The 72,089-nt window shown below is 37.1% G+C and overlaps 2 protein-coding genes across 3 annotated transcripts; both read right to left on the bottom strand.

Annotated features, from left to right (window-relative positions):
- Positions 1-21,039: 21,039 nt before the first annotated feature.
- On the bottom strand, positions 21,040-25,828 carry LOC121413864 (SLIT and NTRK-like protein 3). The gene is made up of 3 exons (XM_041606840.1): positions 25,742-25,828; positions 23,018-24,767; positions 21,040-22,353 (listed from the first exon to the last, which is right to left on the bottom strand). Exons 2-3 carry the CDS (start codon positions 24,746-24,748, stop codon positions 22,105-22,107), a joined length of 1,980 nt encoding a protein of 659 aa, XP_041462774.1. The 5' UTR covers positions 24,749-24,767; positions 25,742-25,828; the 3' UTR covers positions 21,040-22,104.
- A 6,012-nt stretch (positions 25,829-31,840) lies between these two features.
- Positions 31,841-56,793, bottom strand: LOC121413862. Of its 2 annotated transcripts, none has more exons than XM_041606839.1 (8): positions 56,550-56,793; positions 40,920-41,172; positions 39,169-39,302; positions 38,724-38,917; positions 37,419-37,593; positions 36,170-36,974; positions 35,617-35,820; positions 31,841-33,997 (listed from the first exon to the last, which is right to left on the bottom strand). In XM_041606839.1, the coding sequence occupies exons 1-8, from the start codon at positions 56,577-56,579 to the stop codon at positions 32,241-32,243; spliced, it is 3,552 nt and encodes a 1,183-aa protein (XP_041462773.1). In that variant the 5' UTR covers positions 56,580-56,793; the 3' UTR covers positions 31,841-32,240. The 2 variants fall into 2 exon arrangements, with proteins under 2 accessions (XP_041462773.1, XP_041462772.1); XM_041606838.1 differs by lacking the exon at positions 56,550-56,793 and adding an exon at positions 43,174-43,402.
- Between the last annotated feature and the right edge of the window lie 15,296 nt (positions 56,794-72,089).

Below are 72,089 nucleotides of genomic sequence, written 5' to 3'. Positions count from 1 at the left end.
GTTGAGTGTACCGAAATGTCGATTATTGCTCCTTGCTGAACGAAATAACACCCTGGATCTGTTTCGACCCACGACATTCCATTATTGAAAGGCTACAGTCAGAACCAGTCAACCATGACGCTCACCCTGTCAACTTCAAAATTAAAATCTTCACTAAATAGCCTTTTATCAGATCTGCGTATTTGTCCTGTGATAACATCCTGTAAAAAGATCAATATAATATGCTGTAAATCGCTTTGAACCGTTACGGGAAAAGCGTTATATAAAAACTAGCTATTATTATTATCATTAGCAAGAAGTTATTGGATTGCCAATCTCAGAAATCGTTGTGTATTTACACACCTAAACGGATCCATTAACTTGTCAAGAATATGAATTGTAGTGTGAGTATTGGCCTGCTTTGGTGTCCAGATATTAATATGGAATAATGGGGGCTTTGTGAAGTTGGAACTTAGGAACTCTGTCACTTTATTAAAAAAACGAATATCGCCTCATCTTTTCGTATGAAATCGAAAAATGGCTTTGCAAGATATGACACTGACTTCCTCTATTTTCGACAGCTAGCCAGCTTTATCCAGGAGAACAGTTTTTTTTTAAAGAGGATAACGAACCAGAACAGAAAAAGAACTGATTCTTGGAATTTACCTCAACTTCGAACAACCTAGTTCATTTTTAGTTCGATTAAAGTTTCTAATTCTATCGTCCTATGGAATCGAAACACTCTTTTTGAAAAAACGGCTTTAGCAGGCAGCCGTCTGTTTCGAGGATTTTTTACAATTTTTTTCATTTCTCCTCGTACACAGACGGCTCGCTATCGTGCAGCCACCATTAGGGGATTAACAATGCAAAATCCCCCCCAGTGGGCTCATCGATTTTCGTCTTTATTTCATAAAAATATAGAAAAATAATTGTACCAAAACAAAGAGTATTATTCCGTTTTGGCTTGAAATGCACCAAAACGGGGAAAAAATAAACTTAAAAGGGGAAAAAACAGTGACTTACTTCGGCTGTCGCGCAACTTCACTTCCCTGTTTTATCCGAACTTAATACATAAACATATGGCCAATGAGTCCCTGTACAGATCGAGCTACAACTTCGGTCTCTATCCTTGGTGAGTGAAGCCATTGGAGTTCAGCAAAAGAACCAACATAACAGAGACCGAAGCTTTTGGTCTAAGTCCGACATTACTGAGAATGTTGGTTGTGTTCGAAGGAGAAGAATCTGGATTTTTCGGAAACTGCTAACAACCAAAACACGGTTAAAAACGTAAGCTCCGAAAAATCACTTGGTTATCATTAATGTATCATACATAAATATCTAAATTCCTTTCGTTAGAATCTGTAAAGATAAATAACAATAATACACAGCATTTATTATGCGCCATTTATCTAGTAAACTATTCCGAGGCGCAGTTAAGTTCTGCATGATTTCAACTGTTTCTTGGGGTCAACAGGGTTTTACACCCCAATTCCGCCTGTAGTCGTTTGCAGGGCCCTGTGAACGATTTTTTGAGTGGGAATGCTGATGTAAATTTGTCAAGCAAAAACAAAGTTTCACTAAAAAGTGAAGGTCATTTTCGTCCCGATCGATTTGACAAGCAAAAAAACTTTCTGTAAAATATGTTGGTCGATTTGGTTACTTTTGTCCATTTAGTCGCACCTTTTAGAAATCCCGCACCCCAGCACCCCCGCTTCCCACGGCCATGGTCGTTTGCTTGTATAATTTGTCTTATCAAATATCAAACAAGAATACATGTATAACCAGTAAAGATGCCAAAGCATTATATCAACACTTCCATCACATACCTTCTGATAATAACGAAATTTGCTGGATAAAGATAATGCTTTGGATTTGTACTTGAAATCACACTGGTGAGCAAGGTTGGTTCTGACGTGCACTTTCAACATTTTGCGTAACTTGGGAAGCGCTTACACGAGCGTCATCAAACATCGTGGCACAATTTTTTTCACGTCACAAATCTACCGTGAAAGAGGTCGAGCGGTGGAGAGGGGGATTGTTTTATATATAGCCTTGATGGTTTCATAAAATCTGCAGGTTTGTTCTTGTGACATGGTGAAAAAGATCAGTATGTCATTACATGTTTGATTTTAATACTGTCAATCTAAACAAAAATTGGTGATTGCTTACATATCTAAACGGATCCATTAACGTGTTAAAAACGAAGTGGAACTCGGGATTTACCTGCCCAGGTGTTAGGCAGACAATTATGAACATGTCGCATGGTTACGAAACCATTGTCGTATCATCTTTTACATGATTTCGAAAATAGCTTCGAAAGCTACAAAGATGACTTTTCCAACAAAATCGAGCTTTTTTTAAATAAAGGGTAACGATGCAACCAAGTAGAACACACCGGGAACTAATTCGTTTGGTTTGCACCGGCTTTGAAATAAACTCCATTTCGTTCGAAGTCCATAGATCTTTTGTGTGACAAGTGTCATCATTTAAAAAGAGCAAACCATAGGCCTATTTCTTAAAATCACGCTGCTTAAGTGGATACTGATATGAATATCACTACCTATCACAGCTTTACTATTGCCTCTGGCATTGATCCTGAGTCTAGCATATATTTCATCAATCTAGTCCTCTGCATTCTTTTAAACGTTTAAGTTCTGATCGTCATCAATCGACAAAAAGAAATTGAGGATATGATGCGATTGTTGCACCGAGTATTCGCTGCCGCCACTCTTGTAAATGGATTCGTTTGGAATCTTTGGTCTCTTCTATGGTTCCAACTTAAGAACGCATATTCATGTTCAATCCTTACTCTCATTTTTGTGTTCCCTACTCGTTTTACCACACTTCTGATGATGGCCTGTCTCTGCACCATGAACTTAAACCTCTGCCTTCTGATCTCTCGACCGATGCGCTATAACATCATTGTTACCACTAAACGGATACGAGTCATACTTGCTATAATTCTTTTGATAGTTGTGCTTGTCGCCTTTTATTCAGAATAGACTAGACCAGTGTATCATGAAGAAAATCGTTCTCAAACATAATCTTCTAGAAATTATTGACTCTGTAATTATAATTTTTTCGATCTCCATAACATTTGCAATTTCAGCAGTGGTCTACATTAATCTTCTAAGAATCGCTAGAAGGCAACTGAGAATGGTTCAAAATTTAGAAATGTATGGCCACACGAGTGACGCAGGAAATAGCTCTGAAGGTGCAGATGTGCGTAAAGAGAAACCTAGACAGATTGGGCGATTCAAAGGAGTGTTCACTCTAGCTCTTCTGTCAGGGTCGTTTCTCTTGGTGTGGATGCCCTTTTGTGTGACTCGTCTATTCAAGGAAGTTTCCTCAGGACTTCTGTTTACAATCCTCGATAAAATGGCTTCACCAAGCTCCTGGGTACACCCATTAATACATTTTATGACCAACAGGGAGACAAGGCGACTTGCTATCGATTTCTTTCGAATTCGATTTCGACGTCAATGAGCGACCGCAATTTAGTAACGTGTGTTAAAGAGATGGAGTAGAAGGCCTCCCTGATACGAGAAATTATTTTCAAGAGATATAAAGAACACAAGGAAAAGGTTTTCTCAGTTCATCGGCATTCACGTTGTAAATAACCTATATGCGACTTACAGATACAGACCAGTGGAAAGATACGACATTTACAATATAAACAATCAAGACAGCCATTTAGCAAATTAGTCAAGGAAAATCAAGGAAAGTTACCAAATCTGACAAATTTATAGACGACATGTTGATAATAAAAGAATATCCAAATGACCAAGCACATCACATGCACACTATCAGCGCCATGCTTATTTTTTCATAAAAATCATATTTTCGTTGGCATGGTTGGAGAGGATTTGGTCTATATTATACACCGACTGTGTTCAGGGAACAATTTAAAATGCTCAGATCCACTGGCAAGATTACCACTCATGCTCCTCTAGGAAGAACAGAGCCATTATATCAATGGCTCTGAATAGAGTGATCCATCCGTATATTTTTATGTGCATGTTTATACATTTATATGTAATATCATATCTTATGCAATGTATTTTATTGTGATTTTTAAACGGTAAATAAAACCAAACCAAACCAATCTCCAAATCTTTAAGTCTTCGAAGAGGAAATTAATCTAAGGCATTCAGATAGCCTGCAGAAATATACTCCGACATTACTTGAAATTATTGGTATATTCGGACGAGAAAAATCGGGATTATTCAGAAACTGCAAACAACCAAAACGCTGACTGGAACAGGAACATCGAGATTTTTTTTTTCACGTTACACATCAATCGTGAAGAAAAGTGTTCGAGAGGGAAGGTTGGTTTAAAACTCCAGGGCTGTATAATCACGATTGATGGTTTCATAAAATCTGCATATTTGTTCCTGTGACTTGCTGAAAATGATAACTATATCAATGGATATGTCATTCACAGACAATCTCATAATTCAGTAATTGTTTACATACGTATTCGAATGGAATCCATTGACTTATCAAGAGTAATTACGGAGTGGAACTCGGGATTTGTCTGCTCAGGAGTATTGGGGAGATAATCAAGAAGATGTCACATGACTTGGAGACCATCCTCATTTGATCTTTTACATGACTTCGAAAATAGCTTCGATAGATACAAAGACGACTTTCCTTATTTTCGCCAGCTTTATCAATGCGAACGATTGTTTTTTTAACATGTTAAATGAAGGGACCACGTACCCAATTAGAACACATCAGGAACTAATTATCATGGTTTGTATCAGCTTCCAAATAACCTCCATTTTGTTCTCTGTCCATTGATGAAATTTTGGGACTTTCATCATCCCTTGAAATCGGCAAACTATATTTGACACCAAGTTTTAGCGAACATCGAAATGAATATCACTAACAATGACAGATACACGGTTGGGTTTGAAATTGATCCTGAGTCTGGCATATATTTTGTCAATATAGTTCTTTGTATATTTTTGAACGTCTTGGTTCTGACTGTCATTACTCGTCAAAGAGAACTTCAGGATATGATGCAAGTGTTGCACCGAGTGTTCGCGGCCGCCACTCTTGTAAATGGCATCGTGTGGAATATTTGGTCTCTTCTATGGTTCAAACTTAATGACTCATATTCATGTTCCATCGTTACTCTCATTTTTCTGTTCCCGACTCGTTTTACCATACTACTGATGATGGCCTGTCTCTGCACCATGAACTTAAACCTCTACCTTCTCATCTCTCGACCGATGCGCTACAACATCATTGTTACCACTAAACGGATGCGAGTCGTATTTGCTGTAATTCTTTTGATAGTTCTAATTGGAAGTGGAAGTAGCTTCCCAGTTACGAGATCGCCCTTTATCCACTATAAAGTCGACCAGTGTGTCTTGAAGAGAATCCTTCCCGGACAGACAACTGTAGAAGTTACAGATTCTGTAATTATAATTCTTCCGATCAGTATTACCTTTGTCATTTCGACAGTGGTCTACATTAATCTTCTGAGAATAGCTAGACGACAACAGAAAATGGTTCAAGATTTGGAAATGGGCCTACATGGCCGCATTGGAGCTTCTGGGAATATCTCCGAACAAAGAGATATCCCTAAAAAGATATTTGAACCAAATGGACGATACAAAGGTGTGATCACGGTAGCTCTTCTTTCAGGGTCATTCCTCGTAGTTTGGGTACCCTTGTGTGTGTCTCGTCTAATCCCGGAAACTTCATATGGGTCGCTACTTGATATTTGCGATAAGTTATCCACAACGAGCTCTTGGGTACATCCGCTAGTAACTCTAGTATCTAACAAGGAGACACGACGACTCTCTATCGATTTCTTTCGAAGTCGCTGTCGACGCCATTGAGTAATTGCATATCCTGTACCGCAGAAGACAATCTCCTGCGAACTATCGCGATAATTGCGTCTCCATTACAAATAATCTGGTCACTATTACGCATCAGAAATAACGCGCTAATTTGAAAACTCGGGCTGGTGCAGGCGGCCCTCATGTACCTGCAACACTGAATGTTCTCCTCTGGGCCCCCTGGGCCACATCACATTTCTAGATAACTATGATCAATGGCGGCGCAAGGATCCTGTCAAGTAATGAGCATTCAACAGGTACGTTGATCGTTGTTGATATAACCTTTGGTAGAAAGTTGCTCTACAAAGTATACAAATGACTGGATCTGCATCCTTGTTGCGTAATAGTGACGGTTCGTGCAATAGTGAGATAATAGAGTGGAAGAAAACAAATTTATCATGCAATTTACTCTACTCTTGCGATGTCATGATTCGTGAGGTTGCAATAAAATTCTTTAACTAATGATAAGCGAAGACACCCAGTGTGTTGCATTCATAATGATTGATTACAATGCCAGCTTAGATTTTCAAATTTGCAGTATCCCCCTCAGAGCGCCTTTATTATTTTTTTTACCTCACACAGTTGAATGCTACTTATGATAGCAGGGGAATCGAAGAAGTTTCGCTATTCAACAACACACGATCGATGTAAGCGTGAAATCCTTGCCTATGGTTATCTTGCAGATCTTGTCTGTTGTCGGAACCGCTTTTACAAGGAAAGTAAAATTATTTTCCGTGTAGACAACTATCTTTCTGAAATATTGTAAGTGGCTACTTCAATGCTGTTATTTGCCAAGGAATCAGATCCTTTTGTCGATCGTTGAATGACATTAACTAGAGCAATAGTAATCTATGTTTCTGTGGGAACTTAACTTTAAAGAAAGGTAATGGATGAACTGAATAATGATACTATTGAGGCTACCTGGAGCTTCAAGCATGGAGCCAGCGTGCATGTTGTCAACTTACTCCTTGGAATGACCTTCAACATTATATTTCTAATCGTCATCCACAGACAAAGAAACATTCAGGACGTTATGAAACTGTTATATCGAATGCTAGCAATCGCGTGTCTCATCATTGGAATATCATGGAATTGTTGGTCTTTGCTTTGGTTTGCAGTGAAAGGTCGGCAGCTATGCTCTCTTATTACACTTATATTTGTGTTCCCATCTCGTCTGACATTAGTTTTAACAATGGCGTGTCTTTGCGGCATCAACGTCAACAAGTACCTTCTGATCACTCGACCATTGCGTTATCACACCATTGTTACCCCCAGACGAGTCAAAGTTACTTTTGTTACTTCTCTCATTGTTGTGTTGGTTTTCAGTGGGTGCAACTTTCCAGTTCCGACTTCCCCTGTTAGTCAACAGGATATTGAGGAATGTGTGATGAAAAGGATCGTACTGAATCACAAATTAGGCGAACTTCTTAGTTACTTCGTACCTCTAAACTTCACATTTTTACTATTGTTGGGCATCTACATAAATCTTTTGACAATTCTGCGAAAACAAAAAAAGGCTGTTGAAAACTTTGAAATGCATGTTGCTGCCTGGAATCTGCAAGGCCTGGGGAAACAGCAGGGACCACGGGGTCGATTCAAAGGCATCTTCACCGTAGCTCTTTTGTCCGGTTCTTTCCTTGCTGTATGGACACCATTGTGTCTGTTACATTTGATTCCAGGAGTTTCGTCGGGTAACTGGCTAAACGTCTTGGATAAGTTGGCTTCTACAGCTTGCTGGGTCCAACCCCTCGTATACCTAACGACTACCAAGGAGGCTAAGATGACTTGTATTAACTTCATTCAACGGTGTGTTCATTTTGACCGGGCTTTATTCGTTTGATATAGCGGACATGAATAGAAGGAAATGCAATACACAGCCCAATAACCAAATTACCTAGGAGGTAAAATTATCATTGACCATGTGGGAAATCATTTAATTATTAACGCAAATGTGTAGGTATCATATGCGTTCAATTGCAACTCAACTTCCGTGTTCTTGCAACGCCCTCTACCAGTACAAGCCGGGATCGATCAATCGAGTTGCAAGAGACTTTATTGAAATATAAGTTGTACCCAGTACAAGTGCACTGGTAATGAGATATGCTCCCAGAAGAAAATAAAGTAAAAAGGTTATAGGTGTTTGATGAGTAACAATATTACTAAATTTTCTTGTGATGTCTTTCATGTAGTATATGTCCCGCACTCGTGAATAACTTACAATGAACAAAAATCGTGTAACCTACACTATTTGATTTTTGGAGAGAAAATAAAAACTCACTTTAAGAGTACATCTGATTGATTTATTAGGAAACTATATTAGTCTAAAGTGCTGTTTGATTTTTCCTAATTCTTTAGTAAAAGTGTTCCAAGTTCCTACACTCTTAAAATATTTGGGCGAAAAGTGCCCCCAAAAGGCTTTACCAACCCTGGGCAACATACTGTCCACACCACTATATCTGCCCAAATTGGGCAATAAAAGAGGATATTATCATGATTATTAAGCAGAATATAGTGTACCATGTGTTTTGAAGTCTCCAGCACTTGAGGAGACTTAACATTCAGTTTTTCTTTTGGATATCATTTATAAGCGTTCAAGCGGATCAAAATATTAAATATCCAACTATATCGCACTTATTCTGATAGAATAAGATTAATCGATCTTTGACGTAGCAGTACATCCATTTCCTATTCCATACTAGTGCCTATTTTATTTCAATCATTAGCTTCTACAGTGCGTATCAAAAAAAAGTTTACACTTTAAAAAGCCCTGGGAACTCAAAAATATACAACATGTGGATAATTTTTTCACATATAATCTTGTGTTTGGGTCTCATCTATCCAATGAAGAAGTTTTGACAGAATGTTACACTTGAGTGAGCACTGTCCATTTTCGTAAAGCTCGCAGATATCTGTTTGCGCAGAAATGCTCGTTTTCACGCTGTGTGAAGGGGAAAGGGCGAAATCAAACTTACCCTGTGAAACATTTCTCATACACATTCCCTTGCACTTTCAGTCAATTGAAATAAAACGGATACATTCAAGCATTTTGTAACAATTTTTCCGCCCAAATTGAAATTTGAACACTTAGTAAGCACAACTTTTACCCTTTTTGTGCCAGCTGGATCTGAGGACATAACTGAATTTGAACAAAAGTTTATATCAGACATCTCCAGCATTTTTCACTGAGTTTTTATCATTCAAAGTGGGTTTACATCTAATTTTTCATTTAATACTGGTTTTCCACACTTTTCCCAAGCTTGACAATGATTAACAAAATTAAGTTCAAGCCTTAGCCATTTCATGTAAATCACAGCTCAGTGTAAAGCAAATATCGTCTCGATGGCCTCGGTGTGTGGGGGAGTGGGGTAGGACGAAATGCTCTCTTCGATGTGTTTTGGGCAATGAAACAAGTTTAAAAAGGTAAAAGATATCTTCAAATCAATTTTACTAGCTGAATTCCACGTGATTAAGGTCTACTTTTATTTGCATAACTATTTCAAAGTTCTGCGCAAATCGTTTTTTTACTAAATTTTCAAAATTAAGTGGTGCTCACTCAAGCGTTAATATTTTTCGACAATTGTACCGTCATTTGCTTAAATGGATCTGTACCAATGTTAAAATGTGGAAAAATCTTCGGGATATTACAAATGTATAATTTTACAGGATTTTTTAAAAGTGTAAACTTTTTTTTGGATACGCACTGTATAGCACTACATGTATATATATATATATATATATATATATATATAAAATATATATATATATATATAAAATATATATATGTGTGTGTGTACAATACCTATCTCTACGCGCTCTCGCAGAGCACCTGTTATGCACTTTGCGTTTCAAGGAACAATGTCCCGCCATGATCCCATTTACCTCGCCTGGGTTGAGTGTACCGAAATGTCGATTATTGCTCCTTGCTGAACGAAATAACACCCTAGATCTGATTCGACCCACGACATTCCATTATTGAAAGGCTACAGTCAGAACCAGTCAACCATGACGCTCACCCTGTCAACTGTCAACTGTCAACTTCAAAATTAAAATCTTCACTAAATAGCCTTTTATCAGATCTGCGTATTTGTCCTGTGATAACAACCTGTAAAAAATTCAATATAATATGCTGTAAATCGCTTTGAACCGTTACGGGAAAAGCGTTATATAAAAACTAGCTATTATTATCATTATTAGCAAGAAGTTATTGGATTGTCAGAAATCGTTGTGCATTTACACACCTACACCATGTAAACGGATCCATTTTCTTGTCAAGAATATGAATTGCAACGTGAGTATTGACCTGCTTAGGTGTCCAGATATTGATATGAAATAATGGGGGCTTTATGAAGTTGGAACTTAGGAACCCTGTCACTTTATTGAAAAGAACGAATATCGCCTCATCTTTTCGTATGAAATCGGAAAAGAGCTTTGCAAGATATGACACTGATTTCAACTATTTTCGACAGCTAGCCAGCTTTATCCAGGAGAACAGTTTTTTTTTAAAGAGGATAACGAACCAGAACAGAAAAAGAACTGATTCTTGGAATTTACCTCAACTTCGAACAACCTAATTTTTCGTTTATAGTTCGATTGAATTTTCTAATTTCTATCGTCCTATGGAATCGAAACACTCTTTTTGAAAAAAAAAACGGCTTTAGTGGAAATTGAGATCCTGGGTACACACATTAATACATTTGGCGACCAATAGGAGACAAGGCGACTTGCTATCGATTTCTTTCGAAGTCGATTTCCACTTCATTGAGGGATCGCATTTCCGCAACACGTGTCGAGACGGAGCAGAAGGCCTCCTCGATATGATATTTAAAGTTATTTTAATGAGATATAAAGAACATAAGGAAAGAAGTTGTTCTAATTGCATTAGCGTCTCAGTTAATTAGCAAAAACATCATTGATTGCGGTGAACCTTTATGGTACTTACATTGTCGGACCATATCCAGGGGAAAATTTCATAAAATGATTCATCTGATATTTATCATATCATCAATTAGACAGCCACTTAACCAACGAAAAGCAAGGAAATCATCAGATCTGACAACTTTCTAAACGACATTAATATTCATTAAATGCTCTCCAAAAATCAAACACATCACATGCAAATATTTTTTTATGTGTCATGCTTAATATTTTAATTTTCCTTTTTATTGAAATAAATATTTCCATTGAGGATCGATGGATGTGGCTATTACTACTCTGATAGTGTTCTGGGAGCAAACTAAAATGTTCAGATTCAATGACAAGATCACAGTCATGTCATGCATGCTTTGCTCATGCCCAAAATCATATTGTTCGAACAGTAAATTATTCTTCGGATAGGCTTCTAAAGTGTACTCCGACATTACAGAGAATGTTTTTTGTGTTCTAGGAAGAAAAATCTGGATTTTTCGGAAACTGCTAACAACCAAGGCACGTTTAGAACGGTAGGTTCCGAGAAATCGCTTGTTATCATTTATTGTGTCCTTGCATATAGGCCTATATTAAAATTCCTTTCCTCAGAGTCTTTAAAGATCGTTAAGTTCTGCACGATTACCCCCCTGGGCTCAACAGGGTTTTACGCCCAATTCCGCAGGGCCCTGGGAACGATTTTTTTGGAGTGGGCGTGCTGATGTAAGTTTGCTAAGCAAAAAAAAAAAAGTTTCATTTCATTTTTGACCCGAGAAACTTGACAAGCAAAAAAAGGTTCACTACAAAGTGAAGGTCATTTTCGTCCTGAGCAATTTGACAAGCAAAAAAAGCTTTATGTATAATATGTTGGTCAATTTTGTTACTTTTGTCCCTTTAGTCGCACCTTCCAGAATTCCAGGAGGTGCTGCCTATGTAAAAAAATACAAGTAGCACGCCAGAAAAAATCTTGGGGGTACTGAGGATATTTTTTCTCCGCGACGTTAATTTCACCAATATTTCTAGGTGAATTAACCCCAAATGTTGACATGAAAATGAAAAAAATATATATATATTTATTGAGAATAACACCTTTACGTTATTACTGTACAATAAGAAAGTATTTCAAAAGACTTCCCTTGACTAATATTGTCTTTGAAATGATTCTTGAAAAGATGCGATATTGACTTCGAAAACAGATGAGAGCATTGTCCTTTTGTTAAAAAGAAATCTATGCACGCGCAAGCGTATATTGCAAGCGTATTTGAAGTCAATAAATTGACGCAATCTCACCCCTTTTGCCACTGTCACCTCCTGGCGGAATGGAATTCAATTGGTTGAGAGACACGAGAGATCTATAAAAGCGCGTTTATATTGATTAAAAAGTAGGTTTGTCTTACAGAGATAAAATGAAGATAAAATTGTTATCAGAATACCAATTCGGAGAGATTTTAAGGGTATTTTATCTCACTTATTTTAACGGGGATAAAATATGTTATTTTATCTGAGATAAAATGGATCTAAGAACACCACCCCGGGGGAGCGTTTCATCAATATTTTCATCCGACAAGTTGTCAGATCTTACATCTTTCCATGATTTTGATTGGCTGAGAGGTACTGTTCCTATGGTAACTGTCGGATTAAATGGGACTTGTCGGATAAAACGTCCGATAAGTCCTTTCATTATCTTGATTATACGCCGACTGTGTTCAGGGAACAATTTAAAATGCTCAGATCCACTGACAAGATTAGCACTCATGCTCCAAATCTTTAAGTCTTCGAAGATGAAATTAATCTATGGCATTTGAATAGCCTGCAGATTTATAATCCGATATTAGATGAAAAATTATTGGTATATTCGAACGAGATCGGGAAACGAACGGAAATCGGGATTATTCGGAAACTGCAAACAACCAAAACGCGGCTGACTAGAACAGGAATATCGATGTCTTTTTTTTTCACGTTAAACATCAATCGTGAAAAGTGTCAAGAGGGAAGGCTGGTTTAATATTCACGGTCTGTATAATCATGATTGATGGTTTCATAAAATCTGCATTTGTCCCTGTGACTTGCTGAAAATAATAACTATATTAATGGATATGTCATTCACAGACAATCTCATAATTCAGTAATTGTTTACATCATATGTATTCAAATGGAATCCATTGATTTATCAAAAGTAATTACGGAGTGGAACTCGGGATTTGTCTGCAAAGGTGTATTGGGGAGATTATCAAGAAGATGTCACATGACTCGGAGATCATCTTCATTTGATCTTTAACATGACTTCGAAAATAGCTTCGATAGATACAAAAATGACTTTCTTTATTTTCGCCAGCTCTATCAATGAGAACGGGTCTTGTGGTCCAGGTACGGGTCGTGTGGTCCAGTGGTTAAAGCATTGGACTCATAATCGCAAGGTTGTGAGTTCGAATCCCAACTCTGCCATTTTCTCCACTTTGATAAGAAGGCCCGAGAGTGATATCTGTCGTCTATAACGTCAGCCACTATGACTGATTAACCTAGACGTAAAATGTTTCATAAGTAATTGGTTATATACCAGCTTGGCGTTTACCAGCAAAATGCTGTCCTGCCGAGCTCCTGCGGGAGTTACCACAAACAGAAACAGAACGATCTTGTTTAAATTAAGGGTAACCACGTAGAACACATCAGGAACTATTTCTCATGGTTTGCACCAGCTTCCAATTAACATCCATTTTGTTCTCTGTCCATTGATGAGATTTTGGGACTTTCATCATCCCTTAAAATCGGCAAACTATATTTGACACCAAGTTTTAGCGAATATCGATATGAATATCACTAACAATGACAGATACACGGTTGGGTTTGAAATTGATCCTACGTCTACCATATATTGTGTCAATCTAGTTCTTTGCATATTTTTTAACGTTTTGGTTCTGACCGTCATTACTCGTCAAAGAGAACTTCAGGATATGATGCGATTGTTGCACCGAGTTTTTGCGGCCGCCACTCTTGTAAATGGCATCGTGTGGAATATTTGGTCTCTTCTATGGTTCCAACTTAAGGACGCATATTCATGTTCCATCATTACTCTCATTTTTGTGTTTCCGACTCGTTTTACCACACTTCTGATGATGGCCTGTCTCTGCACCATGAACTTAAACCTCTACCTTCTGATCTCTCGACCGATGCGCTACAACATAATTGTTACCACTAAAGGAATACGAGTCATACTTTCTGTAATTATTTTGATAGTTCTTATTGGAAGTGGAAGTAGCTCCCAGTTACGAGATCGCCCTTTATCCACTATAAAGTCGACCAGTGTGTCCTTAAGAGTATCCTTCCTGGACAGACAACTGTAGAAGTTATAGATTCTGTAATTGTAATTCTTCCCATCATTATTACCTTTGTCATTTCGACAGTGGTCTACATTAATCTTCTGAGAATAGCTAGACGGCAACAGAAAATGATTCAAGATTTTGAAATGGGCCTACATGGCCGCATTGGAGCTTCTGGGAATATCCCCAAACAAAGAGATATCCCTAAAAAGATGTTTAAACCGAATGGACGATACAAAGGTGTGATCACGGTAGCTCTTCTTTCAGGGTCATTCCTCATAGTTTGGGTACCATTGTGTGTGTCTCGTCTAATCCCGGAAACATCCTATGGACCACTACCTGATATTTGCGATAAGTTGTCCTCAACAAGCTCTTGGGTACATCCACTAGTAACTCTGGTAACTAACGAGGAGACACGCCGACTCTCTATCGATTTCTTTCGAAGTCGTTTTCGACGCCACTGAGCAATTACATATCCTGTAGCGCAGAAGACAATCTCTGTGTAACTGAGAAACACCACAACACAATGTACTCCTCTGGGCCACATCACATTTCTAGATAACAATGATCAATGGCAGCGCAAGGATCCTGTTGAGTACTGAACATTCAACAGGTACATTGATCGGTGTTGATATGACCTTTGGTGGTAAGTCGCTCCATAGGAATGACCCATCTGAAGTGCAAGGTACTGTTTCATGTCTATGCAGATTGGTGTGAGTTCTATTGAGATGATATCTCTGAAATGTTTGAAAATGGAAATGAACTATATGCGAAAATCAGCGGCACCTCCACTTTTTTCTCTGGGTGATATTCAAAACCTGAATCCATGAAAGCGATGAAACATCTCGTTATCTTTATCTAGGATGATCTCAAGTAAGAACCTTACGCGAATGACTTGTAGAAGTGAGTAGGAAACTGCTTCGAGTTCTGAAGGATCTTTGTTTACTATTCCGCGACATGTTAACCCTTTTCTGATGTTTTATTTTCTCTGTACTGGAATACAACAGGTGTGACACAGGGCTAAAATCTTTACGCGAGTAGTGTCATAGCATTCAAAGCATTCAAGAAGCATTCCGTTTCATCTTTGGCAGTTGGCGCTGTTTCCAGAACGTTGTAAATGTATTGAGAAAATAACGATTAAAATGACCCCCCAAAAAACACCCAGCTGGGAGGTCTTTGTCAAAATTGGTGAACCGGAAAAACGGTTTCTTCCTAAACTTCAGAGCGTCCCATATATATTTTGTGTCGACGGTTTTGGACTTTAAAGGAAAAGAAGTCATCAAATATCGTGGTACAATTTTTTTTCACGTCACATATTTATCGTGTAAGAGTTCGAGGGATTGAGAGGGGGCTGGTTTAATAGCCTTGATGGTTTCACAAATCTGCAAGTTTGTTCTTGCGACATGCTGAAAAGACCAGTATGTCATTACATGTTTGATTTTAATACTGTCAATCTAAAAAAGAAACAGTGATTGCTTTCATATCTAAACGGATCCATTAACGTGTTAAAAAATGAAGTGGAACTCGGGATTTACCTGCTCAGATGTTAGGCAGACAATTATGAACATGTCACATGATTACGAAACCATTATCGTCTCATCTTTTACATGATTTCGAAAATAGCTTCGAAAGATAAAAAGATGACTTTTTTCATTTTCGCCTGCTCTATCAACAAAATCGAGCTTTTTTAAAAAATAAAGGGTGACGATGCAACCAAGTAGAACACATCAGGAACTAATTCGTTTGGTTTGCACCGGCTTTGAAATATTTTTTTTGTGTGACTAGTATCATCATTTAAAAAGAGCAAACCATAGGCCTATTTGTTAAAAACACGCTGCTTATTAAAATTGATACTGATATGAATATCACTGGCAATCCCAGCTTTACTATTGCTTCCGGCATCGATCCTGAGTCTAGCATATATTTCATCAATCTAGTCCTCTGCATTCTTTTGAACGTTTTAGTTCTGGTCGTCATCAATCGACAAAAAGAAATTGAGGATATGATGCGATTGTTGCACCGAGTATTCGCTGCCGCCACTCTTGTAAATGGATTCGTTTGGAATCTTTGGTCTCTTTTATGGTTCCAACTGAAGGACGCATATTCATGTTCAATCCTTACTCTCATTTTTGTGTTCCCTACTCGTTTTACAACACTTCTGATGATGGGCTGTCTCTGCACCATGAACTTAAACCTCTACCTTCTGATCTCTCGACCGATGCGCTATAACATCATTGTAACCACTAAACGGATACGAGTTATACTTGCTATAATTCTTTTGATAGTTGTGCTTGCAAGTGGAAATAACTTCCCCGTACCTAAGTCGCCTTTTATTCAGAATAAACTAGACCAGTGTATCATGAAGAAAATCGTTCTCAAACAGAATCGGCTAGAAATTATTGACTCTGTAATTATAATTTTTTCGATCTCCATTACCTTTGCAATTTCGGTTGTGGTCTACATTAATCTTCTGAGAATCGCTAGAAGGCAACTTAGAATCGTTGAAAATTTAGAAATCTATGGCCGGAATAGTGACGCAGGAAATACCTCTGAACGTAGAGATGCGCGTAAAGAGAAACCCGGACAGATTGGGCGATTTAAAGGAGTGTTCACTCTAGCTCTTCTGTCAGGGTCGTTTCTCTTGGTGTGGATGCCCTTTTGCGTGACTCGTCTATTCAAGAAAGTTTCCTCAGGACTGCTGTTTACAATCCTCGATAAAATTGCTTCAGCAAGCTCCTGGGTCCACCCATTAATACATTTGGTGACCAACAGGGAGGCAAGGCGACTTGCTATCGATTTCTTTCGAACTCGATTTCGACGTCAATGAGCGACCGCATTTCTGTAAGGTGTTTTTTAGAGATGGAGTAGGAGGCCTCGCTGATACGAAAAATTATTTTCATGAGATGTAAAGAACATAAGGAAAAGGTTGTCCACATGCCATCAACGTCTCAGTTCATCCGCATTGACATCATTGTTTGTAAAGAACATTGACGCGACTTATAGAGACCGACCAGGGGAAAATTTCATGACATAATTTAAATACGACATTTACAATATAAATAATCAGACAGCCATTTAGCAAATTAAAAAGGAAGGAAAGTATACCAGATCTGACAAATCTATAGATGACATATTGATAATAAAAAATCTCCATATGATCAAACACATCACATGCACATTTTCAGCGCCATGCTTATTTTTATAAATTTCTTTTTGTTTTTCTTTAAAATCATATTTTCGTTGGAGACGATTTGGTCTATATTATACGCCGACTATGTTCAGGGAACAATTTAAAATGCTCAGATCCACTGACAAGATTAGCACTCATGCTCCAAATCTTTAAGTCTTCGAAGAGAAAAATACTCTAAGGCATTTAAATAGCCTGTAGATTTATAATCCGACATTAAACGAAAATTATTGGTATATTCGAACGAGATCGGGAAACGAACGGAAATTGGGATCATTCGGAAAATGCAAACAACCAAAAAAGCGGCTGACTAGAACAGGAACATCGATGTTTATTTTTCACGTTAAACATCAATCGTGAAAAGTATCGAGAGGGAAGGCTGGTTTAATATTCCGGTTCTGTATAATAATGATTGATGGTTTCATAAAATCTGCATTTGTCCCTGTGGACTTGCTGAAAATGATGACTATATTAATGGATATGTCATTCACAGGCAATCTCATAATACAGCAATGGTTTACATCATATGTATTCAAATGGAATCCATTGACTTGTCAAAAATAATTAGGGAGTGGAACTAGTGATTTGCCTGCTCAGGTATATTGGGGAGATGATTAGGAAGATGTCACATGATTCGGAGACCATCCTCATTTAATCTTTTACACGACTTCGATAGGTACAAAGACGACTTTCGTTATTTTCGCAAGCTCTGTCAATGAGAACGTTTATTAAAAATGTTAAATGAAGTAGAGCACATCAGGAACTAATTCTCATGGTTCGCACCAGGTTCCAAATAACCTCCATTTTGTTCTCTATCCATTGATGAAATTTTGGGATTTTCATCCTCGCTTGAAATCGGCAAACTATATTTGACACCAAGTTTTAGCGAATATCGATATGAATATCACTAACAATGACAGATCCACGGTTGGGTTTGAAATTTATCCTAAGTCTTGCATATATCTTGTCAATCTAGTTCTTTGCATATTTTTTAACGTTTTGGTTCTGATCGTCATTACTCGTCAAAAAGAACTTCAGGATATGATGCGATTGTTGCACCGAGTGTTTGCGGCCGCCACTCTTGTAAATGGCATCGTGTCGAATCTTTGGTCTCTTCTATGGTTCCAACTTAAGGACGCACATTCATGTTCCATCGTTACTCTCATTTTTCTGTTCCCGACTCGTTTTACCACACTTCTGATGATGGCCTGTCTCTGCACCATGAACTTAAACCTCTACCTTCTGATCTCTCGACCGATGCGCTACAACATCATTGTTACCACTAAACGGATGCGAGTCGTACTTGCTGTAATTCTTTTGATAGCTCTAATTGGAAGTGGAAATAGCTTCCCAGTTACGAGATCGCCCTTTATCTACCATAAAGTTGACCAGTGTCTCCGGAAGAGATTATTTTCCGGACAGACAACTGCGGAAGTTATAGATTCTGTAACTGTAATTATTCCAATCAGTATTACCTTTGTCATTTTGACAGTGGTCTACATTAATCTTCTGAGAATAGCTAGACGGCAACAAAAAAGGGTTCAAGATTTGGAAATGGGCCTACCTGGCAACATTGGAGCTTCTGGGAATATCTACGAACAAAAAAATATCCATAAAAACAGATTTAAACCGAATGAACGATTCAAAGGTGTGATCACGGTAGCTCTTCTCTCGGGGTCATTCCTCGTAGTTTGGGTACCCTTGTGTGTGTGTCGTCTAACTTCTTCTGGGCAGCTAGTTGATATTTTCGATAAATTATCCACAACGAGCTCTTGGGTACATCCACTAGTAACTCTATTATCTAACAAGGAGACACGACGACTCTCTATCGATTTCTTTCGGCGTCGCTGTCATGGCCATTGAGCAATTCCATATCTTGATGCGCAGAAGACAATCTCCTGCGCGAACTAGCGCGATAATTGCGTCCCCCTTACAAATAATCTCGAGATTGTTCAGATCGGGTGAATTTGCCGGATCAGAAATAGCGCGCTAATTAGAAAACTCCGGCTGGTGCAGACGGCAATCATGTAACTGAGAAACGTCGCAACACTGAATGTGCTCCTCTGGGCCACATCACATTTCTAGATAACTATGATCAATGGCGGCGTAAGGATCCTGTCGAGTAATGAGCCTTCAACAGCTACATTGATCGGTGTTGATATGACCTTTGGTGGATAGTCGCTCTATAGGAATGACCCATCTGAGGTGCAAGCTGCCATTTCTTGTCTACGCAGGTTGGTGTGATTTCTCTTGAGATATTCTGAAATGTCTGAAAATGGAAATCAACTATATGCGAAAATCAGCGGCACCTCCACTTTTTTCTCTGGGTGATATTCAAAACCTGAATCCATGAAAGCGATGAAACATCTCGGTATCTTTATCTAGGATGATCTCAAGTAGGAACCTTACGCGAATGACTTGTAGAAGTGAGTAGGAAACCGAATATGCTTCGAGGTCTGAACGATCTTTTTTTACCATTCCGCGACATGTTTCCCTTTTCTGATGTTTTATTTTCTCTGTACCGGAATATGACACGTGTGGCACAGGGCTAAAATCCATAAGCGATCAGTGTCATAGCATTCAAAGCCTTTTTTTCAAAGTATTCAAGAAGCATTCTGTATCATCTTCGGCAGACGGCGTTTGCACAATTGAGAGTTTTCTAGAATAGAGTAAATGTATCGAAAATGCCCATTAAATGACATTAAAGAAAACAGACGGGAGGTCTTTGTCAAAATTGGTGATCTGTAGCAGCGGTTTCGTCCTAAGTTTTAGAGCTGACGAAAGGTTTCAAATTATGTTGTTTGCTCAGAACCAAATCACGAATTTTCGAAGGGTAATTCTTTTTTTTGTTCTTTGTAATGTCAGGAATTTAGCAGTTTATTTTCTATTGTTTCAATGCTCCTGGGTCGTTGCTGAGCGAAAGCCACTGTTGGTGTAATTAGGAAAGTATTGTAGTCGCCGCGGCGCGCTTTGTCAACGGTAATCGTGCATTTTCCAAATGTCATCAAAATTTTGACGAATTCTGGGTTTTTTTATAAGTGCGACAGCTAGGGCTGTAGAACTAGACAAATACATTTGATTCTTACTTTGAATACGTTTCCATTCGTACCTGCTGTTAATTTTATGCTTACGTATTTGTTTTCGTATTTAGTATAATGAATCTATCAGTATGGGATAGCAGAAAATATTCCACGAGTGAGGGCCACTATCACACGAATCGTAGTTGAATGAAATATTGGCCCTTTAACATGTTTAATGCTTTTAGTACCCAATAAAGAAAGGCCATCCATGATTAATTTCAAAGAACAGTAGTCACCAGACCGCGCAATACGACACGATATTACACAGCAATCTCTATCATCATAAGCCTTTGAGAGTTCGTCAGATTTCGGCACATCTTGCAATACAATATGATACTGCACATACAAATAATGCACCGCTAAAACGCCCTAAAAATCTAACATAGATAATTTCATCAGAAGTATCGTTCAGAAACCAAGAAAAGTATCACATGAATGCGTTCATCAAGTTTACTTCGGTTTCAATTACAATTTTAAAGCTAATTTATGTTTACTTTTGATAGCTAAAATAGTAAGCTCCCGAAACAAAATTTGATACTGTTGTTGACTGGATATTACCACACTTTTGGCTCACGGCACATTTGCCATCAGTGTGTGTGTGTGTGTGTGTGTGTATGGTGTATATATATACATGTGTATACGATTCGAAAATTATGGCAAAGATAATGAAAGATAATGAAATTATTCAAAGGAGGTCTACTGATTAGCAAAAACTCTGATTTCTCATTTCTGCCATTTTGGCGCAAGCCTCTTTTTGAACCACTCACAAAAACGTCCCGCGTTCACTCAAGCATGAACAACATTTATTTAAATTGTATTTCAAAGATAAGATTACAGAGCATCTATTAACATCAAATTATAGATATCATAATTTGAAAAAAAAATCATTGACTGTGTAATATCCTGTCGACTTCTTTGCAGACAAGGTTTACAATATATGGTTCGGCTATTTTAATTGACAACTAAGTGGCAAAATAATATCAAGCAAACGTGAAAATCATAGAAAATTTATTAATCATTTAAGCATTTATCTCATACAAGTACTATTGGTATCTACATGAGCATTTCTAGAATGAAATAATATAGGGGTATGTACATTCCTGACAGTAAAAGTGATTATATTGTATAATTCAATATTTCATAAAATGTTTTGAAAGTAGTGGCGTTTTCAACAATAGCTTGAAAATTCAAAAGCACAAGATAATTCTTTTTACGTATTATAATGTATATGACTATATGCTATTTAAAAGTAATTCTTATACATGTAGAATGTAAAGTGTTAAATTGTCTAATATGAACATTTCGATTGCAATTTCAAAAGTTCTTGTTTTTACGAAAGCAAAATTAAAAGAAATATGGCAAGAAAACTGTATCCATCAGACATTGTTATTGCTTCTGCGTATTAACCTCAAGGGGAAAGAAGTAAGCTGAAGATAGTTTTTCCGCATATCATAACTGTTCTCACTAGCTGAGAGATAACATTGATATTACTTCTCAACCAATGATTTGATTGAAATTTGTTTTTTTTAAACAGCCTGTTTGTCAAACAGTAACAAAATTAACGCGCAGATTCGGGGGGGGGGGGCACGGGGGGCACGTGCCCCCTCTCCTTTTGAGAATCCAAAAAATAGAAATTTATGATGTACAAATGCCATTGAAACCCAGGTTTTCCCCCTATTTTTGAATTGAAGACCTATTTTTTTTTCTTGTCAAAATTTTCCTCCGAAAAATTTGCTCCCCCCCCTTCGAAAATTCCTGGATCCGCCCCTGCCCATATTTCAAGTCTATCAAACAGAAAAGAGCTCACTTTCATTTACGTATTTAGGAATCTTCGAATCATACACCGGTTCCTTGGTACTGAACACATAATAGCCTGATTCTTGTTTAAGGCTTCTTTTCTCGATGTCATTCACGTATTCGTTGTCCCTGTCAGGCAAACGAGGAGGGTCATAGGGAACGTATGTATCGTCCTGGACATCGAGGTAGGTATGCGAACCGTGGAGTATGTCGAAATCAGGACCATCGTTGTTGGTTTTCTGTTTATAATGTAAATCACAAGTGCATGATTATAAACATTATTTGAACATGAATCTTATTTCTTAAAATGCAATCATGGTGAACATATTCATGGATGTATGAGATAACAAATTCACTCTGCTTCTTCTTTTTTTTTAGAAAACAGAAATAATACACAACAACAACAAAATCGACCTTAATAATGATGATTATAATAATAATGATAATTATTAATGATGATGATGATAAGAATGTGATGTATAAATAGCCTAATCCAGAGTGTAGAATGAGCAAGGCGCATGAAGAATTAACAAGTAAATGGAGAAGGAACCCAGAAGTGGATGCCCCTACAAATTACGATTTTTTTAACACCACTGTCTTAAGTACATTAGTGCTAGTCACATTGTTTTTTATTCAGCAAGTACATGCCGATTGAATCATGGTAAAAAATTTGCTTACTGCCAGAACATGGGTAGCAAAGTGAAATCATGTAAATTTGTTTGATATACTTTAACATATGTTTCTAATGTGGTGGTGAAATACTGATAAAAATCAATTGGTGTTCCCTAATAAGCTTGAAATCATGATTTACTTACATGATACACTTTTGTAAATACGACCCAGTAGATTCGAACGATCGTTGTCGTTTTGTAGTTGATACCTCAGCTATATTTCCCCACTCACCTTTGAAACATTTGAGGGTTTCATCATGGGATCGACATCAGAAAACTCTTCATAAACACCATCATCATCACCAGTCCTCGCCATCATCCCATTCTCTGGCCGAATGGCAATCAATTGCGTAGACTTCATTAAGCTCGTTGATGGTGGATGGGCGTCAATGAGTCCTGCTCGGGGATCTGATGTGGGTGGCGTTAAGATGATACTGTCCTTTGACCGTTCCTTGGTTGTTGACAAGATCCTCTGGCAATAGTACACGGTGCCGAACAGTGTCATGATAAGAAGTACAGGGATAACAACTATGATGGCTATCAGGATTATGGTAGTCATATGAAATGTATTTGACTGGTATGTTTCGGAGTTGCCATGGGATTGAGGTTTCGTTGCCATTGTTGAATAAATGTTGGTAGATGGTTTCGGTGTACCTTGGGATTCTACGAGAAGAGTACCAGATCGAGAACTGGGATGGCTGTATTCATCGCATATGCTCTGAAGAGAAACTCTTCCAACATCTCCATCTTTTCCTTGAGAGTCACAGGTTGCTTCATAACCTGGATTTCGGTCAAGCCATTCTCCTAAGTCCATTATGGCACATTCGCAGTTAAGTGGATTGTCCGCAAGATTGGTGATGTTTATCCACGGTGTCTCAAAGATTAGGCTATAAACTTTCTTTAAGCGGTTTGAGGACAACAGTACGGTCTGAATATATTTCAGCCCTTTGAAGGTGTCTGGATCTATCCATGTGATCATGTTAGATGAAAGGTCAATTATTTCGAGGCGAAGGTTGTTTTGGAACAATAAGGTCACACGATCCAGAGCATTGTCGGACAGATTTAGGAATGTAAGATTCACGAGATTGGCGAAGACATTAATCGGAAGATTAGAAAGTCTATTTCTTGTCAAATAAAGATGTCGAATCTGTGGAATATTAATAAATGAATCTTCTGCAAGCTGAACCAAATTTGTTTTATCTAGGGATAACGTTTCTAGGTTGTCGAGGCCACTGAAAACTCGGCTTTTTCTAATTTCTGTCAGATTATTACCGCTCAGATCTAGTATCCTTAGAAGATGGAGTTTTGCAAAGCAATATTGAGGCAAAGAGAAGATGAGATTGTTTGAAAGGGACAATGATTGAAGTACATTCCCTGCAACAAATGCATCACATGGTGGTTCCCGAAGATGATTCCCACCGAGTTCAAGCGAGCCAAGACTCTGCACGTTCTTGAATGTCTCCTTGGCAATGTTTTCCAGGCAACCCTCAACAACCAAAAGGAACTGAAGTTTGGCAAGACCCCGAAACATCCCACCATTTAAGTCGGAAAAACAGTTTCCCCCAAGTCTGAGATATTCAAGTTTTCCAAGACCCACGAATGCGTTCGATGATATGTTATCCAATCTGTTATTTCCTAGATAAAGGAATTGGAGGTTGGTGAAATCTTCAAGGTCGTATGGGTTTAAGCGAGTGATGCGATTATTGTTCATCTTCAATGTTCTTGCCTGGTTGCAGGTACCTGGTACTGCCGTTAATTGCCGGTTCGAGCAGTTGGCGATTTTAGTCCAGTTGTCATACTGGCAGATATTTGGGCAAGAAGAATGCTTCGGGCTCGTATATTGGGCGTTGGCTAATAGCGAAATAGAAGACATATGGGTAATGAGCAAAAGGTCTACGATCGAGCAGAAAAACACCAGCTTGTCTCGAAATTGACGACCGGTATGAAGACGCGACGAACCCATCTTTATGACAAGTTACAATCTGAAAAGAAATTAAATTGTAAATATTTCATTTTTTTCTCAAAAAAAAAATCACGTTTGGCCACTATACAGGATGTAGAAGGCAGTATTTGTTGGAAATGCGTGCCAGAAATTCTTTAAACACATTTAGACTCTTCTGGGCATGGGTGTTTTGTGCGATAACCATATACAGGGGGGACGCTCATAAGTGCCGACATTTGCCCCCCCCAAAAAAAAAAAATATATATATATATATGTTGGTGCCCCTTCTTTTTTTGAGAATGTAAATCGTTTCGGTCGCATTCATTAGGGAGTGATGATTCATAATTGGCTTAAAAACTCGAAATAAATTGACACACGTTCCGTTCCCCTCACTTTTATGGATCTGTCCCTTTTTACATGTAACGTTTTTCTAGCATGGCCCTCTTTTTAAGTATGTGTTCAATAAACATTAAAATTTGTTTGATCCCCGTACTTTTCACTTTACCTGGTCTATTTGAGAGAATATTGTATATTTCGTCCTATTCCTGATTAAAAAATCGTTATACTTTAGAAAAAATAAATTATTTTGGATTTTTATTTGTTAATCAAAATATCGAAACAATGCTTTTGCACCATTAATTCACCATTATGAATCCATGCGACTATACTCATTATATCCACTAGTACACCGCATAAATTTATTCTCAGTATAATAGTAGAATTTTAACTTAGGTTTCATTTGATTTAGATGAATTTTTCAGTGTTATGTTTGGTGAAACTTTTCAGTAATCTCGGCCTTCTAAGCCCAAGTAATGGACCCAGAATGCCCCAAGGTCCAATAATGCTTTCATGATTTTGAAAATTAAACATAGTAGCCTAGTTTCAAAATCAATAAAGGATGATCAAAACAATTTACCTAAAACTTTTACTATTGGGGGAGCCCCAATCTTCAGGTAGATATACCACTGATAGTTGTCGAGGTCTCAAAATTGAGCATTAAACTTAAAAACTTACCGAGCTACCGAGCACTTCGCTGCATCATATTCTTCCTCCTGTCCAGACCCAAATACACATTTGAGCTAAAGTGAGACCATCTACGTCTGAATTGCTTTCGTTAATATTTTTATTACATCTGCCAAAGGAGGAAGTTGTAGAAAAATAGTAGGGAGCATCCTTTTTAAGTACCCCTGTATCCCCGGGGTTTGTTATTTCGGTATCATTATGTCATAATGACGATGAAAGCAAATACTTATCATAACATATGCATCAATAGCACCATATACGAGGTGCTACTTAAACCATTTTTATAAACGTTTAATTAGGTTTCGATTGATAAAGCTGATCGTCAGTAAAAATCTGAAGGGGGCATATAAGGCGTATGGGGAAAATTTTTTGAATAGCTGTGAGCTATTTTGACGTTTTTAAAATATTTTTTGTGATAGATTGTTACATGGCATTCACGAAAAAAATGACTGTATTTCAAATTTTGTCATTTAATTTTCGACATTTCCTTCTTCCGCTTTACTAGGACGTGAAAAGTTTGGGGGTTCATGGCCTCCCAGCCCACCCCCCCCCCCGTCTTTTGCCAGTGGTGATCAGAGATCGCGTGCATTGATAAAGCGCGATAACACTGGGCTGTTGATATGCATCGCGCCTACAGTAGGTTTTAATTAAAAATAAATAAATAGTTTTCATGATTGAAACTAAAAGCGACCCGAGACATTGATACAGTTTCTGATATAGCATACCACCATTGCTATAATGATTGTTTAACAATGTTTTTTGTTGTTGTACTATTCACGTTGTAAGTTCTACTTTAAACTGATATTGTACAAGATATTTTAAAGACTTTTTCGAGAACAATAATAAGATCCCACGCAAGAGAGTTTTTAGAACTTTATTTCAATGTAAAAATAATGAACAGGGTTATATAACACAAAGGTGAGCGATTGATCGCTAATTTCAAAGAACAATTCTGATTGGTTCACACTCAGTCTACTTAGCAAAATGCGCATTCAACGAGGATCTTGACTGGTCATTTCGTTTGCGTTTACGGCACCCAGGTGTCATCCTGGTCATAGGTGCACGAAAGGGAAAATCCCTTTAGAAATAACAAATAGTACACAATGAATAAGAAAATAAGAGCGTGAATTGGGAGACAATTGCCAAAATTCGCAATCCTCACGGACGCTATAATATTAGGGTCCCCTAACAAAAAAGTTAACGCTTAATCATACACTCTATTTTTAAGATTGATTGTACATTATAGTCAATAGAATCAAACGTAGAAAACTGCTTTACAATCAATACTAAGCTTTGTGTTACAGGGGGGGGGGGGTACAGGCCCTACAGATCTGCTTTTCGTGTGCAAAATCCTTTTCCGCGACACCCGTACCATACATGCATGTACATTACGACTGATGGTTGGAGATATTTGAAATGCAGGACCTAAAATAGTTTATGACATGGATAAGAAAGTGGTTTTTCAAACAAATCGAGTACATATTGAGTGAGGAAAAACTTACCGAATTAATGTTTAGATATAGATCATTACAGTCCATCGAATCGATATTGCATTTAATGTGGATGTTAATGTGGATTATTGGTGGATCACTGGCAATTGATTCCATGGGTCAGATCCCCTCTCCAGCCGAAAACAATTCGCATGCGTTGATATGTACACAGCATATGCAATACGTTTCGACGTTTCTTTTGTTTACTCATTCTAAACAAACGATATGCCTCTAGCACACGATGTAATGGGCATTATGGTTTACTTTCAGCTGAAATGGGAGATTAGATTCAAATTCCGGAGGGACCACTTCCATTGATGAGTGGATATCGAGCACGACCATGTGGTTTCGAAAAGTACCCTAAACAAGGGTAGCAAGTCTTTTCCAGATTATGAAAATGCATCTCTTAACAAATATTTTGCTTTTGACACCCTACAACTATTGGAAATATATCCCCTTTTTTATTATTTTCATCATCATTTTTGACACCCTTATAACGTTACATAGGCCTATATAAGTAACGCACTTACCCACTCTTTCCCTTCTTACGCGTGGTCTTGCCTGGTATCCACTGTTCAATGGAAGTGGGCCCCCGGGCGGCCTCTCGAGCTCTGGGAAGAACCAAATGTGGCTTTAGAAAGTCGTCCTAAATCGGATGTATCGCTAACATAGTAGCAATCAGAATTTTGCATACGAAACACAAATTGAATGTTTGATGCGAAATGGAAAAAAAATCTCATGTCACACAGTTTGCATTGCAGTACAAAGTTTTACGACCATGACGACGGGCCCAAAAGTCTCTTCCAAAATCAACTACCGTCGTAAGTAAGCGTTCGCGTTCTTCAAACGAAAGGTCGGGAATGTAAAGGCCTGGTCACACCGCCCGAGCGTTGTTTAGAGCGATCGTGGAGCGGAGAGAAAAAAAAATCATCACCGCTCGCTACCGTTCACCATTTTCGATTTCGATTGTTTTTTTTTTCGATTTATGTTTTCGATTTTTTCCCCAAATTTGTGAGCGAAATTCGGCCCTCTTTCCCTACCGCTCCACGACCGCTCCAACAACGCTCGGGCGGTTTGACCATGCCTTTAGAGAGAGAGGGAGAGAGATCGAGCGTATATATATAAAAATTAAGAGAATTATGTAATCATTTAAGCTCACATAAACTACAAATGAATCACCACTTTTTTAAGAAAACACCTCTTTAAAGTTCGAAATAATGGTATCGACTATCATAAAGTTACTACGAATGATGGCAGAGGGGGGGGGGGGATGCGCTATAATAATCACGTAATTACATGTCTACTCTAATTGGAAAAAAAAATACAAAACATTTTTATCTAACAATTATACATAGTTTGTATACATTTTTAGGTTTTGTCATTCTGTTCTATTGTCGATGTACATCACTCAACCTTTAGAGTTTTGTAAATATATGCAACAGTTTCTGATGAATCTGAAAAGAAATACTCCAAATACTATCGAAAATAAATGGAGGGGCGATGCTAGCAAACACTCCATGGTATCAGGGAGTTACTCTCAACTCCCTGCCCGTATACTCTCATACACGAAAAACAAACACTCATACTCTTTGTCATGCACATTTTTTTTGTTTGTTTTGGACCCCGTGGAAGAACAGTACTGTCTATGGGCAGAGCTGAACCGGGTGTCCTTCCGATTTCACATGTCTGTTTGATATTGTTGTTTGTTTGTATATATCTATTCTTACTTTTTTTTACATATATATCTTGCTTTTATATGTTCCTTTGTACACTTATGTTTTTATTGTGAATTTCGGTAAATAAATAAATACTAAATACAAATACAAAATAATGTTTTTATTCTGATTTCATGAACAAAAACTTACATAACATTTCAATTTGACATTTCAAATCACATATAATACTTTTCACTTTATATTTTCACTTTTTTTCACTAATTCAATAAAATCATGAATCATATATATATATATCTTTAAAAAAAATGAAATCAGTTATTATAAAAATGCTTAAAGACCCCCCCCCCACACACACACACACCCTCACACAATATAAACACACAAACACCCTCGCACACACACGCAAAGACGCATGTCCATACTGTATACCCCATGCCATACACAATCCTCTATATATTATGATGCTCCCACTGTACTCCTCTCCATCAACTACAATTTGGCCCCTTCTCACCTCAGAACACACCACGTCGGTATTCCTCGAGATTTTTGTTATTTAATTCATCCTTTTAATCGGTTTTCTGTTCCTGATCGGTGTGATCATGGAAAGGTTGCAGGAAAGGTTGCCATCAAACATAACTAAAAAAAAGTCTTGCGCAACTTAATTTTCAGCCAATGAAGCACCCGTATTCGGGACTTGCGCTTGATATTTTGACCTGCGCTTAAATGCAACTTTTTGTGCAAAAGGCCCAATTTCTCTTCATATTTCTAATATCGACTTAACTTACAAATCAACAGTAGAGTCAGATTTTTTATGCAAAATGAAATATTTAATGAAACATGTAATAAATATGATAAATTAATCAAGAAAACTGAAATATCTTCAATACTCATGACATCTGAAAAATGTATAAATGCATAAGTTATTTTGTACCTTATAAAAACAATTATATTGGCATTATGAATGCGTTATTTCTTTGACATTATTTTTAATTCTCACTTGAGAATCAACTAACTAGGTTATCAATTCAAATATTTTTGTTAAATTATCTATTTTACATATTTAGTTTATCTCTCATTCATTCATTTGCCCTCCTTCAGTATATTGAATTTAATTCAATTTGTCATAATTGTCTCACGTCTGCCATGCCTTTAGTGCCTTTATATTCACGAAGATGCATAAAAGTGGACTTTTCTACTCATATTCATTTTATATTGTTTCAATAGTTGAAACATATATATAGGCCTACTGTGAATGACGTTCTTTTTAACCGTTTTATTAGCTACTGTAATTTCATATAGTGACCTGAATAAAATCATTTTCATTGATAAATTGAATAGTCATAATAAAATTATTGTTTGATGACCGTAATATTTGTTAACTACATTTATAATCATTGCCAATAATGAAAATGAACATTAATGCAATAACATTAAACAAAATATGTAATTTTCTGAGAATACATCAGAGGGCATTGGCAGGATGGAAGAAATTACATCTCGGATCATAAAAGAAAAGATAGAATGCACACAACATGTATCATAACTTGAGTTAGCTTAATTATCATATATGAAACACACCATCATGCCATACTTTAAAACATACCACTAATTACGACAGCTGCTTGCTTTACACATTAGGACTCACAACAAAACGTAGATACGATTTACAACATCATTGCAACCAACACCCATGTCAACAAAGGTAGCAATAGTACTGCTGCTACCACTAGTAGTCATAATAATAATAATAATGAAGATGATAATAATAATAATGATGATAATAATAATAGTAATAATAATGATAATGATGATAATAATGATAATAATTACTGTAATAATAATAATAATATATCATAATGATAACAATAATGATTACATACTTATTCTCAATTATCTTTATGATAAAAAATAAATAAAAAACAACGCAATAACAACAGTAACTTAAAAAATAGAAATAACTAACATCTATAATAAAATAGACAAAATAAAATCAATAACAGCGTCATCGACGGTGACACTACCGATAACAGCACACTCGAACCTGCAGTATACAACATCATTGATGCAAATAACTATGTGGGAAACATAGGCCAAAACAAGGTGCATACGACACATCTTGAAACTTGAACACAGCAGAGGAAGAAGGAGATTTTATCATACATATATTTAATACTATGGCACAACATTTACTGATGATCCATAACCCTACTTCGAACATCCGTTGACACATCGACGCAAACAACGACAATTGACGCCTTGGGCACTCACCAGAATGGATACAAACGCTCCATAATAATAATTACTGTTAAATGAATCCACATTTCGCGAAACAGTATCATCCAATCAACACGAAGAATATAAATTACAAATTTAATTTACATGGAAATGACCGGCATATGGATACGAATCTGGAGATCGGCCGATGTATACAGTACTCAATAAACGGTAAGTACAAGTTATATTTATAACGATGACAGAAGACATTTAGACAATAAACTTAGAATACATGAAATATAAATTTCAAATTGTTCTTCAATCATTTCTTCTTTTTTTTCCTTTCTCTGGAAAATATATTGACTACAATGATGTAGTCAATAATAATAATTTTCGAAAAGGTTAATTAACATCCCAATATTTATTTCAATTTTAATACAAATGTATTTTTTTCAATCAATGAAACGCTTATTTGTTTTTTTCCATATACAATTTTGATCCTTTTACCAGGTGCGGATCATGATGCAATTTTTGGAACTTCGATTATATATTTGATGATGATGTATAAACAATATATATATGTATAAAACAGTCCGTATTTTGCAACAGAATAATGAGGAAGCTCCATTTTATATTAAGGTATTGAGGAGGTTAAGATGGTAAGACGTCTTCATGAAGGGTGATGACGAGGTTCTATTTTTGATTAATGATGTTTATGCAGGGATTAAAACAAGTTCGAAACATAAGATGAACATAGTGAACCTGTACATTCGCTCCTGTATTTTTACATGGTACACACACTTTTTACCACAATATAAATACACAGGCACATAATATTACATCTGCTTTTCATCCTTTTATGAGAAAAAATGTCTCATCACGTTATTCGTCCAACAATATCGGATGAGTTGTGAGTTTCCAAGGAAAATAAAATGAACAATCAGTGCCGACTTTTTACTGGAGGTTCACAACACTCTTCGCAATGACAACAACGACAACCGACGTCAACAACAAAGACAGCAATGTATATTGCATAAAAATGTGTGAAATCACAAATAATTTATGCTAGGCCAGTCAACAATCATAACAAGGAACGTTCGGAGAGAGATTTCAAGATTTCTCTAACGGCTTTGCATACTTCTCAAGGAATGGTAAGAATCTTGGAAAGACATCATCAGATGCATCTTTTCCGACGATGCAGTCGAGGTGTCCATAGTCAGGGACCATGAACCACTCATAGTCCTGGTCTGGGTTTGCTTCCTTGCACCGTTCATAGCTCTGCTTCGTGGTCTCTGGATCCCAACAATGGTTGTCCTGTCCGCTGAAGTACAAGATGGGAATGTCCAAATGCTTCATCTGCTTCCGGTATGCTTCGGAGTTCAGCCTTTCTGGACAATGGAAGTCTGGAAGGTACGGCTCTGCATCGTCTTCTATTCTGTCGAGGAAACCTTGGCGGGTGCAGTGAGCAAAGTGCTTGAAGATATCAGAGTGGACGTAGCCATTCCATTCGTGCAGAGTGTCGTGCGTTGATGGGTTCATATTCTGATGAATCCAGAGGAGACTGTAAATGAAGGTTATCCGATGGCACACGTCACTATCACATTGCTCTCGACTCTCAGACGTGATATTTGAGATGCCATCAAAGACTCGGTTCATGAACTTCCGATGCCAGGCATCCTCTATGTCAGAGTAAGCGCTCATGCCCTTCACTCCGATGCATTGGAGAAACTTCGGAAGGCGTGCGTTCGCCTTGAGCTTATTGAATCTGCTGACAATAAAACGGAAGCCGACTTGGGAAACAACCATGCTGCGGATTTTCCCAGTCAGGTGTCCACCAAGAAGAGAGGCATGCATTGTAGCCGATCCAGCGCAGTGAGCAAAGACTTGAATATTGGGTGCCCCAGTAACCTTCAACATAAAGTCTACCGCTGGGGGAATGTCTTTATCTGCAGGATCACTGATGAAGCTCCCCTTCTTGTGAGCCTGAAGGGCTATTGAGAAGCGTATCTCAAGGCCCCAGACATCAAAGCCATGCTTTACCAAGAACTCGACGAGACTGACTTCTACTGTGTCTAGAGCAAAGATGCGATGTGTGACGCCAAGTCCGTGTAATAACAGAATAGGTCCTTTATCCCCACCTTTGTATCTAGTGAATACGAGTGGCGTGCCATCGGTAGCCAGGAAATGATATACTTGGGGAGTAATCCCGTTCAAATTCAATGGCCTTCGCTTCCGTGGCTCGGAATCGGGACTAAATGGAGAGCTCAAACCGTAAGGATCAAACACGCCATAGGAATCCACTAAAATGCCTGTGAAGAAACTTCCGAACTTCGCTTTCCATTTCATCCTCAACCTCTTCGAGCAGCAACAGGTCACCTCCAACGTGGACAATTGCTTCATGAAATCCGAGAACTTCATTTCAAGTTTTCCCTCACCGATCTCCTTCAGGCCTGGTTTGGGTCCTTCCGAGACCTTGATCGTAAGTGTCGTCGTATCGCTCATACCTATTTCCACCGCAGAGTCCTTGTGCACGGTCTTGACACCTTTGAAGACATAGAACTTGTCCCCGCCATGCAAATTCATGTCATATGTCATTTCCTTGGTCTCGACATGTTCATCGCTGTTCCGGAACAAGTGGAACACTCCGTTCGAGACTGTCAAGGGTTTATCGTGTAATGCCTTACAAGTGACTGTGCCGTGGATAGCTGCCTTGTGTTCGGGATCCACTTCGAGCATGTGCTCGATGTCGTGACTCTCAATAGTCAGAGTGAATTCGGCAGGATACGGGAAACCATCGACGGTCAGGTCGCCGACCATGCGTTCAGTGAATTTCAATCCAGGTTTACACTCGCTCTTCGGTTTCTTCTCTGTACGGATCAAAACAAAAATAAACACTGTAATCGTTAGCACAACCATTTATCAAAATATAACTTCGATGAACTGTGCATTCAGTCCAGGGCCCCATCTTACAAAGAGATACGATTGATCCAATCAATCGCAACTCTATGGAAATCCATCAATGTCATAATTTTTTTCTTTCGGAAATTTGCTCAATGTCCTTTGAAAACAAACAGAAGCATACTGAATTGTCAAGAAAACAGTGAACATATTAATATACGTCATTTCTAGAAAACGTTTTGAACAAACATACATTTTAGATGTTGATGTTGCTGGCTTTACATAGCTGCGATCAACTGGATCAATCGAAACTCTTTGTAAGATGGGCCCAGGTTTGTAGTCGTGTCTGGTTTATTTGATCTTTTCATGATAAAATATGTAATCAACTGTTTTGCTTGATACAATAGGCCAGAGGAGATCAAGAAAAATCGAATCTTTATCAAATACATATGATAGTTTCATCTGCATTTTATAACAGGCTATTAATTGACAAGCCTGTGCATCGGGATAGCAGCCGGACTTAAATTCAAAATAAAAAAGTGAACATTTGTCAACTCTACAGAATGGATATGAACGATTTTAAGAGTGTAGCCGGCTTTACATTAGTTGTATTCATCATTGTCATTATCTATTCTCAATTCCCATGAAATTTAAACAGTTACAAAACACATATGCAAATGAATACGTAATACGCATACGCTGCGTTCGAAGAAAAATATCCGTATCCAATCCTCGTTAATCTTATTTGGGTATTAACATACTAGGGCTTTATTATGTTCCACATTTATTTCAACCCAGTGGCGTACCTACGATTTTCCACAGGAGGGGGGGGCAAAATCGTCCGCCAAAAAATTTGACAAGCAAAAAAAAGGTCTTCAAGCTCGTCAGGGGGGCCTTAAAGGTCTTCAAGCTCGTCAGGGAGGCAAACAGGGTCTTTCAAGCTCGTCGGGGGGGGGGGGCAGGGAAACGTCATTTGCATGGGTTGTGGCTCGTCAGGGGGAGGGGCAGACTGCCCCCTGTAGGTACGCTAGTGTTTCATTCCAAATTTTGAAGATTCGTCATGGATAGACGTACGGCCACTTTAATACATTCAGCTGTTACGAAGTCGGATACAGATCATCGCCGATTGTGACTATGAAGTTTGTGAAATCAATTACACCTCGGCTATTATGATATATACATTGTTTGTTTTTTTAACCCGATTTTACAGAACAAATAGAAGATGTTGCAGAAAGCAATAACAGAATCATTCTGTAAATTCATAAAACATGAATTTTTCTGCAATTTAACAGAACAGGTCTCTTTAAAAAGGGGAAAAGGGGGTTTAAATATTAAAGGAAATTTGTATGGTTCCATACACCCAAATATGCAATCTGGTAAGATTACAGGTGTTCTCGAGACTCTGCTGCAGGAACCTCTTTTATTTTAAGAATAAATTTTCTAACAGTGGAGGTGAGAACAGATAATGGCAGGTCAATCTTCCCAATACACAACTAACTTTGCACAACTATTATAATCAAGGAAAATAACCCCAATTTTATTGCAGGATCCCAATAAACTATACATTCCTTTAAAACCGAATACTTACCTAGAGGTTTACCGAATTCGTAGTTGATTGTCCAGCCATTACTCTCAGCAAGGAGACGCATGCATCTCTCTGCAACCATACTGATTGTCAGTGTGGGATTAACACCGAGACTACGGGGCATGACAGCGCCATCTACGACGAGAAGACCGGGATAGGTTTCAGCTGAATCTCCTTTAAAGACGTGTCCAGAATGGTCAACCACACCTTAAAAAAGATTAATGATCCATAATAATATATTTTGACCATAAAATAATGAATTAGAGCTTCCTAGCTAGTTGAAATGAATTAGCTCACAGATAATATGCATAGAGAGAACAGTATTAGTTCAATAAAGACGTAATTCAAACTACATCAACTTTTTTCCTTATTGATTGAACAGCATTTTAGCGCTATCAGTCACTCATTGATTGGAACCAGAAGGAAATTTCTTGAGCTTATTTTATTGTACAAATTGTCTTTAAAATAGATGTGAGTTCTCATTAATTCTACTTAAATTTCCTCTTTTCTGTTGTCTACATTTGAATTGAAAAAGGTGTTACAAGTAACAGGTTACCTTGTTTTCCGGATTCCGCCATGCAGCATCCGCCAAGAGGGTGTACGGTCACAACACCTCTGGTGCCTTTGAGCTTCGGAATAACACCACCCCAAGTAGGATTCGCTATGACCTCTCCTTTGAGAACTTTTGTTGCCGATCTTGCTGCATCATAGATCTTCTGGAAATTTCGCTCCTCGCCTATATTTGGGAAGTCTATCCAGACCCGGCCATTGGCTGGGTCATGGCGCATCCGGCCTGTGCTCGAGTCGTGGCTCATAGAAAGAAACGCCAGAGTGTTCTTGAAAGCAGTACCGGTAATGGAATGAAGGAACTCTGTGAGTTCATTCTCACAAGGTGACATGTCTTCCCCTATCGAGGTCTTCATGAGCACCTTGTAGGGTAATTCCAGAAGAGACGGAGGTGTGCCGTCCTCCAGAACGAAGCCATCCTCGAGAGGCATGCCATTCAGATGTCTACGCATGTCCAAGAATCCCGTGATGCAAGGTCCAGGCCCTTTCTTCGGCTTCTTTGCCATGTCTTCTAAGGCTATTCCGACCGGGCGGATCTTATCGGTGCCGTTGTAGCTGAAGTTGAGGGCGTCCCCGTTTGTGGTGAAACCTTCACCAAGTCTGGGTGAGAGGGATAAACCATAGAAGGCTGACTGGAGCAGAATGTTGGTAGAACCAAGAGATCCTGCTCCAAGGATGACTGTCTCTGCGGATACTGTACGTTCCTCTTCGTTGAAGTCATCTTGACCAAGAGGCACATAGTACACAAGCCATCTTCCAGATGACTCGTCTCTTCTGATCGACTTTACTTGAACCTAGTCACAAAAGGATTAAGAATTTAAAAAAAATCTCAATTCATTTTAAACAGATGAAGTACGATAAAAAATGCAAAGAGAGGTGTTGAAAGTTTTCATATTCATATCGAAAAATAAAATCGATGCAGCAGCAATCATCTGCCATAATGTTCACAAACCATGAACATGATGAATGACTTGACTTATAGTGGGCTTGCTGTCCTCTGTAACAGTAATATACAAGTTAGTACACATTCAATGACTTGATTTAAAATTAATTTTTAAAAAATGTGATGGCTCTTGAATAAAATGTGTTGTGTCAAAACAAGAAAATCGGCAAAATATCAGAAAACATACAGAAAATCGTAATACAATCTACCCCAAATCATTATTTTTATTAAAGGTGCAGACTCCCCCACCCCACACACACACATCCCATGGTTTCAGCTGTCACGATGTTCTCACCTCTGTAAACATGTAAGCGCCATGGGCCTTTGCGTCGGGTAGGTAGTTCATGTTGAGTGTGTTCTTGGCACCAGTGTTACAACCGCTGCAACAGTTGCCGCAACCGACGCAAGCAGGTTGCGGCAACCCGATGTGGTTTTTCTTCGTCTTCTTGAAATTCACATAGAGCGGTAGCCTGTATGATTGGGACACAACCGAGATCATGTCTAAATTATTATACAGAGCGATTTTCCCCCCTTCCCGAAGTCTTAGATTAACGATAGGGGGATATTTTCCATGACACGGAGAATATAAAGGCGTGCTGTCACGGTCTCTTTGTGTATCCATGAAGTGTGGTATGAATAGGGGTCGGGTTGCTTGCTAATGGGTCAAAAGAGTCCACTAAGGCTATAACATGACTTTTATCCTTTGTCATTGACGAACAAAGTGATTAATTGTTGCATTAACTGAACTTTAGGAATTATCTTTTAATTATCTATTAAATCAATCTTAAAGGAGAATGAAACCATTGGAACAAGATAGCTTGTGTGAAAACAGAAAAATCAAAGAAACAGATCAAAAAAAGTTTGAGAAAAATCGGACATAAAATGAGAAAGTTATGAGCATTTGAATATTGCGATCACTATTGCTATGGAGATCGCAAATTGGCAATGCGACAAAGATTTGTGATGTCACTTGTGAACAGCTCTCCCCATTACTTTAGTATATATTTCACTTGAATTGCCTCTTTTATCATATCTATCCATAGATCATGTGTTCTTTCTACATGAGGGCATGTAATACATATATTTTAAGAATACATCATGGATAAAGAGTTTGTATCATCATAAGAAAAAGCAAAAAGAAACATTTTGAGGGTATTTTAAAGTCCACCAAAGGGAAAGTTGTTCATCAGTGACATCACACATCCTTGTCGCATTGCCAATGGGAGGATCTCCATAGCATTAGTGATTGCAATATTCAAATGCTCAAAACTTTCTCATTATTTGTCCAATTTTTCTCAAACTTTCTTTATTCTTATTCTTTGATTTTTCTGTTTCTACACAAGCCTATTTGTTCCAAAGGTTTCATTCCCCTTTAAGGGTTTGATTTTATTCTGTGATGTATAACCTTCATTCTATACTTCCTGAGCAAATATGCAGCTAAAGGAAGAGATAAACTATAGAAATACATTATTTCAATTTTCTATATCAATGAAACTAAACATTAAGAAACTAAAAGGTAGAACATGGTAGGATTACATATTCATTGCAAAATCTATGACCAATTCATAGCAATTCAAATTAACATGTCAGCCTTACGTACTTCTTGTAAATTTCTTTGGTTGCCAAGTCTTCGATGTCAGTGAGCAGCCCCTCCGCGATCTTCTTCATAGCTGCTTCCTTTGGGAGTGACGGGTGGCTATCAGGGTATTTCATTGGTCGAAGCATCGATACCACGTGATCTCGATCGGCGCCGTTTAGGTTGAGGACGTCATCGCGTAGGTTTTGCGGCCAGGCCTGAATAGATGAAAGATTAAATGAAAATTGAGAGTTTCAAATAGAAACATTGTGAATAATTATACAGTGTTCATATGGTTAAGGAAAATTTAAGCTACGACTTTTATACTACATGAATATCGCTTCACACAACAAACAAGGGAGAAAAAAACACCACATAACGCAAATACCATCAGCAAACAAGCATAGAAACATACAAAAATTTGTCCAAACAGACACATGAATGATAGATACTGTTGTTCAACCTATACCTTGTCTTCGAACACTTCAGGGTCGGCATCCAGGCCGACATTGGCGTTGATGAGTGATGTCCCACCAAGGCCACATCCCTGAACGACGGTCACTTCTGGTCCCATGATGATGTCGTACAGATCAGTCGGTTTACCTAGAGTGAGGGGAAAACACACTAAAGAGTAAGATGGGTATCTATAAGATAAGCGTTTTATATATATATATATATAGGAATTGTGAAATAAATGATAGTTAAGGTAAATCTTAATAAAAAAAATCATCATTTTATCGCTAAATAAATCTTTAAGCCTATTGAAACGCCAAAACAACTCCGAGTGCTTTTCCGCTTAAATAGAATGAAACTCCTTATGATATCTGTTTTTTAGACGTATAGCATATTTTATCATATTATATCATATTGTATTATGTTATATTATATTATATCATATCATATTATATTATATTATATTATAGGGCCTATATGCAATACCTTCCTGCTTATTATTTTTCAAACTATTTTATTTGTTATAAGAACTTTTTTCATCTTGTATCATCTACTATTCAATTCTAACATCGCAAGAAGAAATATGCATCAAAATATTGTTCGCATAATCTATTGATATAATAATATTTTTAATGTCAATGCATTAATTGGGATGGATAGACAGAAATAAGCTATACAAACTAATCGAAAATTGACAAGTTTCATTCCACCCGATAAAAGAAAGGATTCATGGGAAATCCTAGTTTCATTAGTATTATTATTCTAAACTAGGTTATGACAACCAGAAAATCCACAAAAAGAATACAATTGTACTTAACTGAAAGCAATGTATTGTTGTATAGAATGCAACCTTGTGGTAACATGGATAGTTTACCAACAACGATTCATCCAAAGAAATCTTTTATTGTTCATTCTCTTTTTTGTTAACCGTCACGTATTCAGTTCGCGTGACACTGCCAGACAATTACTGACGTGGCTGGTTATTTTAAGCACTCTACGATAGTTGATATTTGATCGTTGGGTATCCATTGATCGAGAAAAGCAACAGCAAAAAATATTTCAAAAGGAATCAAACGTGCGGAAAGACAGGCATGAATAAATGGCAGATAATACTTTCTTTAAATGGGTGCTCATTACACACTGTAATATAGGATACATAACAATTTATGTGACTGAGAATATTTAATAGGTCTATTATAAGTCATTCTGTACACGTGCCGCTTGTATCAATCATCCGAGTGTGTTCCAAACACTCTTTCTTTTGATCTCTCTTTCATTGTTCTCCACAGAGACGACGACGACACAACGATACATTTATCGCCAACTGTTTTAGAATATCATTGTACACCGAATATTTCCCTCTTTTTCCTGCATATGTTTCAAAATATTTTGTCTTATTTGTGGGGGGGGGGGGCAGGGGCCCGGTGAACGATTTTTTTTTATACAGGGGGTGCTGATGTAAATTTGAAAAAAAAAGGTTTTACTACATAATGTGATTATTTGGTTACATTTTTCCAGTTTTACACATCTTCCAGGACACCCGGGGTGCTGCCCAAAGACCTCATACTATGCAGAATGATACACGCAGTACCCCAAAGGAAATTTAGGGGGGTGCTTCAACACCCCCAGAACCCCCTCTACCCAGGGCCATAAGGGGGTGGTTAAAGCTGAAATCAGTTCCCATTTGTCAATAAAATTATGAGTAATTCATTTCATATTTTCAAAAATCTAGATGGAAAATTTCATCACGTTTCATTGGCAACTTACCAGTTTCTAATATCCCACTATCTTTCTGAGTAATCTGCGTATTTTTCGCTGCTTCCACCAGTGTTTCGGGAAAGTCCCCTGGCCACCATTCTTTGCCCCTTTCCAAGACGCACACAGTCTTGCCCGCTCGGGCGCAACGGCTAGCTGCAATAGACCCACCATATCCGGATCCGATCACGATGACGTCATAATGGGGCTGGAGTTGACTAAGCAGAGAGGAAAGTTTGTATCCGGTGTAATCTGTACCGAATTCCTGTATGGAAAATAGAAATGAAAGGGTGGAAGTAAAAGAGCGGGACAGTAAGTGGTAAAGAAGAAGAAACATTACTTCTCCATTATATAGAAAGCGGAGGATGACAGACGGTTTGTAAAACAGTATCCTCTATTGGCGCCTTTAAAGTTCAAGTTTATTTTCATTTCCATCATTAATTTTACATCGTAAACAAATACAAATCAAACATCACAAGTAAATAACAACACATTTGTAGAGTAGCTTGTTTGCAAATGTTTTGAAATTCTGAAACGTAATAAAAACAAATTTATCATACATTTATCAAATCGCGAACACAACCGGTGTTTTTTAATTATTATTTGATTTCTCATTGTGCATTCAGTTTTGATGAAATTCAATGTGTTATTCACGTACAAATCAACCTCTCTTCTTAGTCTGCAGGCACAGACGCTGATTGAAACTTAGATCGACAAGTGTGTCTCCACGCAAAGACTAGCACATACAAAATTTGCTGTTTCTTTTCAGTACATAAGGCATGAGTAGGCTGCACATTCAGACCATTAACTCGAGTGAAGGGTTTGCACAGCAGACTACTCTCTTCTTGGGAAAGGGGATTCGACTTGACTTTTAATAAAGAGAACAGTGACGTAGATAGTGAGAAATGTTATAACATTTATGTGATATCAGTTTAAGAAGCCTATATCAAAACATAGTCCTAATCAGTGAAATTTGTTGTAAGACTGTCGAATATCATAAATATATCCGCATAATTTGGTCGTAAAATCGGAGCGGGACCAGAGTTATCCGCGTTATTTCGATGCTGCAATTATCCGCATAATAGCGGCATCGCGACCAGATTTTGACTTTATGAACGTATTTCCAAAGTACAAAAATGCGGATGATTGCCATGTTGAGGTCACAAGGTAACCCTTTTCCAACACAACCCCATTGGAGGGGTGTGTGCAGTTGCCATGACAATTATCCGCCTTTTTCAGGTCGGGCGCTCGTAAAAAATAGTGCGAATTATTTTCGGAGTTTGTGAATGCAAAGAATTATTCGCATTACTCTTAGGCGGATAAAAAAATTATTGGAGGATGGGTTTGTGAAAGTTCCATCAAAAGCCGCATAAAAAAGCGACAACGACAAAGCGTAGAGTGCCTTTTTATCATTAGATACCGAGAGTGCTTTTTGTTTATATAATAATTTATGTTCAACGAAGTTTTCTTTAGATAAAAAAGTGCATCCTCCAAAAAAGAGCAGTTATGTTGAAAATTTTGTTCGAAAATAGATGCAAAGTAAATAGTCCCAGTCTACACCTCAGTCGGAGTTTGTGAATGCAATTTTTATTGGATTATCCGCATTACTCTTATAGGCGGATAATTGGAGAATGGGTTTATGAAAGGGGTATCAATAGACATCTAGAAATGTTTGCCTGATGCAAGATAATTATAAAATGACAAAGAATATAAGAAAATTACTTTAAATACTGCGAGATGACTACATGTGTGATATTGATTTTTCAACTTGCTAATTGAAATCTTAGAAGTGCATTGTCATGATTGTCATTCAACAAGAACTGCCTTTTTACCAGAGTGACAATCCGAATGGTCAAATTTGACTCGGAAAATTTCGTCAGCTGCATGGATTCAAATCCAATCGAGACGAAATGACCCGTTAGTCGTGTTATTTTGACTCTGAATGAGTCAAAGTAATTTGATATTGTTACTAAACCATGCTGAATCAAATCTATGTGGGTATATCCGAATCACGTTAACCCTGATTAGCCTGAATCCAAGAGATTTGACTCCTAGCTGATGAGTCGAAATTAACTCCCCATGATTAGAGCGTACAGTCACATCTGACTGGGGAAAATGACTGTAATTGAACAGGTTCCAAATCTTCGACAAAATAACTGAGGTTGCATTTATTATTTACCTAGATTTTTTCAAAGTAACCGAAATTGCATTTAATCATTACATAACTTTCGTTTTTTTAACTGAGGCAACATTTAATAATATTTACCGAATTTTCGTCAAAATAGTACTTTCTCTCCTTGATACCGTCTGCCACATCTGCCATATTCCCATAAACAATCCTCCCTCGTCTTGTAAAATATCCAAAGCTATATTTCACAATTATATAAATTAGTTACACTTCAACAGTACCGAGACGTGTAGGCCTACTTTCGCCTTCACTTGGTATAATATTGATCAATATAACGAGTTGTAATACCAGTCGCAATTTATATACAACTGAAAGTCATGCAGTCAGCCAATGTCAATAAATCACAGTAATCGATGATTGTCTGCAAACAATATTACGAGCGGAAACCGCAGAAAAGAGAAGCGGTAGTGCAAGGTCCACTCTTTTCTACATCCGGGTGTTATAGGACCCATCTAGGATTGTATACTTTTTTTAATAACCAAATGATGTACATGTATTCCGCTTTTATGTAACGCTCATACATACATCGCAATGACGTATATAAGGCCTACACAGTGTTTACACGTTTCATTGTTGTTTCTTCAGTCTTGTTTTTTCCCCTTAATTTATATTTTTTTACTCACTCCTCTTCCCTTTTAATTTGCTTTTGTAATGATTGAAATTGAGATTTCATTCAGTAGATTTCTTTTCTGTTACATTGTACTACATGTATATGGCGGCATGCAGGGAATTTTGATAGGGGTGAGGGAGCAAGACCATGTAGAAAAATCATTTCAATCAAGTAATTACCGGCCTATAGAATATCTCTCCTCTTTATAAACGCTGTCCACAAGTGGGAAAGAATAATTAGGGCCTAAAAAAATAGAATTAGAATTTTGAAAATATCATTTGTAAAAAAGAGAGAAATAATTCATGATTCAGGAAGCAGCTATAATAGCGTACAAATGGGTTCAGAGGGGGCTTTTGACGTTGCAGACAGACCAAATCAGGGTTTGTGGATGGGAATTTGACAGAGGTTGGGGGACCAAGACAACCAATAGTGAATTCATTTTGAACAAAATATGGGGCATTGCAAGAAACTTGCAATCGAAGCAATCGAATGCAAATCAATTTCAGACTCCAAAATCATGAGAGTCATACTTTTCATTGCAAACTTGCAACTGATCCATAAAAAAAATCCAAATTGTTATGTTCTAGACAAACTTAATGTTTATCATCACCTGTAAATTTGCATCTGATCGAATTTTGGGATTGATTGCAAATATCTTCTTGGAACAATATATAGTTCTTTTTATAAAAAGCGGCCATAAACAAGCAAAATGATTATAAAAATAAAATAAAACTTATTGATTAAAAATCAAAACCCTTATTATCAAAAAAAGATTTCATTGACCGATTGATTTTATTTTTGCACCCATTGCATCAGATTTAAATTTAGAAGGTAATATGTACAATTGTAAAATATAACAAATTTATAATATTGTATTATAACCACTGGATCAATAATATTTAAACACATATAGACCTTTTACTTAATAAGGAAAAAGACAATTTAAAGAATGCAAGAGACCATGTTTACAATCATGAGCGATTACACTTGATTTGGGGAAGCTGCTCGCATAAAAGTCACAGCTCAAATATTTAATTAACTCTAAATACCTTTTAATCTTTGATATATTTTCTTTTTAAATCTTCGGAATTATGTTAATGGGTAATGCAATTGGGCATACCATTCACCATTAACACAAATGGCGTTCATTAGGCAAACACCACTAAGCCACTATGGCTTTACAATTTTCCAACATGATTATATATACCACTAGGCACATACTACTAAGACACCATATTGGGTATATGGTATACCATTGATACCAATCATACCAGTATAGAGGCACATACTACTGAGACACCATTGAATACCACTGAGACACCATTGTATATCACTGAGACACCATTGGTATATGGTATACCATGCAGTCATACCATTAGAGGCACATACTACTCAGACACCATTTGACACCACTGGGTATATGGTATACCATTCACCATACTAATCATACCATTATACATGTTATAGAGGCACATACTACTGATACACCATTGAATACCACTGAGACACCATTGTATACCACTGAGACACCATTGGATACCAGTCATACTATTATAGAGACACATACTACTGAGACACCATTGAATACCACTGAGACACCATTGTATACCACTGAGACACCATTGGTGTATGGTATACCATTCATGATACCAGTCATACCATTAGAGGCATATACTACTGAGACACAATTGAATACCACCGAGACACCATTGTATACCACTGAGACACCATTGGTGTATGGTATACCATTGATCATACCAATCATACCATTACAGGCACATACTACTGAGACACCATTGAATACCACTGAGACACCATTGTATACCACTGAGACACCATTGTATACCACTGAGACACCATTGGATGTATGGTATACTATTCTTCATACCATTACAAGCACATACCACTGAGATACCATTGAATACCACTGAGACACCATTGGGTAAATGGTATACCATTCATCATACCAATCATATCATTAGTCACATACCGCTGAGACACCATTGGGTATTTGGTATACCATTTACCATTAAATAAACTACCAATTACCATTAAGAACTTACCATTGAAACACCACTTAAATACCATTCGTGTACCATTTACCATTCAGATCACCATTCAACTACCATTCGGCACCATTCAAATACCATTGGCGATTTTTATAAGGGACATTCTACCCTTTATGTGATTACACACTCTAAAACAGATTACCCAATATTGGGTAAAATGGGACCATGTATGCTTGTTGGGTAAAAGGATATCAAATACCATAGCATGGAGCTATCAAACACTTTGTAAATTTTACGCAATGTTGCGTTGAAAGATTATTAACCCTTTAAACTAATTTGCATTTTGCCCAATACCACGGAAATTACACAGCAAACATGCTTGTTCCCTTTCTACCAAATATTGGTTAATTTTTAACTCATTCTTTTTAGAGTGCAGGCTTATTCCACATGTAATTACATAATGTCTGCATTAAATTTACATAAATGCAGAAACAAAAGCTAGAATATACCCGAATATCGGTTGATATATTGACAATTTCATCGGTATGACATAATTATAGTCACTAACATATTTGATACTTTGGAAGAGTGTATCATTCTGCCATTACAGAGCGCTAAAAGACTTAATTGTAATTTGCGCTATTTGAAATCGAATATTATGATTGTTATCGAACATTAAACAGGTTCGGCGCCATGGAACGTAATATATTTTCAGTGAATAACAGGATTGTAGGAGTTGCAGATCCAGACCTTTGCTTTATTCTCTTTTCTTTTCTCTTTCTCCCCTTTTTCTTATATTTTGAACAACTTGAACTCAAATGATATGGGACGTGGTCGCCCACTGCCCCTGTGGGGCCCATGCCTGTCTGATAATGACGCCGAGTAACAAGCTCTTTAAGAATTTCAATCCAGCTTTTATCATTTTGTAGGAACACCGAATGCAGCCATGCGCATGCGTGAACAAATTCAGCATATGTTATGTGAGTCCAACTGTAACATACATTATTATTCAACAGTAATTTGACAGGAACCTTTTTTAACCAATGTATTTTGACCAAGTGAACCAACCTGAAATTTTAACCTTCGTCTATTTTCTGGTAGCCAAATTTTCCCAGGATTTTCTTTGGTAGCGCGGGAAAACCTTGGATTTTATTTCAACACGCTTTGTGAATATCAAGGTATTCGAGACCGAATGATCAAATAAAACGCAAGGGGGTTTCCCCAAACGTCATTGCATTGTATTTTACCCAGCAGGTTTAACAACTCCCTTACGCCTTGCGATTATTGACATTGCGTTCGAGTCATTTATATTAATATTATTTCGCTGTACAGGTACATGTTTACACAGACATGTCTGATCAGGTTTTCTTTTAATGATAAATATGTACACTGTAAAAAGTGAAGTGCTAATTTAGCACTTACAGTGCTTGCATAGTGACTGCACTACGAGTGCTGATTTTTTTATTTCAAATTTAAACTAGAAAATCAGCACTCGTAGTGAAGTCACTATACAAGTGCTGACTTAGCACTTCATTGTTTAGAGTGTACTTGGTAATGCGACAGTCACACTACTGAAATCGATTTCAATCCGATTGATGTCACTGCATCGGATATAACGTAAGAGATTTGATCAGACTGGAGTCTGGGTTCGCCGATGCAACTAGGCCGAAATACACTTGAACGGTGGGGTCATAATTTTATACACTGTTAAAAAAACCCTGATTTTACAGGAAAAAAAAGATTTTGCAAAAAGCAATAACAGAATCATTCTGTAAATTCATAAAATAGGTATTTTTCTGCAATTTAACACAACAGGTCTGTTTAAAAAGGGGAAAAGGGTGTTTTTATTAAAGGAAATATTTAAGGTTCCATACACCAAATACCAATTTTCTGTAAGATTACGCAATCTGGTAGGATTACAGGTGTTCTCCAGACTCTGCTGCAGGAACTTCTTTTATTTTAAGGATAAATTTTCTAACAGTGTAATAGTGTATACTGTATCTTTTTTTTAAATACAAGACCGAACCGGTTATGTAATTTCTCATCCGTTTTCGTCACGCTAATGGTAAGTATAAGTGCGAAATGTGCACGAACGCGCGCCCATTTACACGACATCTACACAGCCTACATCGCTCATAATTTCGTAGAATTATACAACACAAATATTTACAAAACAGGATTTTAAGACCGTTTTCAAAGGTTAAAGGAAGATTCAAATTCCTAGGAAAAGTATAGGCCTAGATAGGGCTAGATAGAGGATGTCAAAGTTCATTTTTGATGTATTGTTTAACTTGGCAATGTTAAGAGGATTTATAAAGCTGAGTTTCTACTGCAATACATGGTTGAACTGTTTTTAAAGGGGCAAACTTGGGCCGCACTGGGGACACATTTTTTTTGTCTGTGATCTCCTGTATGCAACTTCGCACCTTACACATCAAAAAGGTGCTCCCAAAGCAGTGACGTACCGTGGGTCACGGCATTGGGGCACCAGTCAAAATTTTGAGTCACTTAGTGAACGCGCGCTCAGTTGCCAGGTATACTTACCTAATAGAGACATTTTAAGGACAGTGCCATTAAACAGATATGTATCTCACTGATCAAATAATGCGAGCGCGAAGCGCGAGCTGATTTTTTTTATATTCAGACCTAAAAAGAGACATTATTAAGCAATTTTTTGTAATCATGATACAAACCTGTCTCGTTAAACAAACAATGCGAGCGCAAAGATCGAGCTGAAATTTTTGTATATATTGACCCCAAACAGGGGAATTTTAAGGACTATATTTTAGGAATCCATTAAGAGTATACATATCCCACCATAGTCATCTAATGTGAGTGCCAAGCGCTAGCTGATTTTGTTAGAATTACATCTAAACACATGAAGCGATTGTAGTCATTGTAATCATGATTAACATACGCATCACTCTAATCAAAAATTGCGAGCGCGAAGCGCGAGCTGAAAGTTTAGGAAATTGAGACCTGAAGAGGGTCATTCTAAGGCTTGTTTGTAGGAATTCACTAAGACCATACGTATTTCACTAACCAAATTCAGATCAGATAAAGGGACATTTTAAGGACTGATTTTCTTACGAAATCACTGCGTATATGCCCAGTGCAATTTATCTTGTTCCATCAGCACATCCAGACAGTCATTCGGTTTAGAGATTCGGAGTGGGGGACTCTGGAGATGTTCAAATTTGCAAATGGAAAGGTGGCGTATTCTTTCTATCAATCTTAGCCACTTTCAATTGAACATTTCGACATTAAGGATCTTTTTTTTTGGGGGGGGGGGGTTTACCCACCCCTTCCTGTGAAGTTTCTGCTACAATTAATATATTACTATCTTTGGAATCGCCCCAAACATCACCAGACAAGAAAGGGGATAGAAAATCAAACGATTACAGAATGCGCACCCTGGATGACGTGCACGAAGTGAGATTAAAATGAAAATCAGAAATGGCAGGCAATATATCATGATCATTCATGAACGTGACGAACGATTGAAGCGGCGAGATTGGAGTATAAATCCAGTTGCGTTCTAAGTCCCAACCCCAGCGGACAATCTAAATGATTTCAACAACAATAACAACATATAATGGTTACACTAAGCCGTATTGAAGGCAGAAGATGCCAGGGTGATGTAGGCACGAATAAAAAGAAAAGCAGAAAGAGGAAATATTGAAAAACAATTCAATTTAGGAAGGATGCTACACAATTATTCTCAGACAGTCGTACCGGACGGAGGACCGCTGGACCGGATAGAGAAATAACCCGGATTCATGAACATGATGGATAGCACGTACACTTCTAATATATCCAAGCCAACACGTAAGACCATGCAATTGTTGGTACTCTTATGGAATTGTAGATACCCTTCTTGAGTTTTTAATATTTGTATAGTGTATACTGTATGCTACCATCTAAAGTACATATTTGCGATTAGTACACACACAATACACGAACTCTCACAAAATCTTTCGAACAATTATGTTTTCCTATTAAAAAAGACTCTCACTTTCTGTTATGATGATTTTTTGTTTAACATACATCCGGAGGCGTAAATATTCATATCTGAATGACACGCGCCTCAAAACCCAAGCGAACAACAACAACCGCATCTAGAAGCACACGGAGTATTTTTAATATCCACATGAAAAGTATCTTGATCCGGGATCGTGATGCATTCTTCATGTCAGTATCTTGAATATACTGCAATATGTTTAAGATTTCATAACGTTGTGAATGTTCATATCATGTTTCTTAAAAACAAAAACACTGTCTCTTATCTGTTTAAAAGAAAAATCACTGATTGTACCATTGTGTAACACAGACTTATATCTATTGTTTTTACTGATGGCGCCATTAAGGGGTAAAAAATATATAGACTTTTAGTCCATGGTACCCACATGTCCTATATGACAATCGGGGAGTATTTTAATGGTGGCGCTATTAAATAATAACTCATAAACGTTGTTTAGTACTTAACTTGTGATGACAACCGGGATAATGGCCGTCATCAACTGAACAAAATTTGTTCCCCATGCATTATATCTGTCAGATCCTAACCAAGTACTTCTGTTTCTGTTTCTGTTTGTGGTAACTCCCGTAGGAACTCGGCAGGACAGCAATTTGCTGGTAAACGCCAAGCTGGTATATAACCAATTACCTATGAAACATTTTACGTCTAGGTTAATCAGTCATAGTCATATAGTGGCTGACGTTATAGACGACAGCTATCACTCTCGGGCCTTTTTTATCAAAGTGGAGACAATGGCAGAGTTGGGATTCGAACTCACAACCTTGCGATTATGAGTCCAATGCTCTAACCACTGGACCACACGACCATTCAATCACTGGACCACACGACCATTCTTGAAAGGAATGGGAAAGTAAGTGGTGGGGGGGAATGCAGAGAAAAGCAAGATAGATGGAGAGAGAGGATGAAGGAAGAGGAGAGAGAGGGAGAGAGAAAGGAGAACATGACGTACAGATGGGGGCATGGGTCACGTGAATTTTTCACGACTGAGAAAAAATAATGAAGAGAGAAAGGCAGGGGAAAAAAAGGAAAGAGAGAAGGGTGATATATATTATATTCTATATATTATATCAGAATCTAGATCTCGCGATCAGAGAATTGGAATTTTGTAATAATTAAATGTAGAGTTTTGCTTGGCATGCTTCGCTCCTTCGCAACTCTTTATTACAATAAATAGACCCGATATGCCATTATGTGGGCCCTCAAAATTTTGTTCTCATTTCACCACCGGGGGGGGGGGGGGTAAAAGGAGAGGGGGGGGGGGAGAGATGAAAAGGAGGAGAGGTGATGTTCAACATAGGCCTCGCTTCCAATCTTATTCCTTGCTATTTGAACACATCTTCGCGTATCTCGTAATCCATGAGCATTGATGGGCTGGTCTGGATAACCATCGCAGTCATTAATCACTCACATACTTGTCCAACATTACTGATTTAGGCGCATCACCAGCGTGATCACATCACGTGATCATCAATGTTTGGCATCTATCCACATGGGGGCAGATTGGTTTGAAGATAATTAAGGATCCCTGCGGTGGGACAGACGAGACGTGAATATTCCACTTTTAAAAATGACTTTTAAAGGCTGAAATGAACACTGAAAAGCAGGCCTCTATACCCCTTTCATAAACCCCATTAAAATGAATTAGGCGGCTAATAGCAGCATAATTTGGTCGTAAAATTGGAGGGGGACAAGAGTTATCCGCATTACTCTGATCATGGACCTATTGATGCTGCTATTATCCGCATAATAGCAGCATCGGGGCAAGATTTTGAGTTTATGAACGCATTTCCAAATTATGCGGATAATTGCCATGGTGCGATCACAAGGTCACCCTTTTCCAACACAACCGCATCGGAGGGGGCGTGTCCAGTTGTCATGGCGATTATCCGCCTTTTTCAGGACGGGCGCTCGTAAAAATAATGCGGCTTATTTTCGGAGTTTATGAACGCAATTTTTATTGAATTATCCGCATTACTCTTAGGCGGCTAAGTGGAGGATAGGTTTATGAAAAGAGTAGACATCAGGAAGATGGTATGGTTCTCGTGAAAATGAGAAGAAGTGACATGCATCACCTTATGAGCTGGAAATAAAACAAGCAACATCAATTAAATTAACAAGGAAAATCCAATCTATTTCCTTGTGTTTCCTCGACGTATTTTACAAAGTGTACACATTCAGCTCTTGTATCAAATCTCATATTTGTAGTTCCAAATCAAATGCATCAGATAGCACCAAAAATGAAAAATTTTGCACAACGATTTCTTACTTTCAAATTATCATCATTCTGTTGAGTGTAATCTTAGGAGTTATGAAAGCTCCATGATATATAAAGTTGTCTTTTTTGTAACATAAGCTATGAATTGTATGCATATGATTTTGCACACAATTCCAATATTTAATTGAGTGTAAAACATAAATAAATAGCAATATTTATATACCACATATAACATTGATTCAAAGTTGATTCAAAGATAATTCAAATATGTAAATTCATGCCTACAATTTTCTTTTCTTGTTGGCGGGTCACAAATTCATTTTATATGGCCACTCAATTGTTTGAATTCCTGCCGCTGCCCCAAACCAGTACGTAAACCAACTAGCAATCCGACTAGCAAAGGTCTAGCCTGCAATCTGGATATTGTCAGGTGTTGTTTGCAGAATTGTTTGTAGGTTTTATAGGTTAAAGTTCAAAGGTAATGGATGAAATCCAATCTGTCACACATGCAGGACGAATCACTAACGAATCGACCAAGTTGAGTGAGAAATGGTGTGCCAAAGGAGAGCCAAGAACTATCGAATTTCATAACCTGAAACCATTCTTTAAAAGAAAGAAAATATTTGCAAGGTAAGGGATGGTGGTTGCATTGGTATCTCCGATCTTCTTGTAAATCTTAGCCTTTGTGACCTTTGACCTGTGTGATCTTTAAAGAAGGCAAATTCTTGAACATGACGAGAGGTGCCTTGAAGAGGGTCAACTCTCGAGTTTCTTGACATTGAACGCTCTTCTGTGAAAATAAAAATCACAACAAGAATCTTTGTCTTGGGCAGTATTTGTATTTCAGTCTCGAATTTTGTTCGAGACTTGGCTCCTCTAATTGACAGGGAAAGCGGATGTGTACAGGGGGTAGGTACATCCCCCAATATGATATCAAACTTCTAAACAATACATGGTTGCATGTCTTATAGAGGGTTCCATGACATTTGCTCCTGCGAGTATTGCTCTGATAATGAAAATGCATACATTAAGCCAAACGTAAACCCGAGCTTCATTAAGCCTTCATACCTTACCTTATCCTAATCATAATCCTTGTGTTTCTGAACAAAAAACCCTGCAGCTGCATGTAACACTCATATTATTTCTTTACAGAAATTAGCGGAGGAGCACTTGTAAAAGCAAATGTCGCAGTACCTTCTAAGAGGGGGGGGGGGGGGGTTGGTGGACACTTGCCCCCCCCCCTCCAAAAGGGCCAAGAACACCCCCTCCCCCAAAAGAGGGAAAGTGGACTTGTTATATCATTTTCTGAACATCATACCAAAGTTTATCACAAATTATTAATACATGTCAAGTCAAGTGATCTGGGATCGGTAGATTTGCTCTCTCGCAATGTTTAAAGAAATTCTATACACCATGCTCTCATCACCACGCGATTGATTTTATAGATCTCTAATGTCAAATAACGGATGAATTGCGATCATTTATGAATAAAATCGATCAGCTCAGGTAGGCGATTAATATTTTATGAATAGCGGTTCTTACAAATCACTATCTTGATTATAAAAAATGATTTACCACACTGTAAAAAAAACTATCACGAGGGTAATTATGACTGTGTCCAACCAATATGGGGTAGTATTTTACTAAATGCGGGAAGCATATTGCCCAGTCAGAATAAAAAAATAAGCAGCAATTACTTTAGAATGGGCAAAATTTTCATCACACTGGCTGAATAAAAATGCCCCAAAGAAATGCCCGTTGGTTGGACACATAATTACCCTCATGGAGCACTTTTATCCAATATTTTTTAGAGTGCAATTCACTCTCTTTTTGATAACCTATATAATAAAATGTTCATTTGCATGATATGCATAGTACATCACTGAAGAAGATAAGGCCTGCATTTCGCAAACTCTTGTCATAGTGTCAAAGAGGAGGATAAGCTATTTATTTGAATTTTACTTTAGGGTTTAATCATCTGCCGGATCCCTGTATGCCTCAATTAAGATCAGAAAGGGAATTCGGAGAATGATTTGTCAACTTTTCAACTATCAAACAAAAAAAAAACACGGTAAAATTTGATACACTATAATGCGCGGTGAAGGCGGTATAGTCAATTTATTCAAAAGTCTGTGTACATTTGCGGAGGGAATTACCATGTACTTGTGCTCGGTAAACAACTTTCTAGCATTGTCTGGGCAGGGATATCCCTGGTCGGGATTTACATTTCTTTTACCGCACAATGTACCCCTTACCATACAGGCGCCTAGCCCCTTCCCTTCTTTGACCTCCCCTCCCTTCCCCCCCGCCCCCCCCCCCCCCCCGCCCCTCCTCTCAGTCTCTGACAGCGAAACATCCTGACGTGTAACGTGAAGCACAATAGCCGATTTTTGTTTCGAGTTATATGCAATGCTCGTATAAATGCATGTGGTTGCTAGATAAATGCGAGCGAGTTTTATCAGTCTTTATTACCCCCTATTCGTGGGGGAATGGATCAATTTTTAATTAGAAATACAAGACGAAACATTGCATTCCGTTTCAAGCAATTTGTTTGACTTGACCCCCGATCGTAAAAGGGGTGAATTGACGTATTGTTTCACTTGAGCATATACACAACAAGTTGTTTTGTCAATACAAATATAACTGAGTATTTAACAACGGTGAATAACATCCTTCCCTGCTATCATGGAGCTATCAAACACATGCTGCAACCTAAGAATTTTAGGTGATTTCGAGGATTGTTTGTGAAAGAAGCAAGATTATATACACTGATGGGAAATATTTAGGTCGAATAATCTAGGGGGTCTCCCCCTCCCCTCCCGATTGATAAACCCAACATATCAAGGGGCACAACATGGCGTATTGGTAGGAGAGTTTCTAAATGGTCGAGCGAGAACCGAAAATTTGTGTCGTTTTGAGAATGAAATCAATTAACGAAAGATTTTGACAATATGATAGAACAAATAACATCGTATTTCACCCCTTTTCTTCTTTTTCTTTTCTTTTTCTTTTTTTAGTTGGTGGTGGATTTTTTTGGGGGTAGCTCTGCATGCAGTAATCTCGGCCGTTGAAAAAAATTACTTCTGTCCTAGAAAAAAGGGAACAATATTAAAAGGAATGATAATCAGAGACACACACACATATATATATATATATATATATATATATATATATATATATATATATATATATATATATATATATGTATATGTATATCATTGGCTAAATAGCTTCTATCATTTTGAACCTCCCCCCCCAAAAAAAAAAAATAATAATAATAAAGAAGATAGACGACCTCGTGCGAGAGTCTTTGTCAACAACACCAATGTCAATTATGATAAGGTAAAATGTCTTGTTTGAAATCAAAAGATATAGGTTTCAATCAAAGTCCATTTCAATGCTCTAATAGTAAATCACTTGTCTGTTTGTTATATAGGCTACGGCCTCTAATGAGTCTTCAAAATATGCCTCGTCTATCTTTTTGCTGATATCATATTACCGAATTATGTGTTATGTACTGTATGCATGATGAGTGTCGATTCATTATGATTTTATGCTTGCCAGTAAAATGACGCAGATCATAGGGTACACTTTACAAGTAATGTGAAAACTCAAGATGTAATATTGGCGATGAGTAGGGGTCACGTGTTATGCGATTGTGCCAAGTCGAGTCGTCAATGTCATTGTTACGTAATCGAAAATAATTTATGTGAGGGCATACATATACAACCGGAGACTTGATTAACCCGGTGACTACCGAAGTTCGCAATTCACATATGATCTATCCACGAGAGCCACCTGTTCCAGCACGCATTGGCTTAGTTTTTTTTCGAAGATACCCTTCGTCATTGAAGTTGAATGCTCTATCATATCATGGACCTATTATGGAATAGGTCCATGGTATCAATGAGAAACATTTTGATCGGATATAATTATATAGTACACTGATACATTTTTGTATCAGCTTTTGTATTTTTTTTTGCTGACATGATATGATTTATATGCTCCTCCTTGATAACTGATGCGATGCTCATTTGGGTTTCTGCGTGTCTTGTTTTATACATTTTACATTCCTTGGTGACACCATCATGAATGTATATATTACAATGCGCAATACGATCACTCTCAAATGGGGACATGTTGCATACAGCTCGAACAAAAAGTGAATCACACAGTCAGGGGTTCCCCGGACATGCTGGAGTCTATTCTTATTATAATGAGCAACCAGTCATTCAATCCATCTGAGTCAGTGATCGATGTACAGGGTGTATCAGCTTCCCAGATAATCTTCTGTTCAACATACCCAATTGTATCATGCTCGAGGATTATGACGTTTTTATTTATACGAAGATGGATATGGACACCTGAATTATTGCGTTGTCAGATTTACAACCGCATTTCTTGAGAATGCATAACCTGTGTATATAGTGAAAATTTGGAGAATAAAACCATCCGTGCATAATTTATGTTTATCGGTCAAATAGTCAAATATTATTTTGGGGTATAAAATATCCCACTCTACATAATGCTATACAGGCTACAATACACACAATGCAAATATGGAGGATTACAGAAGCCTACCTTCTTGCCTGTGCTTGCACAAGTCCCCATGTTGAGATGCGGAATGATCGGATGCCCTCCTTACCCAGTTGGGGAGTGGGTCAAATGTAATCTTACCTCCGAAGTACCTACTCTTTCATGCAGGGATGTCCAATCTGCCGATCTACTCCGCCATGCAGGCGTGCATAATCACCTGATTGTTTACTCTACATGCATGGGCTGGGTGTGTGAGGAGGGGAAGCCAGAAGACTGCGGTCTCGGCGCGCCGTCATGAAAATAAAGAAAAAAAAAATCGATCGCCTGCGTCACCTCTTAAGACGTTTTTATATACCCCACCCTACTCCATTTTCTCCATGCCCCTCCCCGCTTTGCTACCCCACCCCGGTCCATTTTCTTCCTAACGTGACGGAGATCCATATTTTTATTAGTAGGCACATCGTGTAGATGGCATTTTTTTATAAAACCAATATTCGACGACATGCTGCACTATTCATTAAAAAAAAGATCATATCGCATCGATCGCTTAAGTTTCCTTCGTTTTTCAGGAGCATATATTTTCTGGAGCAGTGCATTATGTTATGTAATTTATACTACACCCTTTTGTTATATATCAAACTATAATTTTATTAAATGTCAAAAGTTATGCCTGCTCAGTTAGCTGTATTGACAGACAGTATTGATATTAATATGATACCTGGGGGTTTTTTTAGCGCATGAGAAACAAAAGTTTTCTCTTTGCCTTTTGCATTCTATATTTGATTTGATTTATTGTTTTCTTCTGCATCCATAACATTTGTATAATACATTTTTCATAACATAATAAACATAATATGTTAGCATTTTTGGCATAAATTGTAAATAAAGATTACTAAAAAGATAATTCCAGACAAAAATGATTAACTATATGATGTTCACAATTTGCAGGAGAAGGATTGTCATCATAAGCAGATTGCTTGAAAAAAATGACAATCCCAAACTTATACTAATTGAATTAATACATTTTTAACATTGATAAAGCAGAATGGGCATATTCTTTCAAATAGCTGAGGGTGATGGTGATATGATGATGATGTTGATGATGATGATGATGAAGGCCATGGAGATGATGATGGTCAAGATGAAGATATTGGTAATAACTAAAACGAAGGAGGAATAAATTCACGATAAAAAGGATACGATAAAAAGGATACGACACAGAAATTTTACTTCAAGTATTCTGATAATAACATAGATTTAACGTTTGCCTTAAATGAGTGAAGAGACGAACATTGTTTAACAGGCTCTGGTAGAGAGTTCCATAAATCTGGACCATGGTGTCTTATGGATCTCTGCGCAATAAGCAATTTGGGGTTAATTAAATGGAAATTTGAAGAGTTACGGGTAGGGTATGAATGAATAGATGTATTCAGAGTATAAAAATTGTGGAATGAAGGTGGGAGCATGTTATTTACGTACTTAAACATAAGTAGTAAGCTTTGAAGAGTATTTATGTCAAATACTGTTAGAGTCTTTAGTTTATGGAATAATGGATTTGTGTGTGATAAATATTGGGAATCAGTACAGATTCGAATTGCTTTTTTCTGTAATAAGTATATTGTATTAATTTTAGTTTTTGCACATGTTGCCCAAACTATGTTGCAATACGATATATAAGGCAATATTAATGAATTGTATAGTATGACAAGAGTTGTATGTGGAATTATATTCTTCATTTTGTAAAGTATACCAACGTTTCTAGAAATACTAGTAGTTATACAACGTACATGTTCATTCCAATTTAAATTTTCATCTATTGTGACACCTAAAAACTTTGTTTCTCTTTTCCTTTTGAGAGGAATATTGTTTATGTTTATATTATAAGGAAATTCGTTACCATGTAAGTGTGTATGCTTGAAATATATAAAGTTTGTTTTGTCTATATTGAGTGAAAGCTTATTACACTTAAACCACAAAGATAGTTTTGGTAACTCACGGTTAATTATATCTACTAAAGTTTCTAAGCTTTTATGTGAACAAAAAATGTTGGTGTCATCTGCAAATAATACATATGATAATAAAGGTGTTACAGAAGTCAAATCATTAATATATATTAAAAAGAGCAAGGGGCCTAGGATTGATCCTTGTGGAACTCCGCATTGTATTAACTGAAAATCAGAAGAAATATTATTGTGAATTACATATTGTTTTCTATTGGACAAATAACTCTTAAACCAAGATAGTGTAATTCCGCGAATTCCATAATTTTCAAGTTTTTTAAGTAATATCTGGTGGTCAAGAGTGTCAAAGGCTTTGCTTAAGTCCATGAATACGCCTATTATATGTTCTTTATTTGCCATTGCATTTGTAATTTTATCATATATTTGTATTAACGCCTGATCAGTCGAATGTCCTTTCCTGAATCCATATTGGTTAGAATTTAGAAAATGAAAAGTATCTAGAAACTTATAAAGTCTATTGTAGATAATCTTCTCTAATATTTTGGAAATGCTGGGAAGAATAGAAATAGGCCTGTAATTTGTTATTTCATGTGGATTGTCTTTTTTAAAAACAGGATTTACCTTTGCAATTTTTAGGGAATCAGGACATATTCCAGTGCTAATTGAGAGATTGAAAATATGACACAAAGGAGAGGCAATATAGTGTATGATCTGCTTAAGAAGGGAAGTACTAATCCTATCAATTCCCTGTGATTTGCTTGATTTTAGATTTTTTGTTATTTCAATTAATTCCTGAACATTTGTTGGGTTAAAGAATAAAGAAGAGTTAATGGGTGTGGGAAGAAATTTTCCAAAATTTTCATCAGTTCTGTCAAGTTTGTTTGCCAAGGAGGGTCCTAAGTTAACAAAAAAAGAATTAAAGGTATCAGCTACATCTTCTGAATTTATTGCAAGATTATGAACTGTGAAATTATCTTTGGGTAATGTTTTGGGTTTCTTGCCAATCAAATCATTTATAATCTCCCATGTTGCTTTCATGTTTGATTTGACTTTGTAAAGCTTCTCGGAATAATATAATTTGCGAGAAGCTCGAATTGTATTGGTTAGTCTATTTCTATAAGTTTTGTATTTATTTTTGTTTTGAATAGAAGGGTTCTTTAAAAATGCCTTGTAAAGTTTATTTCGGGTACGTATGGATCTTAAAATTGCTTTAGAAATCCATGGCATTTTTGCCTTCTTTCTTTTGACCTGTGATATCAGGGGAAAATTTTTCTCGTAAAATGTCTGCAATTTATTGTTAAAATTTGTGTAAGCAATGTTTGGATTAGACTCATGAAATACATCCAACCATTCTTCAATTGCAAGATCCCTTTTAAACGATTCAATGTTATTTTGAGATTCATTTCTATACATTGTCGATTTGAGTATATTTTCTTTTGGAATATCATTATCGCAAAATGAAAAAACCGGCAAATGATCCGATATATCAGATATTAACAATCCGCTGGTAATATCTCTGTTTAATATATTTGAAAAAATGTTGTCGATAAGTGTTGATGAATGGTTATCAATTCTGGTCGGTTTATTTATATGGGGATAATAGCCAAATGAATGCATTGTGTGTAGGAATAAATCGTGTTCATTATTTTGGGATAACAGGTTGATGTTAAAATCTCCCATTAAATATATTTGTTTCTCCTCTTTTCTAATAGTATGAAGGCATGTTTCAAGGTCTTCACAAAATAAATTTACTTTATCATGAGGGGGTCTATAAATCAATCCAATAATTATATTTTTGCTTTTTGGCTTCGTGATTTCTATGAATAAAGTTTCACTCTGTTTTAATGATATTTCTTTCCTTACTTTGAATTGTAAATGTTCACTGATGTAAAATGCTACACCTCCTCCTCTTTGTTCTTCCCGGTCACGCCTAATGAGATTATAGTTTTGCAAACTGAATATGTTAGGTGAAGTATTGTGAAGCCATGTTTCCGTGACACCAATAATGGAAAATTTGAAATTGTTTAAAGTGAAAAGTAATGATTCCAATGACTCAAAATTTTTGTTCAAACTTCGAGCATTAATATGAAGCAAACTGAATTTATGTTCCATGTCTCTAAATCTAGAAGTAAAATCTTCAGTTGAGTAATAGTTATTATCAGATGATATATTGTTTGTATTGAAAATAGAAAAAATGTCCATGTCATTACTCAGGAGGAATATTTAATATTACCAAAAACTTAAGATTATTGGTATGACATGAAAAAATTGTGATTTGTGTGTAAATTTTCTGTGTCGTGACAGCAAGACGATGATGAGATGAAGAGAGGATGAAGTTTAAAAAAACTAAAAATGAATGAATGTGAAATAGAATTTGCTGTTTGTGATTATGATGATGATGGTGATAATGATGATGATGATGATGATGAAAATGATGACAATGATGATGGAGTTGATGATTGGAGAATTCAAATCCTACAACCGGAATCTGATGAATATTCATAATCGAAATGTAATGAACACTCTTATTTCTGAGTGTCTCAGCCATGATTTGTATATGAAGGAACCTTTTAAACACGAAATATCAGTGGCACTGTAATAATAAGGATACAAAATAAAGGTCTGTCAATTGCAGATCGATAACATTAAAATATAGCAGTTTTTTAATATTGTCTCAATGATAATGTCCCTCTGACAAACACTGTAAATCATCAAAATTCTGACTGTCATACATGTAATTAACTGAATATATTATAACTTGGTGTAAGATTCCATGATTCTTGTTGATTCACACGTATGATGTCTTATGTTTTACTTAATCGTATTGAATTGCTATGATGTTAACTGAGTTATTTGTTAGACTGCAGGGCATCTATAGAAAGCAGTTTAAAGGACAAATCCACCCTAAAAAAACTTGATTTGAATAAAAAGAGAAAAATTCAACAAGCACATCACTGAAAATTTTATCAAAATCGGATGTAAAATAAGAAAGTTATGGCATTTTAAAGTTTCGCTTATTTTCAACAAAATAGTTATATGAACGAGTCAGTTACATCCAAATGAGAGAGTTGATGACATCACTCACTCACTATTTCTTTTGTATTTTATTATATGAAATATTTTGACTTTCTCGTCATTGTCATGTAAAATGAAGTTTCATTCCTCCCTAAACACGTGGAATTCCTATTTTGTGTTTTGTGCTTCAGGCAAGGAGGTCCTAATTGTCAAATTCGTAAAAATGTGAAATATTGTATAATTCAAACAATATATAAAACAAAAGAAATAGTGAGTGAGTGACATCATCGACTTTCTCATTTGGATGTAACTGGCTAGTTCATATAACTGTTTTGTTGAAAATAAGCGAAACTTTGAAATGTCATAACTTTCTTATTTTACATCCGATTTTGATGAAATTTTCAGCATTGTGCTTGTCTGATTTTTCTCTATTTATTCAAATCAACATTTTTCTTAGGTGGACTTGACCTTTAACATAACTGAACAGGCATACCCAACAGTATAAAATAGAGAAAACAAATAATAAATAAATAACAGAAATGCCTTATTGTGCTAGTGTAGGCCTAGCTGTTCATCGTCATATGGAATTTGCTTTTATGGGGTAATTACGATTGAGGAGGCTTTCCCCCTTTTTCGAGCATTTTTTTTTATCTCAGGTAAAGATGGCCCTTATAAAAAAAATTGAATGGTATACCATTGACTACCATTTATCATACACCATTGATATACCATTGGAATACCATTCGCACAGCACCCACCATACACCAATGGTATACCATTCAAGCCTCAATGGTATACCATTCAAACTAATTTAAATAATTCGGACGTTACTATTACCATATTCATGAGCACCATTTACCATTCATATACCATTGATCATTGATCAAACACCATTCACCATTGATCTACCATATGGCCACTATAGACAGGTTTACCATTGACCACCATTCACCATTCAGCCACCATTCACTGGCCTACCATTTACCATTCAGCCACCATTCACTGGACACCATTGGCCTACCAATTACCTTACACCATTCGCCTACCATTCAACATACACCATTCGTGTACCATTCACCATATACCATTCGTGTACCATTCATCGTATACCATTCGCGTACCATTCACTTTACACCATTCGCGTACCATTCACCGTACACCATTCGCCGTACACCATTCGTGTACCATTCACCGCTCACCATACACCATTCAACTACCATTTGTCGTACACCATTCGCGTACCATTCACTGTACACCATTCACCGTACACCATTCGCCGTACACCATTCGTGTACCATTCACTGCTCACCATACACCATTCAACTACCATTCGTCATACACCACACACCGTTCACCATTGATTGACCATTCACTTTACACCATTCTACCATACACCGTATACCATTGACCTACCATTTACAGTGCACCATTGGCCTACCATACACCATTGAACTACTATTCACCGTACACCATAGGCTTTACCATACACCATTGGCTTACCATACACTGTACACCATTGACCTACCATTTACCATACAACACTGTCATACACACTATACTATTAGTCAACCATTCAAATAACATCATTGGTCATACACTATAGACCACAAGTGTAAATTCAATGGTAGACCAATGGTTTACACTGAATGGTAGACAGTAGAACAACGATGTGCAATGTATAGTAGGCCAATAAAGTACAGTGAATGGTAGACCAATGGTGAACAGCATATCTCTGGGGTTAATGGTAGGCTTAATAATGGAATAAGTATACACAAGAAAAAAAAAATGAAAACAGTTACTTATTTCAAGAACGTCAATAAAATGTTTTTACTATAAGAAGTTTAAGTACAGCATAAATGGCACAGAGTATTCACAAGTATAGACTTTATAATAAAGCACATAAGTTATTAATATATATGACTTAGCTACTCGTTGATATCTATACTCTGTCAATCTTGTTATCTAAAAATAAACATGCATCAAGACAGAGTTTGATTGAAAAACACAACAAATGAAGACTAACATTTCCAAGAATAAACCTGTTCTCTCATATTGCTTTTTACATGGATTGAGTACTTGGCAAAACCACTGTTCTGCATACAAACCTGATACTTGTAATACAATAAACTTGATGTTAAATCTGTTATGTGTAATTGCTTTCAACGACATTAATACACATTTTTTACTAATAAGTTCAAGTACAAAAGAGTATTGACAGGTATGGCATAAAAGCACCATATTATGAATACATGTGACTGTGCGACTCCACAAGAGATCAATGATTGCACTCCACATAAATATTATGTTAATCTTCCTATAAACAAATTTACATGTAAGACAGAGTTTGGACAACAAACTAATGAACACCAAATTTCGAAGATTAAACTCAAAATGTGTGATAGCCTTCACATGGCCAAATGAATAAAGTGTACCACACCTAGAAGAAATGAAATATCCCCAAAAGGGGGGAAAATAGTACCCCCAAATTGGTCTCTTTTTTCTTTTCACCTAAAAAGATATATCAATGGCATGTTTCTACATAGAATTGTTAAAAGGTATTACCCGCCTAAGTATCCAGAATCCCGGATAACTGTAGAAACAGACGCGATGCGGTTTATTGATAAATTGCATCGCACAAAATACGGTTTCTCATAACCATCTCTCTGAGAGGTGGTTATTGCCATGTTAATCCGTTTAAATTTTTTGTAAAAACATGGGGCAAAATAGCATACGTGTCTGGCTTAAGTGCGTGAACCAAGAAGTGCGATCTCACAGTATACATATATTCTGGCCGGTTTTTATCTCGCCAGCTGATCGCGAAACGTGTGTACCTGTTACAATGAGTGAGATCTACCATGAATTTTGAAAATTTTCCTAACGAGATGCAATTTTTGACATACCAAAATGCAATGTGAGGTTATAGGTTGAATTTTCCGATTTTCCGATTTCCGCCGTATTTGCGACGCGAAATGCAAGTTAATCAGATTATTCAGTCTGTAGAAAGAGGTTGGTTTAAGAACGATAAGGTTATTCGAGTCCGGAAAAGATAAACTGTTTTTAATGATTTAATGTACAAACACGCCAAAAGTTTATCATAAATACAATAATGATACATTAAGAAATAAATAATATATCACACATAGAAAAAAAATATAATGAAAATAGGGAAAGAAAATTATTCAATTTGGAACACTAAAAAACAGAAGAAAAATAGAGACCTTTTTTGCAAAAAATATAGAAAATAATATATACAAGATACCCACTTATTTCTTTCTATTTTTGTTGTGTTAAATCAGATGAATAACTCAACTATGTGTGAGAAATAATATGATTATTGTCTTACACAGTAAATCAGTAGTCAATCGTAATTTTTTACAACCGAGCTTGGACAAAATTTAAATTCATATAATACAAAAAATATATAAATTGTGATCTTGTATATTCATGAGGACTTGCAGAGAACAGTTTTACCAAAAAATAACAACTTTAATTCGTCAAAACTTTGTTAATCCTCAACAAATTTTTATGAAATTTTCAGTGTTTTTTGTTGTCTGATGTACACTTTCAATTATATCACATAGCTTTCAGTCTCGAGTACCTCTAGCCCTTCAATCAAATTGGTTGGACGACCGGTTACATTTTACATATAAAATAGTTATAAGGAGAATGAAGGGGACCATAGAAAGAAAGCATGAGAAAAGGGGAGATTTTGGTAGGGAGAGAATGAATCAGAAAAGGATCATGCTGAAAATTTCATTAAAATCTGATAATAACAAAGTTATTGAATTTGAACAACATTTTGGTAAAAAATTAACCCAATGTACACATGATCGTCAGGAATATTTGTTAGGCTTATTCTATAAAATGAAATAATTATTTCATATTTTCATACATGTGTGTATGATATGCCCTAAGTATCATATCATTATTTCCAGCAATGCATATCTTCACATTAAAGGTAAAGTCCACCACAGAAAAGGTTGTTTTGAATCAAAAGAGAAAATCAGGCAAGCATCATGCAAAATATTTCATCTACATCGGATGCAAAATAAGAAAGTCATGACATTTTGAAATTTCGCCTATTTTTCACAAAATAGTTATATACACAATTTACCCACATGCATATGAGAGAATCGATGATGTCCCTCACTTTTTGTTTTGGTTTTCATTGTTTGAATTGTACAATATTTCAATTTTTACAGATTTGACAATAAAAAAATCAAAATAAAACTTTATTTCATAGGACAATGAGGAGAAAATTAAAATATTTCATATTTAAAAAACAAAGAAAAGTGAATGAGTGATGTCATCAGTTCCCTCATTTGCATACCGACCTGGATGTGCATGTAACTATTAAGTGAAATTGAGCGAAACTTTAAAATGTCATGCCTTTCTTATTTTTCATCCGATTTTTATGTTTGATTTTTCTCTTTTTAATCAAATCAACTTTTTTGTTAGGGTGGACATGTCTTTGAAATAAATTTTCACTCCATTTTTTATAGTTCTCGGAGGACAAAATGTAAATTAGCGCGACTTCTTGTAATAAAATACAAGTGGGGATATGACATCAGCTGGTTAGTGGTTCTGACTCTCACCTTCCAAACAGAGGGTCGTGAATTTGAGTCCTAGCCATGGTGTGTTTTCCTTCAGCCCGAAATTCATCCACACTGTGCATCACTAGACCCAGATGAAGTGAATGGGTACCCGGCAGGATTAATTCCTTGAAGCTGTAATAAGAAATATTGGATGATAACAATGCAAAGGACAGTATATTAGCTAAGGGTTCAAAATATGAATGCTTGTCGTGTGTGTAAGCTTTCTTTAGAAGTTCATATATTTTTTTATATATCGAGAAATTTGCAGTATACTCTACCATTCAATTGAATGATACCAATTAACAAATATCAACAAAACATTTGGTAAAATATGATAAATAAATTAATGTTTAACCATAGATGGGTAGACAATAACCTATCTAATGGGAGGTTGCCCCAATGATGAAAAATACCACAACAAATGAATACCTGGGGACAAATTGTCCACCCTTCCCCCCTCAGCCAACATACTGATATTTTTTCTGGGGGGGGGGGGTGTCAGAAAAGACTTGTGCTCCTCTAAATAGGGATGACATTTGTCCTTTCTCAGGATTTTTTACCATTCCTGACAAGGTTTTTTTTTCCAGCTATGCCACTGCAGGAATACAATATGTTTTATCTCATGAAGCTTTGCAATTTTTTCTACTGAAGAAAATTCTTACACACCTACCTTTCATAAACTCCAATTGTTTCTTGTACATGGCACGTTTTCTGTGTTCAACACCCGTCGTGTCATTCCCAGATAAGGCTGGACCATCTACCTTATCATCCAGTGTATCCGTCGTCCAAACTTTGAAAATGAAATAAAATCAATTTGAGTGTTGTAAAATCTGCATGTATGTGCAGATACAAGCAAAAATAGAATACTAATATAGTAATAGAAAAAGAATGATCTTAGAACTTTAATGTTAAAGATATTTTTCATGGATCTCTGATTACCAGCCCAGAATTCAGGATAAAAATAAGGAAATGTGATAGTATTCAGCGTAGTTCAGACAAGGCTGTATTATAACTGTGCATGCTTTATACTAGTAAAAGCTAGGTCATCTGAAATCAAATGTCTATAGCAGCAATTTTCAAGAGGGTAATGGATGACATAAATTCCATTTTTCTGGTATTGACAACCGCAGAAGCAGATCCAAGAGGGCACATTTGACCTGTGCCCCCACCTTGAGAGCAATAGTCGATGTGTTTGATAAAAATGTGGCTTTCTTACACAAGTGTCCCCCCCCCTTCGAAAGTTACAGCAAATATTTATATTAAAAATATTGTCTCATACAAGAGGATCTCTTTTTTGGTTTGCTTGTTATTTAAAGTTTCCTTGGGAAAATGTGCCCCACTACCCCCTTTGAGAAATCATGGATCTGTTCATGGACAATCATATGCCAGTGGATGGACTCCAGACGTTTTTAGGCAAGTTTTGATCAGTAAATAAATAAAAACAGATAAAATGTGATCACAGGACAAACTTAACTTTAAAAAAGGATAAAATTTACTTTAAAAAATTGATATGCCTAGCCCCATGAAAGGATCTAAGAATACCCTCCCGCACTAATGCAGTTTCACACCAGCCAACTCACAGTGACCAATTGTGTACAACGGATAGCGGAGCGTGAACGAAGTGGTCGTGTACATTTTTGCTTATTACATGACGTCATCCAGCCACTGCCGAGAACCAATTTATGAATGAAAATATAGTAAGCATGCGCAGTGCAAGCCTTTTGTTTCCCCACACAGAATTCCACCAAAACAAGTGTGCAATTCCCTATCACCTCGTACCAAAATCGACCTAGAATTTCAATTTCGCATATTTTATATGAATTATGAAAGGTATTCTCGGAGGATCTATTTTCTCACCGATACCGCACAGGTAAGCGAATTCCGAATACTTCTTGCTTTTCCATCAAAATTTTACGAATTAGCGTCTATATGTCATTGTGTTCCTTGGAATTTATAGAGTCTATCGCAACGTGCAAAAAGTCAATTGGCTTCCGGGTTTCAGAGCGTCGCGTGAATATGCATGAAATTGCAGAGTTTCGATAATTTTTGATCGATACCGGAGCGATCCGATCACGAACCAAGACCATTTACCGCGTACACAACATGACCGGATATCGTTATCGCTATTTCCGCACGCAGTCCAAAGGAATTATTTTTGGGACCATGTGGTCATGACGTGATCTGCGCGATTGACCGATCAGCGGTCTTCGAATCGCTGTGCGGAGACGATCTATCCGTTGTACACAGTCTATGGACAATTGTTTGTTGTGCATGCAACTTCGAGCAAAACTCCCCACCAGAGTTGTCTACACACATTTTGAGATCAATATTCAATATGCCCACCACTTTTCAAAATATTGCGGATCGCTTGGATTCGCCGTCATGTTGATATGGACCGAAGTTATGCGATCAAAAGATTCGCATGCGGCATGCTGGCAGTTTGTTCGCCACATGTTAGCATGATTTGGTTGCTAACTTCAGTCCATATAAATATTAAGGCGAATCCCAGCGATCCGCGAAGTGATGTCTACGGATTAGATCAACGACGTCGAGATCAAGACTAAATACAGCCGTTCCCAATATTTTGAAAAGCGGTGGGTATATTAACATAGAAATGTGACTGAGAGACCTGTCATGACATTTGGGAACAAGTTTTGGTGATGAGGTATGCTGGTAATCGGCCGGTGCAAAACTGCATTAGCGCCAGTTTTCTCTGCATAATTATTGCAGCCTCTGTAGAAAAATTGAATAGGAATCGTTTGTCACTCCGTCCAGTCACAGTTCCACACACAAAGTGCACATTTTACCATTGAAATAGTATGTGCAATTACACAGCGACAAATTGTGTACAATGGATAGCGGAGCGTGAACGTAGCGGTCGTGTACATTTTTGCTTATTACATGACGTCATCCAGCCACTGCCGAGAACCAATTTATGAATGAAAATATAGTAAGCATGCGCAGTGCAAGCCTTTTATTTCCCCACACAGAATTCCACCAAAACGGTCGTGCAATTCTCTATCACCTCGTACCAAAATCGACCTAGAATTTCACTTTCGCATATTTTATATGAATTATGAAAGGTATTCTCAGAGGATCTATTTTCTCACCGATACCGCACAGGTAAGAGATTTTCGATTACTTTTTGCTTTTCCGTCAAAACCTTACAAATTAGCGTCTATATGTCATCGTGTTCGTTGGAATTTGTAGAGTCTATCGCAACTTGCACAAAGTCAATTGGCTTCCTGGTTTCGGAGCGTCGCGTGAATATGCATGAAATTGCAGAGTTTCGATAATTTTTGATCGATACCGAAGTGATCCGATTACGAACCAAGACCATTTACCGCGTACACATCATGACCGGATATCGTTATCGCTATCGATACTTCCGCACGCAGTCCGAAGGAATTATTTTTCGGACCACGTGATCATGACGTGATCTGCGCGATTGACCAATCAGCGGTCTTCGAATCGCTGTGCGGAGCCAATCTATCCGTTGTACACAGTCTATGGACAATTTGCCGTTGTAGTGTACAGTGTAGCTAAGTTATAGACCTGCGTAGCCTTTATCATTTTTTAAACTTTAGGACCCATGTTTCACCTCCATTTTATCTCATTTCAATACCAACATCTATCAACAACAAATTATAGGCCTAATTTCAAAGCAATATTTGTCGGCAAGTTTTCAATTTCAGTGAATTAACGTGTGCAGTAACGGTCTATTTCACAATTAAAACTTTGACAGTCTTGACATTAGCATTAACAAATCATTCATTCATGAATTCAATGTAGGCCTATTCAGAGATGGTTTTTGTAAAACATTGACAATAAACATCAGGCAATATGAGCGAATTACTATTCACTGCTCGCCGAGCTAAACTCTGCCAATACAAAGCATAAAAACCATAAGCACTCCCTATCGTCAAAGCCACGTCCCGGCCCGTAGAGCAGCGGCCAGCGCCAACGGGGCAGTGACGGTGGCAGTGCAGTGGTCGTGCATGTCGTGGCGGTACAACGACATCTAACATTTTGAGACAATTTGAGAAATAAATCAAAGAAAATTGTTATAGAACTTACTGTTTAGCCTTCTACAAATGACTTTGAAGTCGCTGTCCGAATCTGACCCGTGTTCCTTTAGTTTTTGATGAATTATCGACGGACTTATCAACAGCAAAACGGTAGTAGGCCTACCGGTAGATCGAGTTTTCTTTTTCAAATATTGCACTTGGCGGTTAGACGTTCGCGCGTGCGTGCGAGAACAATACGTATTTATAATAGAGCTACCTGGCAAGCAGCCAAGCGGCCCTGCTCGCCAACACATATGGGGGGGGGATAAATTATGACCAAATCTGGGGGAGGGGACTTCTTCGCCAAGATAAATACACATCCCGATATGGGGGGGGGGGTGAATCAAACCCAAATCAGGGGTGTCTTCTTTTTCCTCTCGATTGGTTCGTGGTTGGAAACCATGATGGCGTGAGATCAGTTATTTTGCCACTGTTTCCCTTGGATCTTGGAATCTATGAAAAAAGTTTTCGATCCCTTCATTTTTTTCCTTTTCTTTTCTTTTCTCTTCTTTTCTTTTTTTATTTTCGTTGTCTTTTTTTTCTTTTCTCCTCTGCCTTTTTCTTTTCTTGTTTTTTCCCTTTATATGTATATTTTTTTACTCATTCCTCTTCCCTTTCAATTTGCTTTTGTTTTGATTGAAATAGAGATTTCATTCAGTATATTTCTTTTCTGTTACATTGTACTATACCCTGTATGGCGGCAGGGAATTTTGATAGGGGTGGGGGAGCAAGACAATATGGATAAATCATTTCAATCAAGTAATGACCGTCCTATAGAATAGCTCTCCTCTTTATGAACGCCGTCCGTGAGAAAGAATAATTAGGGCCTAAAAATAGAATTAGAATTTTGAAAATATCATTTGTAAAAAAAAAAGAGAGGAATAATTCATGATTGGAAGCAGCTATAAGGTACAAATGGGTTCGGAGGGGGCTTTGGACGTTGCAGACTGACCATATCAGGGTTTGCGGATGGGAATTTGATATAGGTTGGGGGACCAAGACAACCAACAGTGAATTCATTTTGAGCAAAATATGGGCCGCGGGCATTGCAAGAAACTTTCAATCGAACGAAAATCAATTTCACACTCCAAAATCAATTGAAAGTCATACTTTTCATTGCAAACTTGCAACTGATTTATTGTTTCTTCCATCAAAAAAATCCAAATTGATATGTTTTAGATAAAATTAATGTATATAACCTATAAATTTGTATCTTGGGATTAATTGCAAATATCTAAGTTTGGAACACTCCAGATATAGTTCTCTTCATAAAAAGCGGCCATAAATAAGCAAAATGATTATAAATTAAATAGAATAAAACTTTGAAAATAAAAATATGAAGAACGTAGTTTAAAATAAAAACGAACAGTATACCGTACGATAGAGGAGCTACATTCATGCCGTTCATTAATTTTGACTACCAAGAAACAAAAAGCGAAAGGAAACAAAGGGAAAAAGAGAGGATGGTGATCAATGTACAATTTTCTATTTAGCACGATACGCATCTTCTTCATGCTCCCTATAAAACGTGCATGTTTGAATTTCAAGATTTTAATGGTAAATGATTACAGGGAACTTTCGGGAGCGGCTGTGAAATGATTTGTCCGTTGGTATTAAGGTACAATTAAAACCCTTTTTTCTCAAATAAGATTTCATTGACCGATTGATTTTGATTTTGCACCCATTGCATCAGATTTAAATTTAGAAGGTAATATGTACAATCGTAAAATATACAAATTTATAGTATTGTATTATAACCACTGGATCAATTATATTTAAACACATATAGACCTTTTACTTAATAAGGACAAAGACAATTTAAAAGAATGCAAGAGACCATGTTTACCATCATGAGCGATTACACTTGATTAGGGGAAGCTGCTCGCATAAAAGTCACGACTCAAAAATTTTATTAACTCTAAATACTTTTAAATCTTTGATATATTT

This window comes from Lytechinus variegatus, chromosome 4, assembly GCF_018143015.1.
Source record: "Lytechinus variegatus isolate NC3 chromosome 4, Lvar_3.0, whole genome shotgun sequence".
Taxonomy (NCBI): domain Eukaryota; kingdom Metazoa; phylum Echinodermata; class Echinoidea; order Temnopleuroida; family Toxopneustidae; genus Lytechinus; species Lytechinus variegatus.
Note: the sequence above shows the minus strand (reverse complement) of the source record. Positions and strands in the feature narration are given on the sequence as shown.

Excerpts from the sequence above, each read along its gene's own strand:
- LOC121413862 (XM_041606838.1), bottom strand. The coding sequence starts at position 43,230 with ATGGCAGATGTGGCAGACGGTATCAAGGAGAGAAAGTACTATTTTGAC. Across the intron at positions 41,173-43,173 it reads ACTATTTTGACGAAAATTCG|GAATTCGGTACAGATTACAC; the intron begins GTAAATATTATT and ends TTTTCCATACAG. Across the intron at positions 36,975-37,418 it reads GCGCTTACATGTTTACAGAG|GTTCAAGTAAAGTCGATCAG; the intron begins GTGAGAACATCG and ends TTTTGTGACTAG.
- LOC121413864 (XM_041606840.1), bottom strand. The coding sequence starts at position 24,748 with ATGGGTTCGTCGCGTCTTCATACCGGTCGTCAATTTCGAGACAAGCTG. Across the intron at positions 22,354-23,017 it reads AACCCTCAAATGTTTCAAAG|AAAACCAACAACGATGGTCC; the intron begins GTGAGTGGGGAA and ends CATTATAAACAG.